Source organism: Mytilus galloprovincialis, chromosome 12 (assembly GCF_965363235.1).
Source record: "Mytilus galloprovincialis chromosome 12, xbMytGall1.hap1.1, whole genome shotgun sequence".
Lineage (NCBI taxonomy): Eukaryota > Metazoa > Mollusca > Bivalvia > Mytilida > Mytilidae > Mytilus > Mytilus galloprovincialis.
The window spans coordinates 70,814,750-70,886,838 of NC_134849.1; the positions used below are offsets into that span (position 1 = coordinate 70,814,750).

A 72,089-nucleotide genomic window follows, 5' to 3' on the forward strand; every position below is an offset into this window, starting at 1 on the left:
AATTTGGGATTTATCTGCCTTAAGATATTATTCAGTGTCTATCTTATCTCTTGGTCGCAATATTTTGCAATTTGAGACATTAAACTGAATTGAGAATCAGTTAAACACATATCAGTGAAATGGCAGGAATTGAGGACAACAAGGACAAGAACATTGAAATGGAAGAAACTAAATCACTTGGTGATATTGAGAAACCCACAGCTGAAGACGCTTTAACAGAGGACAGCTTAGAAATGACTATTAAACAATTGTACCAAGAATATTTAACAGATAGAAAATCAAATGCTAAAAGAACAGTTGATATTACCGCAATATAAAACAGAGCGAAGCGCGAATATATAAAATATGTGTTGGTCTCATTACGTTTCAAGCTGAACAGAAAGTGGCAATGAATATCAATAACAAACAGGTGAAAGCAATATCTCAGCAACTTCAGACAGAAGACAGGATAGACCACAAGGCTAGTAATAATTGCTTGGCGGAATTGATGGTCAGACCAATAAGATATTCAATGTTGTGGTGAGACGAATGGACAAGCTGACAATAACTGAGGAAGGAGACACAGTTCTATTTCAAAGTGCATTTGAACAGCAGGGTACAAGTACCTTCCAACAACTGGCATCTGTTGTGAATGAATCAGTGGACAATCGAAATAAAGAAGTTAATATTTACTGCAATGGACACATCATCTAAGCCAAAATTTGACCTTAGCCAGTACAACGCAAGTTTACCAAAAGTACACATCAAAATCCATGCCGTGGGTCATTCCACAATTGTAGTTCGCATGAACCATAAACCGTGCCAACTCTGTTGAAGGTGTCTTCGCCTTAAATCAAAAGTCCTATGTCAGGGCCCTTGTCCCTGCATGAGACAGTTCAAATTATTCAACAACAATCTCCATTTAAGAACATACTATAAACCTCTAGTACTAATCAAGGATACCAGCAAAAGGCTTATGTGTCTTCTTACGCACACTAACCATCTACTATGAGTCAATAATATTTGGTTTAGATCAGCACACCATTACAGAAACAATTAGCTGCAAATGAATTCTATCAAGTTTCTCCAATGTTGAATGCAGTGCCTACTTACGGTATCATCCCCGTCGAGTCAATGGCAAATCCCACATTTATCACTCCAATTATGACAACCTCGTCCGCTTCTGGAGCTCTAATATGATTCCCATAACATCAAGTTGGTTCTATTGACCGATCCAGGAAAGGGCAGAGGAAAGAAAAAGAGTGTGACAACACCTCTTCTTCAGACTCTTCACTGGAGAGAGAATATACCATGTGGCAAGAAAATCTGTGAGCAAGGGACCGGAACCGAAGCCCACAGCTGCCACAAATTTAAAAACTCAATTGAAGAGGATCCATCTCTTAGGAGGCGCTCATTTACCAATTTGAACGAACTGCCGGTAGATGACAATGGGAAATCAGGAAAAATGTGTGTAGGCCCCAGATTGCCAGGCCGATGTTGGCTTTGAGTACGCTCGCATGGTAAACACAGATGATGATTCCAGGGCATTAAAAAGCATTCATTTGGAGCAGCGCTTCAGCAAGGAAGACGATCAAACCAGATTGCAACCAAAACATTCCGTCGAGGATGTAAAGACAAAGAATCTTCAAGGCATGTAATAGAGAGGAACCTAGAAACATTCAACAAGGCGTTTAAACACGTGAAAACCTCAAAAGCAAACCAGATGGCGATATATGGATAAAAAAGTGCCAATTATGACCATCGACCACCGTTAAAGAAAATATGAGCAGTCCTTTGGATTATGAGTTGCATAACCTCACACTGGATTGGCCGATCAATATAATCTCGGTTCTTCTGATAAAAAAATCATGGAAGATCACCAGTTCAATGGAAGATCACCTGATCAATATAAACGTGGAAGATCTATTGAGCAATACAATCGCGGTAAATCGGCAGATAGAAGTACATCCAAGCTTAATGCCTATCGATCAGTAACACCCCCACTAAGCTAGAGATCATATAGTCCCTAAAGACAACGGTTAGCATCTCCACGGACAAACTCCCGAAATCCCGAATATTTCAGACAACGGTCACCTTCACCAGGATACGGAGCAAATCAAAGTGTAACCTCAACAATGGAGCAAAGGGTCGGACCAGTAGGACAACACAGATTCCAAAGTCTATTCGCAATGAAACATCATCTTATCACACAATCGAACAGAGGCCCACTGCCTCGTCCAATATTGTCATCAGACGAACCATTTGAAAGAGCTTAGTAGTACGAGGTACTACACATGACCAGAATGTGAGCATGATTGTGGACACTGCTGCAATGATAACATTAGTAAATGAGAAATTAATTCCGGTAGAAAATTGAGATTTGGAGAACGTAACGCTATGTGGTGAGGTTAACAGCTTGTTATTGAGAAGATTATAAGGAACGACTCTCGACATTAATAGAGTAAACATACAATGGGATGTGTGCAAAGAGCCATTAACAGACGATGTTATACTTAGGCTAGTTATTTTGGACACACTGATCGCAGTGATAAACCTGAGTAGTCCCACAATTACCATTAACAATAAAGAGATAAATGCGTCATTTGTTAATAGTGGAAACGAGATTTTAACTCAGCTAGTTTGCATAAAACGAACCATCACAGTTCCACCAAATTCAAACATGACTGTTACCATTAAGACTAATAAAAGTGCTGACCAGGAGTGCATTTTAGGACCATGCTCACTGAAATGTTGCAAATTGGTTACGTACGTAGTTGGAAAAGGAAATAGTTGCCCCTTAACCATTTTAAATGATGGCAATCGTCTAATCCGCCTGAAGAAAGGTACATATATTGATTACATAGAATAATTTGACGATGTAGTGGGTACGGCAGATGCAAACGCGATAAGTGACGTAAGACGTGGCATTGAAGAGACACGAGACAAGGTGCCCTCGGCACTGCCTCAAAGTTCAGAGGAGTTACCTACTATTCCATCACATTTATCCGACCTATATTAACGTCAATCGACTCGTTTCAACCTATTTCATTCCAACCATTAAAACTGAAAGCGTTTAAAGAACAATTACAATAACATGTAACATTATGATATTGATTAACATTTTGAATTTCACTATTTGTTTTTGTATATGCAGCTATATTTGCAACTTATGTGTTATAGAAATACCCAAATTATGTGTTTTATACTTTTGAATTAATTGATAACAAATTCAAGAACATGAAGTCCATTTTTAAAGAATCATTACTTTAATTTCCGAAATTTTGTAGAATACTTCTAGGACAATCTTGAATTTTATACCGTTTTTTCGCCATCTTGAAAATGGCAGCCATATTGGATTTTTCAGAGTGTGTCCATAGCTGAAATCAAAGGATATATAACCAAGAACTACTATGCAAAGTTTCATGCTTTCCTCATCAAGTGAGCAATTCTGCTCTATATCTGCACCAATCGGCCGGACTAATAATCGGGGATGAGAATGTTTAATTTTAAACAATAATACCATCTACAACACCCGCCATCAAATCGTTTGAAGTTAAATGGTGGTTTTGCATAACATAAGAGTTATGTAAACTGTATTGAAATTTAAAATGTCAAATTTGCGATGCAGTATTTCATAATGTAAGAACTATTTTCTCTAAAACGATAAAAAAAAAAAACATCATAGATTTTGGTAAAGACTTACAGGGTGCATGACCTAAAATAAAACCTTTTTATCTATTCTATAGATACACACAAATTAAATATCAAAACGTTAATCTACGTAGACACTAATAAATAATGCAAATTGAAGATAATTTATATTTAGCGAAATATGAGACACTCGTATATAACTAGTCGCCATGTTCCTTCAAATCCTGTCGGTGAACTTGAACCTAATAATCTTGAATAAGAAACGTAGACTACCAAAAGGTGAAGAAGGCAAATTACTTTGATATTCAATACACCCATACGTTTAATATTAATTGAAGATACCAATGTGCAAACTTATGAATTTGAATTTAAAGATGATATTATATTGATCATGTTGCCGAAAAATATTAGATAAGCTTAGTACAATAAAACTTTGAAGGGCGAATGATCGATTAAATATTTAGATTGTAATGAAACATAGGCGGGTGAACTCGAAGAAATAAGCTAAGTATAATGAAACATTGGCGGATGATTAATTGGCTTGATTAGCAGAGTTCAATGTAAACTTGAAATGTGAGCTTAATTGAACGAGCAGAATGCAAACACATTGAAGGGTGAATTTGATTAAATCCGCAGAGTGCAATGAAAGCTTTTATTAAGATCTAAATTAAACGAACATAGGGCAAACAAACCATTGAAGGGTGAACTCGATTGAACAAAAAGAGTACAAATACAATGAAATGTTGCCGGTGAACTCGTATAAACATGCACACTTGTTTTAAATGAAAATCAAAATCAGGTCACAACTAATCGAAAAATAGATAATATTCCAGACGTTTGAATGAAACTTAACTTATACAAAATGAAATAGATGCTAATGTTGTAATCTGAATATATTTTTTTATTTATAATGATTTTGTCATCCTGCTGTCAAATGTACTTGATAGCTTCGGAGTTTTTTAATTGACACTTACATAAGCTCTAACTATTTATATTTAAAACCAATTCAGATATCACAAACATTTTACATATCTGTTCTTATGTTGGTGCAACTTTTACAATGTTTTTGTTGAAAGATCTCGTTACGTCAGAAACAGTCCAAGTAAACTAATTAGTTCCTTGGTTAATCCTTTTTTTAACAGTTATCAATTTCAATTATAGAATGATAATTGAGATATATCCGTTCCATAAAAAGTAGCCTAAAGATCATCACCCTTGAAAAATTCACAATTTGAAAAATCTAATTTGCTATAACATATATTGTATTCACTGATTGACATTTTACCATTGTTTGTTTGATGGAATCCATTCCGGTGAGATTCCCTCTGTTTTTCTTTATATTGTGTAATTTTCTGTATAACATAAATATGGATGATGCAATAATAAGCTTATGCTTATCATTTAACAAAAAAATAACTTGATTCCATACATGTCACGTAAGTTATGGGAACAGAATCAATATACCGTTATTTATACACCGTTTTAAAATCTATTGATATAGAAAGATGTGGTATGAGTGCCAAGCAGACAAATCTCCATCAACACATCATGAAACTTGGCCAAATTCATATATAATCCTTTCCTTCCACATATGAGATCCACTAGACCCAAATAATTATAGAGGTATTGTACTCTTAAATGGTGTTGCAAACATTGTTTGTATAGTATTAAATAAGTATTAAATGATTTATATGGATGAGAGATTTAGCACTTTCAATTTCTTATTTTACAAAAAAAAATAAGGTGACTGGCAGTTTGCTTGTACTATGAACTTAAATCAATATCGAATACACAAATTTTTGTAAGGGACAAATTTATATATGCTTCATTGACCTGCTCACAGCTTTTTATTCTGTACAGCTTACATGCAGTCGACAGTACGATGACTAATTAACAATTAGTACCCTGACTACTTTGATATTGACAGTGGAGTTAGACAAGAGAATTATCAAAGCCCTAACCATTTAAATATATATCGAAATGATTCATTCTCAGTAAATGACTGATATCTTGAAGTGTATAAGATGACATTAGAACTTTCTGTTAATGGAAGTTTAGAAAAGAGACACGAAAGATACTAGAGGAACAGTCAAACTCATAGATTGAAAAAAAAACTGACAACGACATAGCTAAAAATAAAAAGATAAACAGACAAATAATAGTACAGAAGACAAAACATAGAAAACTAAAGACTTAGCAACACGAACCCCACCAGTGATCTCAGCTGCTATTTTTATATTGTGTTGCATTATTTATAAGTTCCTTGAAGATGAACGTGTGTGATAATGATATCAATTTGGTGGTCTTTTCACAGCAGAAAACTTATTTTTTATATCATATTAGTGTATTAGAGAAAATACTTCTTACATTGTGAAATACAGAATCGCAAATTTGATATTTTAAATATTATTACAGTTTACATAACACTGTTTTTTGAGATAACGACCATTTAACTTTTAAAAAAAAAGGGCGAAGGGGAAAGTAAAATCACAAAAATACTAAACTCAGAGTAAATCTAATCTGAAAGTCCATAATCACATGGCAAAATCAAATGACAAAACACATAAAAAACGAATGGACAATAACTGTCATATAAATGTATTTTTTTACAAAAATATTCTGATCCCGAATTAGTTGAAAAAAAATCTGAATGCAGTTGTTCCCAATACCTTAAAGTGTTACATTTAGAAGAAGAAAAACATGTGTTTGACAGCGTCGGATAATTAAAAACAAATTCTTCATTTTTGTCATTTGATTTTTCAGTTATGCACTATGCGCATAGTGTTCGGTCACTCATTTAATATTTTTGAAATTTCAATTCTTAAATTATTTATTCTTTAATTGTATTACATAGGGAAATATGTTAATTAACATGTTGATATTAACATTATAGATTGTTGTTTTCTGGAAACACATGTTTTTATGTTGGTTGGTTGTTGCCCTTTTGTGTTTAATATTGTTCTTGCCAATAAAGACTTAATTGTTACACTTGGACTTTTGAATTTGTACAACAATAACTTTCCTTTGTGGCGTCATAAACATATTAGCGAAACATACTAGAGGGACAATACAACTCATAAATTGAAAATAAACTGACAGCGTTATGACAAACTGGTAAACAATACTACACAAAACAGAACATATCAAACTACAGACTAAGCAACACGAACTCTAACACACACTCGGGGTGATCTAAAGTTAGCCGGAAGGATAAGCAGGTCCTGCGTCAATGTTTCACCGGTCGTATTGATCATGTAAGTGTAAACCCGGTTACAAGTCTAATACTGTATGTTACATTCGTGAAAAGTGAACGGGATTCAAGTTACGACATTAGGAACATATTCGCTGTCATCTGTGAAACAGATATACCATAACAATCAACCAACTCGTGTAAGTATCTGTTAAGATTTATGAAATGATAATTTTAATGTCACCGTTTGGAACTCTTGATTGCATAGCTGCATTGTGAGCAGTAATCCTCTATCGAAGAAATCATTATAAGAAATACAAGCCCGGGAATATCGTAATAATTTTGGAGATAAATAATTCGTGTGCTGGCGCTGCTGGAATGTTAGTATATAGAAATAGAAATTTCACTATTGGGAAGCTTAAATTAACTCTTTGTCAATTTATAGATGTAAGTCCAGATAAACGATAGACTTAAAAAAAAATAATTGTGGATTTATTCAATTTCGTGATTTTGTCAAAGTCTGCATACAACCAAATTTGTCATTTGTTGAACGATTAAATTTGTGGTTTACCTGTACTCACGAAAACCACGAAAATTGGTATCCGACGAAATAAAATGAATCCACAGTAACTGAATCTGTTGTATCCTTTATCTCAAAGTCGTTGGATAGATGCGTTTTACAAAGTCAGCAAAGGAGTAGATCCAATAAGACCCCTTTTTGGCTCCAAATTATAGCAGTTTTACAAAATTGTTAAAATGTATACTTTGTGTTATTTATTGCAATGAAGAATGCTTCTGCTATATAAACATTGACTGTTTTTGACAATATAATGCACATGTATCGGGTACTAGCATTATAAAGTCATGCTAAATTGCTAAAATCTTCAATGTTAGAATTTTAGTTAAATTTAAGACAGTTTTTGTTTTAAATGAAATTGGCCGCATGTCGGTTCATTCTAAATATTGAAATGTAAGTTGTATTTGATGATAATACATAACATATATAAAGGTTGAGGATGAACACGGATGCGGCCACTTTCCTTTTGGCAAAAACCATCATATTAGACAGATTTTTCATGTTTAAGCTAAAATCGGAGCGTTTTAATTGAGTAAATCAGTTTAAATCATTCACATAAACTAATTGAATCAATTGAAATATACACTTTATTGTTTAAAATGTGTTCAAAATCTTTCGTCAGATGAACCTGAAATTTAAAGCCAAAATCGGCCCTTATCGGATCTACTCCTTTGATTTTTTTTAGTGAAAGAACATCATCATAACGAAAAGTAAAGTATAACACATGGTGAACTTCGAAGTTAATGTCTAGGACAATATTATTCTAAACAGTAGTTAACGTTAGGATAGACAAATTTATCTTCAAACATGCCCAACTTTATTCCATCATGTTGGGCAAACGCTGGTCTACTTTGCAGTTAAAACATGGGACTGCGAATTCTAGTTTGGTTAACCAACGAAAGCCTAATATTTCTACCTTGGTGATTGTGACCATACATGTACCAGCAACAATTAAAATAGATAACATTTAATTTATTTACAAAAATTCGTCTAATTAAAAAATCTGCCCATTGCATTACTTTTATACGCATAATAAGTTGTATAACTATACAATATTAAAACATAAATACACAACATTATAATTCAAAAATCTTGTCTGTAGATATATATAAGCAGACGTGGTATAAGTGCCAATTAGACAACTCTTCACCCAAGTCACAATTTGTAAAAGAAATATATGTATATTTATAATTTTGCCTCTTGAACAATGGCTTAAAGTAATTGATATTTACACAGTAACTGCACAACTGGGAACAAATAATTGTGGTGAAAAAGTATGTAAACCTGTACTGTCGCCATATATCATGGATATTCACATAGGTAACTGCAATACTTAGTATCACCAGTAGTGCACCACACGTAATTTCTATTTCTTATCATGCGTAGTTGATTTGAATCAAATTTTGGTTGGTTCCACTCCCAGTTGAAATACGTCATTGGTGTTCCATCCAGGAATTTCCAACCTTCTCCTGTATTCTTGCTTTGCATGCAAATTGCATTGTTGTATACGAGTTTTATATTAGCTAAAATTGTACATTGATACATAAAACATTAAAAACTAAAAGGATATGTTAAACTCTGCTTATTTCAAGGACAACAAGCGTAATATATTCACATAATTGGGAAAATTGTTATAAGGCCTTTATTAAGTACTTATATATTAGTAATCATAAATAGCTTACACAAAACTTTGAAAAAAATTATACAATTTGGCCAAAATCTTTTTATGATTTAGAGATAATGTCTGATGTTAAGTGTTTTTTAAAAAGCATTCCATATTTTACTGATATTACGAGCATTTTAGGGGGTTTTGCTGTTACGATTTTGATTTAGGTTTTGTATAGCTGTATTAATTTAAATGCATTTTATTAACATTACTGTACATTGTTATTTATGTTTTTGTCTTTATCATTATGTTTTTTTCTCGGAACGGCTTTATTTTAGTGCCCAGTTTATATATATATAAACAGCACGTGTCTCATGTCTATATCTAGATTCACCTTCCGTGACAAGGTAACACTACGACTATTGAAGTTATGTTTTTTATATAGCGGATGTGGTCGAGTGGTCTAGAGCGCTGGACATGAGGCTACGCGATTGGTGCTGTAGTGTATCAAAGGTGTGAATTCGAATCCCGCTGAGCGACGGACAAAAATTTGTTAGTAGAAAATCTAACTCTAACACTGTTTGGTGTAATTTTCAGACTTATATAAATATTTGCCTTAACCTTGTATCTATATCACTCTTAGATCCAGTGGAAATGTATATTGTATGGTTTGTCACTTGTTTAGACTTGTTTGTATGATATACTTATTTCTAGTGACTGTATAATGAAATGAACCATGATCCTATATAATATGTACAAATTGTTGAGTTAGATTGCTGATAAACAATAAATACATTGTGTATGAAAATAATAATATAACATCTACACACGCTTAAATAACACGTGTATCATGTCTATCTCTATATTCACCTTCCGTGACAAGGTATCACTACGACCCAAGTCACAATTTGTAAAAGAAATATATGTATATTTATAATTTTGCCTCTTGAACAATGGCTTAAAGTAATTGATATTTACACAGTAACTGCACAACAGGGAACAAATAATTGTGGTGAAAAAGTATGTAAACCTGTACTGTCGCCATATATCATGGATATTCACATAGGTAACTGCAATACTTAGTATCACCAGTAGTGCACCACACGTAATTGTTATTTCTTATCATGCGTAGTTGATTTGAATCAAGTTTTGGTTGGTTCCACTGCCAGTTGAAATACGTCATTGGTGTTCCATCCAGGAATTTCCAACCTTCTCCTGTATTCTTGCCTTGCATGCAAATTGCATCGTCGTATACGAGTTCTATATTAGCTAAAATTGTACATTGATGAATAAAAATTAAAAACTAAAAGGATATGTTAAACTCTGCTTATTTTAAGGACAGCAAGCGTAATATATTCACATAATTGGGAAAATTGTTATAAGGCCTTTATTAAGTACTTATATATTAGTAATCATAAATAGCTTACAATGCAAATTGCATCGTTGTATACGAGTTTTATATTAGCTAAAATTGTACATTGATACATAAAACATTAAAAACTAAAAGGATATGTTAAACTCTGCTTATTTCAAGGACAACAAGCGTAATATATTCACATAATTGGGAAAATTGTTATAAGGCCTTTATTAAGTACTTATATATTAGTAATCATAAATAGCTTACACAAAACTTTGAAAAAAATTATACAATTTGGCCAAAATCTTTTTATGATTTAGAGATAATGTCTGATGTTAAGTGTTTTTTAAAAAGCATTCCATATTTTACTGATATAACGAGCATTTTAGGGGGTTTTGCTGTTACGATTTTGATTTAGGTTTTGTATACTTGTAATAATTTAAATGCATTTTATTACCATTACTGTACATTGTTATTTATGTTTTTGTCTTTATCATTATGTTTTTTCTCGGAACGGCTTTATTTTAGTGCCCAGTTTATATAAATATATAATATATATATGATAAGAATATATGCTGTGTGAACGAGCAAGTTTATCTTTAAGGTGTGTTGTAAATAGATATAAGAAGATGTGGTAGTAGTGCCAATGATACAATTATCCATCCAAGTCACAATTTGTAATTTAAAAGTAAACCAGTATAGGTCAAAGTACAGTCTTTAAAAACCAAACTGCAAAAGAAATTGCCCCAAAATGAAAAATGACTAGTATAAAACCATTCAAACAGCAAAACCAACTTTCTTATTTTAATTTTTAAAAAACAAGAAAGACCTATGAACCATATCAAGAAACGGCAATCACTGAACATCAGGGTCCTGATTTATTCATTACAAAACAACAAACATGATCCATTTAATTTTTTTTTTAACAAATTAAAACTCTTTGGCATCCTTTTCTATAACTAAACCAGGAGAAATAAGTTCACTAAGCTTAGTCACATTTGAACGAAATATCAAATAACTCATAGTTTGTGAAATTTTATTTATATTATACAAATTTACATTGAGATGATACTACACATTACATTGATACCATTAAGTGAGAATGCACTCAACATAGATACCAGGATTGCAATTTTATATTTGCGTCAGACGCACGTTTCGCCTACAAATATCTTATCAGTGACACTCGAATAAAAAAATGTAAAAGGCCAAATGAAGTACAAAAAAAGTAAAATCACAAAAATACTGAACTCCGCAGAAAATTCAAAACGGAAAGTATAAAGAAACACAAAAGGGCATATGTGACCCGCCATGACATTTGCAGGCTTATGGAGGTAGAACGTCATTGTTAGAAAATTATAAACATGATAAATATCGAGATTCAATAAAATACGTATTGTGAAGAAGAGATAAACACTTTCCTTGGCTTCTTTTTTGCGGACGCCGAACTATACATCAAATATAAGTTTTGAAGAAGTTTTAGTTTATCGTTTGAAGTGAAAAATATTTGAATCTACATTTTAAATTGATACAAAAAAAAACCAATTCTGCTTTATAGATTTCCTTTCATAAATGAAGTTTCAAAATATATCCATAATAGATGCACCGTATCAAATGCATATAAGAGAACACCTACTTATAAATTGTTACGCATACTATGTAAAGACATGCATAATAAATCTAAATTAAAAAAAGGAATTCTTAACGCTTACTTTGACAAATTTTAAATATATTTCAACAAGTTTAAATTACATGTTCTAAAATAGAGCTACAAACAAAACAAAAATGCTCTGCTCTAAAGATTTTCTTTCATATATGATCATGAAGTCTGAAATATATCCATAATAAATTCACCGTATCAAATGCATATATAAAAAACACATCATAAACTGTTACGCGTCGCATACTATGTTTAGAGACATGCATAATAAATTTAAATTTAAAAAAAGGAATGCTTGAAGTTTACTTTGACAAATTTTAAACTAACTTCATTTCAACAAGTTTAAATTACATGTTCTAAAATAGAGATAAGAATTGTTTGTATTGTAGTAAATTTAAGTCTTTGATTTTTTATTCAAATACGCTATTGAACATCACTAAGAGCCAATAAATACAATAATTTTGTGTTTTATAAATTAGTGCCTTCAATAAATAAAAGTCGTCATAGAACAGTCTCATTTTCATACCGGTATTCGAAATGACTCGTTGCTTTTACAACAAATATGTCATAATACATGACTAGATCTTCTAGATAAATATACAAAAAGCAAATTTTAGACAATGTACCCTCCTAAGCCTTGAAGTGGCTAGTCACATATATTATAGGCAAAGGATAAGCAAATATGAACGACCAGTATACATTTTTATAAAAGGTCAATAACAAATTATCAAGGTGTTTAAGAATAGAGCCAAGTCATATGTATCAAAGTAACACAAAAGATCACACGGACAAAGCAATTATTAAAGATAGTTCAAACAACAAAATGATTTATAAGTACTAAGCCATGGCAAATGAATATTACCAAAAACACAGAAGTTGAAGAGTATTGAGGACCAACATTGCCTTAAAATTTTGCAAAATACAGCTTAGGTAATTTATTACGGAGTAAAGGGATATAAAAAAGCCAAAGATAAATTTGATTTTAACTCCATTACACAAAACCGATTTTTTTTTTATTATTATACCAATACATTTAAACCTCTCTTATAATGAGGGGTTTTTTTCGTCTTGATACAATAAACATATCCCCTTCTTGCTTATGTAACATTACTCACCTGTTTTATTATTATTGATTATTGCGAGAGTAGATCAGAATGAATTTTTGATTCTTGAATACTCATGAAAGTCTTTTTTCAAAAGCATGCATTTCATAATTACACATTTATTCCAATTTTTTAGGCAATAAATCATAAGGTTTATGTTTTTTAAAATGTTTGTCATTTTTTTTTTTTTTGATATCTTAATTCATCATCGCTACTGAAAATATCTTTTATGTTTGATAAAGCTTAATTTTTCTGTATATATTTGAATGTATTGTCATATCATGCTTTTTTCTGTTTCTGTTTATTGGACATAATCTCCAAGCATAAATTATTTCATTACCAGCTTCCCAACACGCGATTCTTCTAATTTTTTTTCAATTTGCTTGTAACTTAATTTGTTTTTAAAGCATACTATTGATGTATCCGCTTAAACATATTTTGTTTTGTGTTTCGTTTTCAATTCATCTTCTTTCAAACTAACTAAGTAATGGACAAGATCCATTTCTTAACGGCTATATACAGGATTAAATCTTCATTGTCCTTTAGCTCAAACAGTTTTTTTTTAACAAAAAATCCCAGTTGTGTTTGTATATAGTGATTTATAATTCTTTAGCTATAATGGAAATTAAAACAAATTACATTGATTCGAAAAAAAAGCATAATTTGGCTTCTCATTTTAATATTTTGAAAGCTTTTGAAACTGACCCTTTCAGTTGAAATTATAATTATGAAATTTGTTTGAAGTAAATACAACACTACGAAAGAACACTGTTAGAAATATCACATCAAAGAAAACAAAAAAAAGTATTGCTTTAACTCCCCTAGACATTATATAACAAACAGTAAAATCACAAAAATAATGAACGCCTAATAAAATACAAATAGACAAGTCCCTAATCAAATGGCAAAATCAGACGCTCAAACACATAAAACAAATGGATAACAACTGTAATATTCATGATTTGGTACAGGCACTTTCCTATTTATAAAATGGTAGATTTCCTACCATGATCTACTTGATAGAGGGTTGGTGCTCTCAAGAAAGCAATTAAACCAAGAGTTCCAATAGGTGAGGTTGAATCATGCCTTAGTAAACTTTACGGACGCCTTCACGAATTGGTTGACCGTAATGGAATATCCGTTTTACAGAAGATATTGATTATGTTCCTTGTTTTGTTAGTATAATTCCGTTCCCTTTTCGCAAATATAACATACCGAAAACAACTATTTATTGGATTTGTAATAACACGAGCAACACGACGGGTGTCAGATGTGGAGTAGGGTCTGCTTAGATTTCCGGAGCATCTAGGAATACCTTCAGTTTTGGTAGGGTTTATGTTGCTTTGTCTTTAGTTTTTGACGTTGTGTCCTGTTTACAATTATTTGTCTGTTTGCCTTTTTCTTTTTCAGCTATAACATTGTCAGTTAATTTTAGAATAATGAGTTTTGCTGTCCCTCTAGTATCTTTTGCCCTTCTTTTTTGAACCTGGTATAATAGCTAGCTAAACCCATTACTTGTATGAAATTCGAATAAAATTCAATTATATCGACAACGATGTATGAAATAAACCAAACACACATAATAGTTATAAATGTCAAAATAAGGGTACAGCAGTTAACATTGTGCTATTATTTTAATCACTATAAAATAAATTTATCATATATACCAGGATTGAAATTCTATATATACGCCAGACGCGCATTTCATCTACAAAAAAACTCATCAGTGACGCTCAAATAACAAAATGGTAAAAAGACCAAATAAAGTACGAAGCTGAAGAGCATTATGGACCAAAAATTCATTTTACCGACCGAATAAATATATAAAAAAAAAACATTTTCAAAATTCGTGTGATATAAATTGTAGTCTTCAGAGATTGATTTGTATGACACTTATTCACAAATTACTTTCCACATTATGAAAAAGAAGATGTGGTATGACTGCCAATGAGACAACTATCCGCAAGAGACCAGAATGACGCATGAATAAACAAGTATAGGTCACCGTATGACCTTCAAAAACGCGCAAAGCCCATACCGCATAATCAGCTATAAAAGGCCCCGAAATTACAATGTAAAGCAGTGTCCAGTTACCATGTACAACAACATTAAAATATGTATTATAAAACACTTGTGTTTTAATGAAGGAAAACGTCTGAATTAATGAAATAAAGAATCAAATGTTAACCCCTATTGACATTACTATTAATGAAAGCATCATTGAAACCAGAATTAAAAATTTGTAAGCCAGATTCGCGTTCCGTCTACAAAAGACTCAACAGTGACTCCTGAATCAAAATAGTTAAATAAACTAAATAAAGTACGAAACTAAAAATCCTTAAGGACCAAATGGTCATTAAAAGCAAAAATTTATCAATCCAAGTCTAAATATCGAATGTGTTCAAACGTGTTTATGTTTACACTTCAGTTGGATAATGCAAGCTCAGATGTTAACATATCTTCTCCTTCACAATTATATCGTTGACCCCACTTCGTACTTTGTTTGGCCCTTTTTTTACTTTTTTGGATTCGAGCGTCACTGATGAGTCCTTTGTAGACGAAACACGCGTCTGGAGTATATAAAAAATTTAGTCCTGGTATCTATGATGCGTTTATTTATAAGATTTCCTCCCAGTGAAATTGATATCGTGTTATATTTATTTACCTGTGATTTTCATTGTATAATTCTGTTTTTCCTCAGTATCAATTCTTTGGAGTGTACCAACCGGACAAGAAATGTAAGCAGCCATGATAGATGGCATGAACTGGTAGCAAAAGTCAAGTTGTCTATAGAGAAAGAAATTATCAGGACAGCGACCGGTTCCTGAAAAAATTGTAATCACACTATTTTACAACAGCGAAAATAAAAAGTCACATGTTATTTGAATCAATAATACCCAAAATGAATAGTTCTTCTTTATTTTTGTTAACTACATTTAATTCGAGTAATATTCGTTCAAATAAATGAATTTCATTTGATGAGTGTTATTATGCGAATACGTAGTTTAGAATACATTTTTAATATGAACTTACTATCTCGAGTTACATAAAATCTCCATCCAGTTCCTGATTTAGTTATAACAGTATAAGTAAAAGGATTTGAATGTACAATACACACTTTTGTCAACGAATTATAGAAAAAAGATACACAACGAGGATTTAATGAACATCTCATGTCACATTCAGCTACTGATATAGAAATTATTATTTCATCATTGTTCTGATCCTCAAATTTGCCATCTGCATCTGGCTTATGATGTGCTGATATAATTATCGCTGTATATTTTAATGAGTAAGTTAAGATGAAAAAACACAATTTTCAGATTCATTTTCCTTGACTTGTTTATAGGATCTGCATGTCTTCTCTCTTAGAAAATTAATCATCTTTAAATCAAATAATTAGAAAGTTACAGAACACCCACAAAATGATAGAAAGTCGACTATTGGTTAACCAAAAGAATATAAAAATCAATTTAAAAAACATAAGCTTCCTTGAATTATATTTATACTACAGACTTCAAGTGGTCAATGTAGAAACCAAAATGGTCATTTAAAATTGTTATTTTCATAGAATCATTTTACATCAGCGTTTATAGTTTTAATCTACTGTCTGACATTAGTAGATTATCTTTTAATTGCAGTGGAAGCTTGTGAAAAAAAACTAGAAAAGAAATTATAATTTAAAAATGTGTTTAGAAAAATATCTAGAGACAAGGAGGGGCGAAAGATACAGTTTTGAAAAATATCTAGATACAAGGAGGTGATAAGTCAAAAAAAATTTTCGTCCCCGAGGGTATCACCAGCCCAGTAGTCAACACTTCAGTGTTGACATGAATATCAATAATGTAGTCTATTTTACAAATTTCCCGTTTACAAAACTTTGAATTGTTCGAAAAACTAAGGATTTTCTTATCCCAGGCATAGATTACCTTAGCCGTATTTGGCACAACTTTTTGGAATTTTGGATCATCAATGCTCTTCAACTTTTTACTTATTTAGCTGAATAAATATTTTGATATAAGCGTCACTGATGAGTCTTATGTAGACGAAACACGCGTCTGGCGTACTGTTTTAGGATCTGTATGTCTTCTCTCTTGGAAAATTGATCATCTTTAAATCAAATAATTAGAAAGAACAGAACACCTACAAAATGATAGAAAGTCGACTATTGGTTAACCAAAAGAATATAAATATCAATTGAAAAAACTTAAGCTTCCTTGAATTATATCTATAATACTTACTTCAAGTTTTTAATGTAGAAACCAACATGGCTATTTTTATTTATTTTTATTTTTCATAAAAATATTTCATATCAGCGTTTATAGGTTTAATCACGTTAATCTAATGTCTGACATTAGTAGATTATCTTTTAATTGCAGTGATAGCTTATGAAATAGAAAATAGAAAATAGAAAATAAAAAAGTAAATGTAATTTAAAAATGTGTAGGATACAGATTAGAGAATTATCTAGACACCAGGAGGTGCGAAAGATACCAAACAGAGTGTCAAACTCATAGATCAAAAATAAACATAACGCCATGGCTTAAAAAGAAAAAGACAAACACACAAATATAATTACACAAGTCACAACATAGAAAACTAAAGACTAGCAACACGAACCCAACCAATAATTGGGGAGATCTCAGGTGGTCCGGAAGGATAAGCAGATCCTGCTCAACATGTGGCACCCGTCATGCTGCTTATGTTATAACAATTCCAGTAAATAGTATATTTCAGTAGGTCACATTCGTGAAAAAGAAAGGGAGTAACGACATCAGAAACATATCTGATGTCATCAATGAAACGGTTATTCAATCACGGTCAACCAACTCGTGATGGCGTCCGTACATTTACGAAAGGATGATTTCAATTTCACAATTTTCAACTCTTGGTTTGATAGCTTCCTTGTGAGCAGCAACCCTCTATCAAGGAAATCATGATAGGAAATGAAAGCCTTAGAATATCGTATAAATTGGGAGATATATATTCCGTATGCAGGCGCTGCTGGAATGTTGTTACATAGAAATGGAAAGTTCACAATTGGGAAGTTGCAATCTTCTCTTTTTGTCGTAAAGTTTTGTTTTCAACCGACCCTCATTGTTAATTTCTAAATATAAGTCAAGATATGAGGCAGACTTAACTGTATCTGTAGTATCCTTTATCTCTAGATCGATGGAATGGTATATTTAATTTTTTCATAAAATGCGAGGTTTGCCTAGCCATAAAACCAGTTTCAATCCACCATTTTTTTTCTTAAAATATCCTACCATTTTTTTCTTAAAATGTTCTGTACCATGTCTAGAATATAGCAGTTGTTATATAATAATTATTTTCTATGTATGTTGCATTGTCGTTTTAATTGTTTTTGTTGCACTTCAGAGCTTCTGTTGCTTCGTTGTTTTCCACCCGAAGTGTGTTTCTTTCCCATTTATTTTCCACCAATCGATTGATAAATTTTGAACTCCGGTCTTCTAATGGTGCCTTTATTTTTCCATGTTGGTAATTTCCCTTTCATTGATACTTTTGTTGCGTTAGTTTTTTGTTATGGAAAATATATTCTCGATTCGATGCTTGAGTCGATACCAAATAAACTCATCATAGATACCAGGATTGAAATTTTGAATATGAGCTAGATTCAACAGTGACGCTCGACTACTTGGTTGCTGATACCCTCGGGGATAAAAACCATCAGTGGTATCGATCCAGTGGTTTTAAATATCAATGATAATTTTTGTCATCACAGAAATGCTGACTACTAGATATAAAGATTTGGTTATTTGTTTGTACTTGTAGAAAACTTATTTCAAACGGGATAGGACATCCTCATTTTACGGAGAAGTTTTTTACCGAGCCTGGAAATTTAAAAAAAAAATTAAGATAAACTTATTCTTAAAAGATACCAATTCAACACTATAAGTGTATCTTTGAATAATGTTTTTATTGGTATCAATGCTAATTCTGTTTTCAGTAACGTGAGTACATATAAGCAAACTAAATATCATGGTTATATATAAATTTACATTCATGGCTTTACAAACTGTCGATACATGTATTTTGGCTGTATCTCTGACTGTTTGTGATGCCTTTACATTAAATATATTGAATGTTGGAAGGGTACTGATTGATGATGTAGTCTTAAATGCACGATTATATTATATTAGATGTATTAAACATAAGAAGATGTGGTATGAGCGCCAATATGACAACTCTCCATCCAGTTCACCATTTGTAAAAGTAAACAGATCAAAGTATGGCCTACACGCCGAACTAGAAGCTATCAAGGAATCCCAAAATGACTAGTGTAAACCCATTTAATCAGGAAAACTACCGGTTTAATTTTTATAAAAAAAAATAAGAAACGAGAAACACATACAACTTACCAAAATCACGTATATAGAGTAATGATCGATTTATGTCATATGGTGCAATGGTGAAAGGTGTATTGTGCTATGGTGTATTGGGTAAAGAGCATGGTGTAATGGTGTATGATGGATGGTGTGATTGTGTAACGTGTATATAAAGGACAAGTTAATACATTGCATTTTGAGCTAGCTGTCAGTAACTGAGGGTAATCTCAGATCTGTACTTATGTCTTTTTTGTTGGAATGTATATACCCGGCCACGTCTAGTCTGTGTTTACTCAGTTGTATTTCTAAATGTATGTATAGCCATCTGATGAATAAATTCGTTACCAACTAGTTTTTATAGTTTGTTCTTATGATGTACTGTTACGCCTCTCTACCAGGTTGAGAGGATGGTTAGGCGCCGGCTAACATATTTTATATGTGACTTTTCTTAGTTTGGAGCCATACATTTATCGCCAGTTGTCTGTTGCTGTTGATCATATATGTTGTTTGTTTATTGTTTTGTTTTGTTCTGCTGCACAAAAAGTAAAATCATAAGTATACCGAACTCAGAATAGAATCCAATCGGAAAGTCCATAATCACATGGCAAAATCAAATTCAAAAACACATCAAAATCGAAAATGTCATATTCCTGACTTGTTACAGGCATTTTCAAATGCAGAAAATGGTGGAGTAAACCTGGTTTTAAAGCGCTAAACCTCTCACTTTGATGACAGTCTCATCAAATACCACGGATTCAGGAGAAGATTGGCCACACGCTAACATGTTTTAGCTCGCCACATTCTGTTTTTGTCGGTCCGAAGTTCAAAGCCTGTAATTCAATGGTTGTCTTTGTTGCTGTGTAAGATATTGTTTTATGTTCATGTAATGTTCATTGATTATGCCTTTAGTTTTCTCGTTTGATATTTTTTTTTTTTACATTTTTGATTTCGGGGCCTTTATAGCTAGCTACTAGTATGTGGTATGGGCTTTGCTAGTTGTTCTAGACCGTACGATGACCTATAGTTGTTAATTTATGTGTCGTTTGTTCTCTTGTGGAGAATTCTCATATTGGCAATCATACTACATCGTCTTTGGTATAAACCATTCGAAAGGGACGATTGAAATAAAGATAAGATCAACAAAAGTAGCATATTAGTTGAATTACATAGCAATATTGGTAATATTGCATTACAGGTTTTTTTTTACTTTTAACTGCTATGTTATTTTTTATATTCTTTGAGAATAAATAACCAATAAGTCATTTAAGTCCAACTAATTAATACCACTTTATTGTGATAATTTGTTAAATGCTGAAATTTTAAATAATCATTTTGATAACGTCACAGCCGCAAACAACATTATTCGATACCTGTTGTAACAACGCCCGTCTGTGAATCTCATCTACAAAAAAGAAAAGTGCCTTCACTAATAATCAAAGCGATATAAATACATTGCTTATAGATTTAGGAAGATGTAGTGTGAGTGCCAATGAGACAACTCTCCATCCAAATAACAATTTATATAAGTAAACAATTATAGGTCAATGTACGGCCTTCAACACGGAGCAGCCTTGGTTCACATTTAAATAAAACAGTCAAATGATAGAGTGTGGGATAATGCAGATTTTTGTAGTAATCCGTCGACATTATTGACAAATAGGTGTTTAAAGTGATTGTCAGTGAAGTTGTATCAAAACAAATTTGAACGGACTGAAAAGGATGAAGGTAATAGCATTTAGTTAATTTTATTAACAGAAAGTGTTAAGGTGCAGAAAAAATTAACGTATCTACGCAATAATATCAAACAAATGTCTTAAAAACCCTTGTTTCTAGTGATACGATATGTATTGTAGGTCACCAAATTAGTTTGCTCTGTACAATAAACTAAAGTTTATATTTCAGTTCCATTCATACAACAATACCAAAACAAATAATGTTAGTCAAAATTCCTGATCTCTTAATATTTACACGTAAAATACACATTTGCAATTGTCTATTACGTAAATTTGATTTGATTTTTGTCTATTTAGATTTACCTAACTTCTAGCTTGACAACTAAAAGGTTGAACACTGATTTTATATTCTTTATTAATTGACGCTTTGATTGACTAATTCTAGCAGCATTTCTTGTAAACATAAAGTATTTTATAAAATGAATTCGACAATTGATAAAAAGCTAGCATTACAGCATATTTTAGACAATATATCATTGAATGAATAGATATACGGTCTCATTGAGACTAAAACCCTAAACATATTAATCCAAAATTGCCAGATGCCAATAGATATTTGAAACACCGTATAAACACTTCGAAAATTTATTATTGTCATCACAGAAATGCTGACTACTAGATATAAAGATTTGGTTATTGAAGTTTGTTTGTACTTATAGAAAACTTATTTCAAACGGGATAGGACATCCTTATTTTTACGGAGAATTTTTTTACCGAGCCCGGAAATTTAAAAAAAAAAGTAAGATAAACTTATTCTTAAAAGATATCAATTCAACACTATAAGTGTATCTCTGAATAATGTTTTTATTGGTATCAATACTAATTCCGCTTTAATTGACTAATTCTAGCAGCATTTCTTGTAAACATAAAGTATTTTATAAAACGAATTCGACAATTGATAAAAAAAAGCTAGCATTACAGCATATTTTAGACAATATATCATTGAATGAATAGATATAAGGTCTTATTGAGACAAAAACCCTAAACATATTAATCCAAAATTGCCAGATGCCAATAGATATTTGAAACACCATATGAACACTTCGAAAATTTATTTTTCGAAAATTATGGTAGAATCGAAATATCAAAACTCCGTAGTAATGGAAAGATCAAGTTGCACATAAAAAGTGTGTAAGACATGAAAATTATTTAAAAAAGGAAACATTATATACACAAATCAAAATTTGTGTTTGGAGATACAGATATCCTTTATTTATTTGATACAAAATTAATCAAATCGATCTATTTTGATTTTACCGTAACAATCATGCATAAATAATTCTAAATTTAACAACAAGATGCTTCAGTCCATTTTACGAAGGATTCTTCCTACAAAACTATTAAACTCACCATCTTCCACTCTATGTGCATATTTGGTCTGATAACCACGACAAAAATTTGCAATCTTTGAACCGGCATAGGCAAGCAGGTTTTCATTCGACATGCTGGTTTTGGTAAGTCGATAAACATGTGTTGGTAGATGAGGTGCAAATATTTCACTAAAACAGAAATGCAATAATTATTTTGTATAACATGCATATATAGACCCAATCAAGATTAAAGAGTAATACGATTCCTGTACTCTATTAAAGTACGTCTTAATCTGTAACTGATTTGTTCAGTTTACAACTTGAATTTCGTTTCAATTTATTCTGTCATTTTAACAATTGTTCAAACTTTTACTTATTATTGTTAATAAGGTCGTAATTTGAAACATATGTGAAGTTACTTTAAATTTTTAAAAGTAAGCAGTGCTTAGCATTTTCTAGCCTGGATTAGATAAGCATTTTTGGGCAAATGTGTATGGCTTTTGTATCTTTTACTTCTGTGACTTTTTTATAGACGAATCGTTGGTGTCTATTAAATATTTTTTTCCATGATTTCTTTTCCTTACTTATACATGTTATATACAACGATAATTCAATAAAGCTGTTGAACCAATGTTTCTTTTCCAATGGTGGGGTAAAAGTCGCCCAAAAGTACGATCTGATTGTCGTAGTCACTATTTCGACCTCATTCTATTTATTGACACATCACCCAATGTTTCCTACAATTGAGTTCTTTCTTACCACGTGTAACAAATTGAATAGAAACTGCTCATCCGCGTGTAAATGATGAGGTTTTTTTAATTTCAATTGCTTTGTAGAATATTCGTTGTTTTTTTTACCATTGTTTCGTCAGTTTCTTTATTGTTTTTCATTAAGGATGTACACCCAGATGAGCCGAAATCTTTTTGAGTGAACATTTTTTAGTGATCCAGATTCAAGGGTTGATATATATATGACTAAGAAAGTAATTGATTAAGACAAAATCAGACACCTATTGTTTGCTACGGTCATTAAACGTTTTTAATAATTTTCTCATTTTTCATCAATTGTTGCCCATTTTTTGGCGACTCTCATGAAAACAATCACATTACTTGTTAACAAACGTCATACTCAAAGACTGATTATTGTAAGTGCACATTTTTTACACTCCGTTTAGTACGTATAAAAATAATGTTCTAAAATTATCGATACTTTCCACTTGTGTCACATGTTAATGAAATTATTCCCGAACGAGATATTACAAGAACGAAACATCAGAAGAATAGATCCTTTCGGAGTTGCTGCTTCCTCCTTAATTTGTTTGTTCATCCTCTTTACAAACTGCGTATAATAATATTCAAACACGTATAAGGTGATCTAATAGCTTTCCTTGTTCTCTGAAAGTATTTTTCGAGCTATCTATGCTATTGAATTTCAACAATCGATTGAGTAACTTTTTTTCTAATTACATTCTATTGCTTTTACGTATACATTACTATAAAATTGAGCTCAGTGCCTAGCTAGAGTTACCAATTGTATCTCTCATGTTATCTCGCTTGAACTTTTATTTTGTCATGTTGGAGAATTGAGAAGCTGACGATACGGTTTTGTTTTTGAAGCGGACGATACGGTTTTGATTTTGAGCACTTAAGGGACGTTGGTTTTGAATTCCACATCAGTTAGACTCTAGTTTAGAGTAGATCTATTTGCACCAATACCAAATCTCCTTTTTGTGTATAGTGACATGCAGTTTTTACAATAATCGAAAATAGCACAATATAAAAAAAAACTAAAATAAAGAACTTTATAAATAAAAGGCTGTCATTGTTTTTAGTTTATATGTGCCGTCTACATTAAATAGACAACCCTGTTTCTTCCTTGTTTTCTACATGCTATTGCTGCAATCAGTTTAATAAATAGGTGCATAAATGGGTAATCTCGCTGTCTTTAAGACATTTTGCATATAAAATTCATACGGTTATCCTAACTCTATCGCAAACAGAGCAACGTCAATCCAAAACAAACCTTTTTGTTGTGTCTTAATTGTTCGGCGTGTTTGTATTGTACATCGAGTACTAATAAATTTACATTACCTTGTCATGTTATGCAGTCGAGTACTTAGTTCTGCAAGATTTTCGTCCATATGAATAACATAACATATTCCAGCATCTATCCTTTTAAAGGCTAGTTTTTGCTGAATTTTAGAAAAACATATATGGAGATATAAACCATTCATAAAATTCATTACAATTAAAAAACAAATACCCAATTCGTTCAGAAAATATCAATTTGGTTTTATAGTTTTTTTACGGCGATGTTAAACGAGTTCGTAAGTTTAGAAACAATCAATACATGATCAATGTAGTGTTATTGGCCATTCAGTTGAACCTATACGTATAAGTTCAACGTTTATTTAGTACTTTGCCCCTCTCTTTTATCAATTAGATAGTGTGATAAGACCTTTGAATATTTGTCTTTTATATCAGTTCTTACATTATAGGAATCAATCGTAAATATGGAAAGTGATTTTCAAACAAAATGCACAACTTTGTTGTTTTAATAAAATACTTAATGAATGACTGTAATATATTTTCTGTCTAAATTCCATTTTAAACCGTAGAAAACCATAAAAAAACGTTGATGACGTCACGGTCACATGACTAAATTATGTCTATGGGCTCATAACAAAATAACGTCAGCCAATCAGAAGACGTGTTACATCCAAAATAAAATTATAATCAGATAACTGTTTAGAAGTAAATTAAATTGTAAGTGAACATATCATATTAAAGTCATGAAGATTAACGGTACTTGAAAATGTTGGTCCAAGATGGCTGACTCCACCAACAGTGACCACAAATGTGTTTTTCTCAAGATCGAGAACGAAATCTACGTTAACTGGTTTCCCGTCAACTTTCACAATTGCTCTGAAGTTCTGTAAAGCGAAATTATAATAAATGTTAATTTTAAATGCTTTAAAATCAGATAAAATGCAATTAAAGACGTTCACTAATTTTGTAGACCGCAGGTTAGCTTACCGCTAGTCAAATTTGCCATTATCTCATATACCAAGTCAGGAATATAACAATTGTTATCCATTCGTTTGGTGTGTTTGGGTTTTTGATTTTGCCATTTGATTGGGGACTTTCTTCTTTTAATTTTCCGCCGTGTTCGGTTTTTTTGTGATTTTTTTTTTAGTACATGGTGAATAGATTATAATTCTTTTATGTGATTTTTCTATTTAATTGTGCAAGTCACCTTTACAAGCGTGTAATTGTCAAGCACTAATGTAACAATTTACATGATCGAGTCTAAGTGATTAGTCCTTTGTATTGTATGGCATAACAAATTATCAGCCTTGTAGTTTTTGTCATAATGGAGATTCCTCACATTTTTTGTTTACAAATATCAGAAACGTTACTATACATTTTGCCTAAGATAAAACGGCTTCTAAAAAAAAACATTCACTTTAAAATGTATGTCTTTAACTTTTTTCTTCAGTTCTTCAAACCATGCCTTTAAATGCAAAACTGTTAACTCAAGTTATCTTTTAAAACACATGTTTTGTGATGCATTTGCGCATATTATACTCTGCTCATGTCATGCAATTTCAGGTCAACTCTATCAATTTCTTCAATCGACGATTTGTGATCAATTCATTATTTTCAACTGTCACGTGTATAATCGTATTCCAAATGCCTCGTTTTTGCATTCATAGAGTAGCTTTGTGAATTTAAAAAACAACAATTGAATCATAAGGTACAGCTTACAAGTTGCCTTTATATATATCATGTTGAGATAAAACTAGCGCATGAATGAAAATTAATTAGCACGTAGTTTTGTATATGATGACTTCGGAATAACGACATAAAACCTTTAAGCATAGAATTTTTCAAAACTTAAAACAACACGTTATAAATTCTATGCATGCAACGCGCTTTTCTTGAGTTTCCTTCATCATAAACGCTCAAATTCGAATATGTTAAAGCCAAGGATGTATTAAACCTGAAACAGCTTAACAGTTTTATAATCAGCACTATTTTAAATTTTATTTAGACTGATTTATAACCAGATATAAATACAAAAGGTTAACTTAGGATTTTCAATTTTTTTCATATTTGTTATCGAATAGTATTTTTATTACTTACTTTAGTACACTGCTTCTATATCTAATATAAAGTACAAAAATGTTTAACTTACCTCTGGAAAACATGACACACTGGCAATCAACACTAGGAACAAAATCATCATTATCTGTCAAGGAGTTAAAAGATATACACTATCCATCATGCAAATCATTTTGAAATTACAAATTATAATTCGTAATTTTATAATTCCAACAAAAAATCGACAATAAATTCAGATCAACCTTTTATTGAAAGACCGTCTTTGAATGTTTTATTAGTTTCAAATTTGCTACCATTGCAATTGAATGAAAGTATTCAACCTTGAATATGGATATATAGTATGTTCGTCCATGTGCTTCAGAGTTAAAGGTTTCAAAATTGTTATCAGCTTATGAATCAATCACAATTTTACGTTGTAAACATCCGATGGTAGTCAAAATCAAAAGGAGGACAGCAACTTTATATAACACAGATGACATCGGGTATATTATTTGACGTCGTCCTTATACGCCCATCCAGGACGATATTCTATTCATTTTCAAGTTAATGAATATCAAAACCACAAGAATCTATAGAACAGACACAACCTTGCCTTTTTAAAACACCCTACGAGACAAACCTTCTTTTCCCAACTTGTTCGCATAGAACTTGATGATAAATGAGGAACAAAATCTATTGAAATCACAACTCAAAATGAGCTACAACGCGGAAACATTGAAAACATTCAAATGCTGAATTATAAACCAAGAATTGTGTTCTATAAGCCTCGAAGTAGCACTACCTTACCCGTTGAATTATCTGCTTGCTCTCAGATAGGCATCAATATTCATTGTTTTTATATTCATTGCTTATCAAATGTCGACCTCTGTAGTTAAGAAAATATTGTTATTTTCAATGCGTTGGCCTTGTATCTGGTCGTAAACTAGAATTTTGTAATCATTTGCGCAGTATTAAATAGGGATTTTTTATTGTATATTACAGCTGTGCTTTTTGCGCAGTCAAATGGCATTGACCGTATACTCATTTGTGACAATGCATTTTCGTAGAGTTTTATTTATGAAATCATTAAAAGTACAGGTTCGCTGATTTTTAACGTCTTTCACGATTCAAATTTAATAGAATATAATGATTGGTTTCCATGGATATTTCATTTGGAACAAACTTGGAGTTGCAGTCTGTAAAGCAAAACTACACATTGACCTGAAATATAAGTCTTATCTGTACTCGTCTTGAAACAGGATTGATTTGCTCGACAATTCCTTTCTTTCAACCTAGAAATACAATTTATATTTTAAGGCAATGTATAGTTAATCCATATTTCAGCAGAATGTATTACCATCACTGTTGTACGAGATGCATCCTACTATATTTCATATCAAAACCTACAGAAGCAAATTATTCAGTTGTATTATTTTTTCATATACCGGAGTGCAATTGCATCTAACAATCTGTGTAATGCAGTTAAAATATGGAGTTGATGATATAGTTGAAAACGGCTGCAAAACAGTGCTGTAAAAAATATTACACAGCATACATAATGGCGTGTTGAAAATGAAAAGTTCTCAGTTCTACTACACTAATTTTTACATCATTTCAAAGACAGGGCGAACATCGTAGACTTTCACTTGATCAGGAAAGAATTAAAAAAAACTAGGTTACATAGTTGTAAGAAGATGCAAATCAGAGATGGAATAATAGCAAAGTTAAACAATTTTAGGTATATGACAGCGGTAAGATAGTCAATGAAATTGAATGATATGCAGACACATGAAAACCCCTTTCACACTTATTATGCATTTCAAATGTTGTTTGCATTCTTTATTTTACATGATTATCAGCTTTGGTGTCTTCTTTTTTCCGACAGCAGAACTTTAATAAATATCTACTTACAATTATCCAGTTATACATCACCACCACCACCGAATTAATAACATTATTATTAGACTGATGATAATTGTTATTATAACAAAAAAGATGTGGTATGATTGCAAACGATGATTTCAGATATGACAGGTAGATACGCATATACTTGGATCAGGCTTCAACTAGACTATTATTTGTATTTTTGTACGAACTGGCAATTTTCCCTTGGACACTTTTTCATTGCATATATTTTTAGTATAGTCACCCAAAAGAATCTTTCAGGTGGAACATACCACTACAGGGAGATAACTCTAAAAGCAGCTGAACGTTTTAATCACGTTATATTGCTAAGAAAATATGAAGCTTCTCAGAGATCAAAATTAGTATTTATCAAACTGCTATATTTCAAACCAATTTTTTTCGGATTATTTGTTTCTATCAAAATTTTGATATTTTGTTCAAAGGATCAAGGTAAATATTTTGTTAAAATTTTATGAAACTTAAACGAGCCGAATTAATTTTAGTTAAGGTGTTAGGTACCACCTTAATGTGTACATATTTCGTTTATTGTGCTTGTTATGTATCAAGTAGCCTTGAAAGGTAAGGAACTATTTATAGGAAAAGAGATAAGACATACATGTGTTACAGATCTCTAATTCATTCGATTGTCACCTTTCTATCGAAAATTTTACAACCAATTAAACATTAATTTGTAAGTATGCATACTCCTCTCTATTTGTTGGATTTTAAATATCAACAAATAGTCAGCACCTATGTGTTGACACGAGTTATCATTGATATGTTCATATTAATAAATTCACTATTACGAAACCTTTGAATTTTTAAAATACTAAGTTTTTTTTTAACCTCAGGAATAGATTACTTTAGCTGTATTTGGCAAAACTTTTAGGAATTTTTGGTCATCAATGCTCTTTAACTACGAACTTTATTTGGCCCTTTAACATGTTTAAAACATTTTTTATTCGAGCGTCACTGATGAGTCTTTTGTAGACGAATCGCGCGTCTGGCGTAGATATAAAATTGTATTGCTGGTATCTATGACGAGTCTATTCACAATATGAGCTTAAACTAAATTGCTATTAAACCTATCGTCCTTACTTAAATTATTCGATTTTTTTCTTCTTCTTAAAAACAATAAAGGATTTTGAATCTATTTTTTATTATATCGTCGCTATAAAAGTATATATAAATCATTTCAGATCTATAATCGACTGTACACAACTACTAGTAAATTGTATATGAAAATTGTTTTTCCTGCTTTTTTTATATAGCGTTACCACTTGGTGTTGAAAATCGCACCTTTCGTAATTAACCTTTATTCGGACGCTCAAGATCCAAGATTTGATAGTCATGGATGTATAAATGTTAATAATCGTTTTGATATATATGACCAAAAGGGGCATACGTGTCAACAAAAAGTATTAGAAAGTAACTGAGTTTAATAAATGACGCAGTGACCACTTAAATACATTTGATTACAAATATTGTATTGAGATTTTGTTTTCAATTCCTAAATAGTGCTACTGATTTTTTATGCTGCTTTTACTAGTGTTTTTGTTATAACTAATTGAAACTTCAAGGTAATTTTTGCGCATGTACCATTACACATTCCACGTGTCCAATGTCAATCATATTGTGTAGCTGTTCTCATGAACAACGTAGATTACGCACAATAAATAGTTATAACGGACATAATCCCTCTATAGGTATAAAGATGAGTATCGCTTGAGCATTACGACAATTCAGATTGTACCGAAACTACCTTTTGTAAAGTGATTTAAATGGTATTATGATGAGGACTTCAATTTCATTATAATGACGTCAAAATATGTACAGTTGTTGGTTTTTATTCTGTTATATGTAACGATCATTAATGAATTGTAGTTTAAAGTCAATACTTTTAGTGAAATAAGGCTAATGCTGTTATTCAGTATCTATAAATTATTGTGCTTTCGGCAAAGGTTAGACGTTATACTGTTTCAAATTATGAAATGATTATCAACGATATACCTGAATACAACCATATCTCTTAATCTTAAACGTCGGGAAAATGTTATTTATAGTTTAGCAGGTCGAGAACTCTAGATTTTCTGACGTCAAAATATATCTGCATAGTAGTTTCTACTACGGTTTTCTTAAACGTGCTTTGTACATATATAGAAACAAATTGATGAGATATGAGTGCCAAATGCTATATCTTTCCATCCAAGACACATTCTAATAAAGTAAGCAATCATAGGTTAGATCCAATGCTGCAATTTTCGCAAAGTTCTCGTCCTTGTTTCACATACACATGGATAACATCATGAATGATTTAATTTAGAGTGGCAAATGTCCGAATCCGTCAAAAAATCTAACTTGAAAAATAAATAATATATTCATCAGAAAGAAACAAAAGGAACTTTGATAAGACTAATCAAAAATGAAATTACAACTGATTGCTTCATTACCTTAAAAACAAAGGAAAAAAGTTTGAAATAGAAAAATAAATTACTGAAATATGTCAAACACCAATACTTTTAGAGTTTGTTAACATTGTCAGATAAGATTTAAAAAATGTCTTATGCAGTTTAGATGAATTATAATTGATGATATAGGTTTGGTGCATATACCTGTCAAATTCTAGATATGAAAATATTATTTTGTATTCTACAGTAAATATCATAACGGAAAACCGATCTTTCTGAAAGATGTTTGTATACAAAAATAAGGAGATGTGGGATTGCCAGTGGACATCTATCCACTTAAGTTCAAACAAAGTTGATGTTAGTAAAGATAGGCAACCGTGATGCCTTCAACAATGAACAACCGTGAAATTTTAGTGACCCCAACTGATATTTGACACTCTCTAAGTCTTCCTCTGTTTTACGAACACAAAATTCAAAGATCCCCTATTTTTTTCAAATATCTAAAAATAGATACGAAAGTTTCTGCCCTCGTGAATATTTGCACCGACTGTTATCAATGGCTAGCCTTAGACGAGTTGGTTTGTCTTATTGGTAATTGTGTTCTTCACTGTTGTTTCGTTGCTGTCTTGTGCACAAATACCTAAAATCTCCGTGTCATCATCAATCATATTAATGGCTATATATCGGCTAATTCATATACTCTGTTCATTGCATAGAAACAACTCTTCGTTTATCTGAGCATGGAAAGAACACTTTATATCACGAACTATGAATGTGTGTACAAAAAGTGGAAAACTAAGCAAAATTGTAAATCCCGCAATGCATGAAAAATTGTGTTGTATTTCAGTAATTAACACGTGTTTTCAGTTGATTATAAACATGTAGGAGTCCATCATGCATTGTTACTCATTTATTGGATTGGTAAAAAACCTAGGTAAAAATTAATGTGTGACGCGTAAATACACAATAACATGTGCAAGGACATAAGTATGCTAATTTATGCATATCCATATAAGGTAGAGTTCCCGACCTGTTAAGTTGTTGCCAACAACTGCTCCGGTTTTTTTTATTTGTTTGTTGTTACGTAACAGTTTTGTATTTTAGTATCATCAAAAGTATATAACAGTGGCGAAAGATACCAGAGTGACAGCCACACTCATAAATAGAGAATAAACTGACAATGCTATGGCTAAACATAAAAAAAAACAGACAAATAAATGAACAGAAGACACAACATAGAAAGACTTAGCAACACCAATCCCACCAAAAACTGCGGGTGATCTCGGGTGCTCCGGAACGTAAGCAAATCCGGGATATAGTCTAATTTGGTATGTTGTTAAAAACAAATGGAAAGTTCACAATTTGGAAGCTGAAATCATCTCTTTTGTCTTAAAGTTTTGTTTTCAACCGACCCTCATTGTCAATTTCTTTATGTAAGTCAAAATATGAGGCAGACTTAACTGTATCTGTTGTATCCTTTATTTTTAGTTCGATGGGATCGATTTGTTCAACATAGTCAGCAAATTTGTATTTTTGTGTGAGAAAACATCATCTATATAGTTATACCTTATTCATTATTAAGCAGTTTATGTAATGAGATTTACACACAAAAACGATCTAGTTTTGGGGCTTTATCTGGGGGACAGCAACATATTTCTTATGGAGGTAGGACAAGTGTTTTGCAACATTTGGATATTTAAAATTGACGTAGGTATGTTGATATTGACCCATTTCAATTCAACAACCACATATCAAACCAATAAGTCTAAAATGAAACGAAAAGGGAAAAATCCTGACTCAGTCGGGGGAAAGCAACATGATCAAGGAATACACACTGTGTTTGCTATCGCCGACCACTTCTGAAAATCTTTAGTTGGGGGAAGGCAACATGATCAAGGGATACACACTGTGTTTGCTATTGCCGACCACTTCGCAAAATCTCTAGTCGGGGAAAAGCAATATGATCAAGGGATACACACTGTGTTTGCTATTGTCGACCACTTCTGAAAATATCTAGTCGGGGAAAAGCAACATGATCAAGGAATACACACTGTGTTTGCTATTGCCGAACACTTCTGAAAATCTCTAGTCGGGGGAAAGCAACATGATCAAGGGATACACACTGTGTTTGCTATTGTCGACCACTTCTGAAAATCTCTAGTCGGGGAAAAGCAACATGATCAAGGGATACACACTGTGTTTGCTATTGTCGACCACTTCTTAAAATCTCTAGTCGGGGAAAAGCAACATGATCAAGGGATACACACTGTGTTTGCTATTGTCGACCACTTCTGAAAATCTCTAGTCGGGGAAAAGCAACATGATCAAGGGATACACACTGTGTTTGCTATTGTCGACCACTTCTAAAAATCTCTAGTCGGGGAAAGCAACATGATCAAGGGATACACACTGTGTTTGCTATTGTCGACCACTTCTAAAAATCTCTAGTCGGAGAAAAGCAACATGATCAAGGGATACACACTGTGTTTGCTATTGTCGACCACTTCTGAAAATCTCTAGTCGGGGAAAAGCAACATGATCAAGGGATACACACTGTGTTTGCTATTGTCGACCACTTCTGAAAATCTCTAGTCGGGGAAAAGCAACATGATCAAGGGATACAGACTGTGTTTGCTATTGTCGACCACTTCTGAAAACCTCTAGTCGGGGAAAAGCAACATGATCAAGGGATACACACTGTGTTTGCTATTGTCGACCACTTCTGAAAATCTCTAGTCAGGGAAAAGCAACATGATCAAGGGATACACACTGCGTTTGCTATTGTCGACCACTTCTGAAAATCTCTAGTCAGGGAAAAGCAACATGATCAAGGGATACACACTGTGTTTGCTATTGTCGACCACTTCTGAAAATCTCTAGTCGGGGAAAAGCAACATGATCAAGGGATACACACTGTGTTTGCTATTGTCGACCACTTCTGAAAATCTCTAGTCGGGGAAAAGCAACATGATCAAGGGATACACACTGTGTTTGCTATTGTCGACCACTTCTGAAAATCTCTAGTCGGGGAAAAGCAACATGATCAAGGGATACACACTGTGCTTGCTATTGTCGACCACTTCTGAAAATCTCTAGTCGGGGAAAAGCAACATGATCAAGGGATACACACTGTCTTTGCTATTGTCGACCACTTCTGAAAATCTCTAGTCAGGGAAAAGCAACATGATCAAGGGATACACACTGTCTTTGCTATTGTCGACCACTTCTGAAAATCTCTAGTCGGGGAAAAGCAACATGATCAAGGGATACACACTGTGTTTGCTATTGTCGACCACTTCTGAAAATCTCTAGTCGGGGAAAAGCAACATGATCAAGGGATACACACTGTGTTTGCTATTGTCGACCACTTCTGAAAATCTCTAGTCGGGGAAAAGCAACATGATCAAGGGATACACACTGTGTTTGCTATTGTCGACCACTTCTGAAAATCCCTAGTCGGGGAAAAGCAACATGATCAAGGGATACACACTTTGTTTGCTATTGTCGACCACTTCTGAAAACCTCTCAAAATAATGTCGAAAAGTGTTTTTCTTTAACATTTACAATTCATAAAGTGGCAGTCAGTCAGTTCATCTCTTAACCCAACAATATTGAAGTGTTTTGAGATGTCAGACATGTTGAGGCCAGCCGGCAATATATATACTAGGTTTATTATATGCCATATGAACAAGAAGTCACATTTTGTGTATTAGTATTTACATTAAGCTACGTTTGATATATCTTTGGGGTCAGAATATGTATATATGGGACAGTTGACAGTTCAAGACCATTCAAAGTTATTTGCATAAAGTTCGTCAATTACGTGTTTATCATTAATTTATCCTTGTAAATTGTGAAATGAGCATATGGTCTGATAAAATTTGCATATGAAACATGGTGAACATGAATTCAGAAAACTTAAAATAGATTTAAAGAGCAATTAGTTTACGCAGCGTGTACGTTTGTCATGTTGTTCATTTTAGTTTCCTATACCTTTTCATTTTCGTTTTGCTTTACTACAGTCACTCTAACTGTTGTATTGGACAATATTGAAAGTCAAATTTCTATTTATGTGTTCACTGATAAGGGTCTCAAAATAATAGATCTAAAAACTAGAGGTTTCACTTACATAAATAAAGACAACAGTAGTATACCTGTGTTAAAAACTCCTAAATCCATGGACAAAAAAAAACAAAATCGGGGAACAAACTAAACCTGAGAGAAACGCATTAAATATAAGAGGAGAACAAGGACACAACATTAAAATGTAACACACACAGAAACGGACTAAGCATCTGACAAAATCCTATGAAAATAACAAATTTAACATCAAAACCAAATTCATGAATTTGGGATAGATACGTACCTTGACACGTCTTATAGTAATGTTAATTCACAGTCACAAATAAGAGAAAAAAAAACGACACAACGGACACACAACGTTAAAATGTAACACACACAGAAACGAACTATAATATAACACTGACAAAAGGTATTTGCATTTTTGTAGATTTTCTGCAGAAATGATGGAAAGACGGTACTTGATTTGGAAAAGAAACGATGTTAACAAACGTTCGCGCTGTTGCTCATTTTGGTTAAAATGTTTCGCAGTCGATTAATTTGTATAATTTCAATGCGTTTTGTTTGCATGTCATTAATATACATTAATCCTATATCATAGGGTTTTGCAGTTATTTTAAGGTATAGTTAATAACATATAATATTAAAAAGTTTGTACTGTTTCCTAGATCGTATGTCTATTCTGTTAATATGTTTAATAATAGTAAAACATCACAAAATCTCAACAACAAAAAACACACTGTTGTTTTTTATGAAATATCAAGTGAAAGGCTTAACTCATCTTTTAGAATAAAAGTGAGCATACACTTGGCGAATACATTTGATGTATGACACAATGCAAATACAAAATTAATAAAATAAAGGGTTAGATGTTAACCTATTTCAGACAAAAAACAACAATAACCTAAAAAATGTCGCCAAAAGAATAATTAAACTGGTACATGAATATAATTTTGTTGTAAGGTATACAGTAAAAATGGAGAACGATTTTTTTCTTTAAATTAAATAATTTGTTGTTTATTGTCCACATATGTATCTATGATCCTATATGATATATAAAAATTGTTGAGTTAGATTGCTGACAAATAATAAATACATTGTGTATGAAAATAATAATATAACATCTACACACGCTTAAAAAACACGTGTCTCATGTCTATCTCTAGATTCACCTTCCGTGACAAGGTAACACTACGACTATTGAAGTTATATTTTTATATAGCGGATGTGGTCGAGTGGTCTAGAGCGCTGGACATGAGGCTAAGCGATTGGTGCTGTAGTGTATCAAAGGTGTGAGTTCGAATCCCGCTGAGGGACGGACAAAAATTTGTCAGTATAAAATCTAACTCTAACACTGTTTGGTGTAATTTTCAGACTTATATATATATATATATATATATATATATATATATATGTTAATGTTAAGTATGCTACTGTTTGTCATCACGTGTTTATCATGAAACTTGGCCAAATACATATATTATCCTTTTATTCCACATGTGAGATCCACTGTGGAGTTAGACAAGGGAATTATGAAAGCCCTAACCATTTAAAAATATATCGAAATGATTCATTCTCAGTAAATGATTGATGTCTTGAAGTGTATGAGATGACATTAGAACTTTCTGTTAATGGAAGTTTAGAAAAGAGACACGAAAGATACTACAGGAACAGTTCAACTCATAGATTAAAAAAAACTGACATCGACATGGCTAAAACTAAAAAGACAAACAAACAAATAATAGTACCGAAGACAAAACATAGAAAACTAAAGACTAAGCAACACGAACCCCACCAGTGATCTCAGCTGCTATATGTATATTGTGTTGCATAATTTATAAGTTCCTTGAAGATGAACGTGTTTGATATTGATATCAATTTAGTGGTCTTTTCACAGCAGAAAACTTAAGTTTTGTTTTACTACAAAAAATTCTGATTTTTATCATATTAGTGTATTAGAGAAAATACTTCTTACATTGTGAAATATTGAATCGCAAATTTGATATTTTAAATATTATTACAGTTTCAGAACACTGTTTTTAACATAACGACCATTTAACTTTAAAAAAAGGGGAGGGGGAATTGAAATCACAAAAATACTAAACTCAGAGGAAATTCTAATCTGAAAGTCCATAATCACATGGCAAAATCAAATGACAAAACACATCAGAAACGAATGGACAAGAACTGACATATTAATGTATTTTCTTACAAAAATATTCTGCTCCCAAATTAGATGAAAAAACAATCTAAATACAGTTGCTCCTAATACCTTACAGTGTTACATTTTGGAGGAGAAAACATGTGTTTGACAGCGTTGGATAACTAAAAATAAATTCTGCAAAAACACTTTTGTTATTTGATAATTCATGATTGTTGTCCTCAATTAGTTGATGGCGTTACCACAAAACAAATTGACAACGCGTACACATAATCTAGTGCCGTTTATTTTCGACCAAATGTTAATTATAAAGTGTTTGTTTTTATGTTGGTGTATTGTTGCCCTTTTGTGTTTATAATATTGTTCTTGTCAGTAAAGACTTAATTGTTACACTTGGACTTTTGAATTTGTACAACAATAACTTTCCTTTGTGGCGTCATGAACATATTAGCGAAACATACTAGAGGGACAATAAAACTCATAAATTGAAAATAAACTGACAGCGTCATGACAAACTGATAAACAATACTACACAAAACAGAACATAGGAAACTACAGACTAAGCAACACGAACTCTACCACACACTCGGAGTGGTCTTAAGTTAGCCGGAAGGATAAGCAGGTCCTGCTTCACATGTTTCACCGGTCGTATTGATCATGTAAGTGTAAACCCGGTACCAAGTCTAATTCGGTATGTTACATTCGTGAAAAGGGGACGGGATTTAAGTTACGACATTAGGAACATATTCGCTGTCATCTGTGAAACAGATATACCATAACAATCAACCAACTCGTGTAAGTACTAGTATCTGTTAAGATTTATGAAATGATAATTTTAATGTCACCGTTTGGAACTCTTGATTGAATAGCTTCATTGTGAGCAGCAATCCTCTATCGAAAAAATCATAATAGGAAATACAAGCCCGGGAATATCGTAATAATTTTGGAGATAAATAATTCGTGTGCTTGCGCTGCTGGAATGTTGGTATATAGAAATAGAAATTTCACTATTGGGAAGCTTAAATTACCTCATTGTCAATTTATAGATGTAAGTCCAGATAAACGATAGACTTACAAAAATATATGGTGGATTTCTTTAATTTCGTGATTTTGCCAAAGTCTGCATACAACCTTATACCAAATTTGTTATCTGTTGAACAGTTAAATTTGTGGTTTACCTGTACTCACGAAAACCACGAAAATTGGTATCCGACGAAAAAAATGAATCCACAGTAACTGAATCTGTTGTATCCTTTATCCCAAAGTCGTTGGATAGATGCGTTTTACATAGTCATCAAAGGAGTAGATCCAATAAGACCCCTTTTTGGCCCCAAAAAGTAGCAGTTTTACAAAATTGTTAAAATGTATACTTTGTGTTATTTATTGGAATGAAGAATGCTTCTGCTATATAAACATGGACTGTTTTGACAATATAATGCACATGTATCGGGTACTAGCATCATAAAGTCATGCTAAATTATTAAAATCTTCAATTTTAGCATTTTAGTTAAATTTTGAGACGGTTTACGTTTTAAATGAAATTGGTCGCATGTGTGTTCATTCTAAATATTGAAATGTAAGTTGTATTTGATGATAATACATAACATATATAAAGGTTGAGGATGAACACGGATGCGGCCACTTTCCTTTTTGACAAAAACCATCATATTTGATAGATTTTTCATGTTTAAGCAAAATTGAAGCGTTTATAATGAGTAAATCAGTTTAAATCATTCACATAAACTAATTGAATCAACTGAAATAGACACTTAAGTGTTTAAAAAGTGTCCAAAATCTTTCGTCATATGAACCTGAAATTTGAAGCCAAAATCGGCCCTTAACGGACCTACTCCTTTGATTTTTTTAGTGAAAGAACATCATCTTTATAACGAAAAGTAAAGTATAACACATGGTACATGGTGAAGTTCTAAGTTAATGTCTAGGACAATATTATTCTAAACAGTAGTTAACGTTAGGATAGACAAGTTTATCTTCAAACATGCCTAACTTTATTTCATCATGTCGGGCAAACACTGGTCTACTTTGCAGTAAAAAAATGGGACTACGAATTCTTGTTTGGTTAACCAACGAAAGCCTAATAGTTCTACCTTGGTGACTGTGACCATACCAGCAACAATTAAAATAGAAAACATTCAATTTATTTACAAAAATTCGTCTAATACAAAAATCTGCTCATTGCATTACTTTTATACGTATAATGAGTTGTTATGACAATACAATATTAGAACATAAATACACAACATTATAATTCAAAAATCTTGTCTGTAGATATATATAAGCAGATGTGGTGTAAGTGCCAATTAGACAACTCTCCATCCAAGTCACAATTTGTAAAAGAAATATATGTATTAACACAGGTAACTGCGCAACTGGGAACAAATAATTGTGAAAAAGTATGTAAATCTGTACTGTCGCCATATATCATGGATATTCACATAGGTAACTGCAATACTTAGTATCACCAGTAGTGCACCACACGTAATTTCTATTTCTTATCATGCGTAGTTGATTTGAATCAAATTTTGGTTGGTTCCACTCCCAGTTGAAATACGTCATTGGTGTTCCATCCAGGAATTTCCAACCTTCTCCTGTATTCTTGCCTTGCATGCAAATTGCATCGTTGTAAACGAGTTCTATATTAGCTAAAATTGTACATTGATAAATAAAAAATTAAAAACTAAAAGGATATGTTAAACTCTGCTTATTTCAAGGACAACAAGCGTAATATATTCACATAATTGGGAAAATTGTTATACGGCCTTATTAAGTACTTATATATTAGTAATCATAAATAGCTTACACAAAACTTTGAAAAAAATTATACAATTTGGCCAAAATCTTTTTATGATTTAGAGATAATGTCTGATGTTAAGTGTTTTTTAAAAAGCCTTCCATATTTTACTGATATTACGAGCATTTTAGGGGATTTTGCTGTTACGATTTTGATTTAGGTTTTGTATAGCTGTATTAATTTAAATGCATTTTATTACCATTACTGTACATTGTTATTTATGTTTTTGTCTTTATCATTATTTTTTTTCTCGGAACGGCTTTATTTTAGTGCCCAGTTTATATATATATATATATATATATATATATATATATATATATATATATATACAAATCGTCTAAACATCAACCCAACAATGTTAGATCTGTAAATTTGCTTTCGCAAATTTTTGGTTCTTCCCTCGCCTGGATTCGAACCCATGCACCCATATATATATTTTTAGACGAGTTATATATATATATGTGTGATAAGAATATATGCTGTGTGAACGAGCCAGTTTATCCTTAAGGTGTATTGTAAATAGATATAAGAAGATGTGGTAGTAGTGCCAATGATACAATTATCCATCCAAGTCACAATTTGTAATTTAAAAGTAAACCAGTATAGGTCAAAGTACAGTCTATAAAAACCAAACTGCAAAAGAAATTGCCCCAAAATGAAAAATGACTAGTATAAAACCATTCAAACAGCAAAACCAACTTTCTTATTTTAATTTTTAAAAAACAAGAAAGACCTATGAACCACGTCAAGAAACGGCAATCACTGAACATCAGGGTCCTGATTTATTCATTACAAAACAACAAACATGATACATTTAATATTTTTTTTAACAAATTAAAACTCTTTGGCATTCTTTTCTATAACTAAACCAGGAGAAATTAGTTCACTAAGCTTAGTCACATTTGAACGAAATATCAAATAACTCATAGTTTGTGAAATTTTATTCATATTATACAAATTTACATTGAGATGACACTACACATTACATTGATACCATTAAGTGAGAATGCACTCAACATAGATACCAGGGTTGCAATTTTATATTTGCGTCAGACGCACGTTTCGCCTACAAATGACTTATCAGTGACACTCGAATAAAAAAATGTTAAAGGCCAAATGAAGTACAAAAAAAGTAAAATCACAAATATACTGAACTCCGCAGAAAATTCAAAATGGAAAGTATAAAGAAGCACAAAAGGGCATATGTGACCCGCCATGACATTTGCAGGCTTATGGAGGTAGAACGTCATTGTTAGAAAATTATAAACATGATAAATATCGAGATTCAATGAAATACGTATTGTGAAGAAGGAATAAACACTTTCCTTGGCTTCTTTTTTGCGGACGCCGAACTATACATCAAATATAAGTTTTGAAGAAGTTTTAGTTTATCGTTTGAAGTGAAAAATATTTGAATCTACATTTTAAATTGATACAAAAAAACAATTCTGCTCTATAGATTTCCTTTCATAAATGAAGTTTGAAATATATCCATAATAAATGCACCGTATCAAATGCATATAAGAGAACACCTACTTATAAATTGTTACGCGTCGCATACTATGTAAAGACATGCATAATAAATCTAAATTAAAAAAAGGAATTCTTAACGCTTACTTTGAAAAATATTAAATATATTTCAACAAGTTTAAATTACATGTTCTAAAATAGAGCTACAAACAAAACAAAAATGCTCTGCTCTAAAGATTTTCTTTCATAAATGATCATGAAGTCTGAAATATATCCATAATAAATTCACCGTATCAAATGCATATATAAAAACACATCATAAACTGTTACGCGTCGCATACTATGTTTAGAGACATGCATAATAAATCTAAATTTAAAAAAAAGGAATTCTTAAAGTTTACTTTGACAAATTTTCAACTAACTTCATTTCAACAAGTTTAAATTACAGGTTCTAAAATAGAGATAAGAATTGTTTGTATTGTAGTAAATTTAAGTCTTTGATTTTTTATTCAAATACGCTATTGAACATCACTAAGAGCCAATAAATACAATAATTTTGTGTTTTATAAATTAGTGCCTTCGATAAATAAAAGTCGTCATAGAACAGTCTCATTTTCATACCGGTATTCGAAATGACTCGTTGCTTTTACAACAAATATGTCATAAAACATGACTAGATAAATATACAAAAAGCAAATTTTAGACAATGTACCCTCCTAAGCCTTGAAGTGGCTAGTCACATATAGTTAACGGCGTTTTTCTCACAATGAATTTCTACCTCCATAAGCCTGGATATGTCGTGGCTGGTCACAATTATAGGCAAATCATAAGCAAATATGAACGACCAGTAAACATTTATAAAAGGTCAATAACACATTATCAAGGTGTTTAAGAATAGAGCCAAGTCATTTGTATCAAAGAAACACAAAAGATCACACGGACAAAGCAAATATTAAAGATAGTTCAAACAACAAAATGATTTATAAGTACCAAGCCATGGCAAATGAATATTACCAAAAACACAGAAGTTGAAGAGTATTGAGGACCAACATTGCCTTAAGATTTTGCAAAATACAGCTTAGGTAATTTATTACGGAGTAAAGGGATATAAAAAAGCCAAAGATAAATTTGATTTTACCTCCATCACACAAAACCGATTTTTTTTTATTATTATACCAATACATTTAAACCTCTCTTATAATGAGGGTTTTTTTTCGTCTTGATACAATAAACATATCCCCTTCTTGCTTATGTAACATTATTCACCTGTTTTATTATTATTGATTATTGCGAGAGTAGATCAGAATGAATTTTTGATTCTTAAATACTCATGAAAGTCTTTTTTCAAAGGCATGCATTTCATAATTACACATTTATTCCAATTTTTTAGACAATTAATCATAAGGTTTATGTTTTTTAACAGGTTTGTCATTTTATTTTTTTATATATCTTAATTCATCATCGCTACTGAAAATATCTTTTATGTTTGATAAAGCTTAATTTTTCTGTATATATTTGAATGTATTGTCATAGAAAAAATATCATGCTTTTTTCTGTTTCAGTTTATTGGACATAATCTCCAAGCATAATTTATTTCATTACCAACTTCTTCACACGCGATCCTTCTTCTTTTTTTCAATTTGCTTTTTACTTAATTTGTTTTTAAAGCATACTATTGATGTATCCGCTTAAACATATTTTGTTTTGTGTTTCGTTTTCAATTCATCTTCTTACAAACTAACTAAGTAATGGACAAGATCCATTTCTTAACGGCTATATACAGGATTAAATCTTCATTGTCCTTTAGCTCAAACAGTTTTTTTTTAACAAAAAATCCCAGTTGTGTTTGTATATAGTACTTTATAATTCTTAAGCTATAATGGAAATTAAAACAAATTACATTGATTCGAAAAAAAAGCATAATTTGGCTTCTCATTTTAATATTTTGAAAGCTTTTGAAACTGACCCTTTCAGTTGAAATTATAATTATGCAATTTGTTTGAAGTAAATACAACACTACGAAAGAACACTGTTAGAAATATCACATCAAAGAAAACAAAAAAAAGTATTGCTTTAACTCCCCTAGACATTATATAACAAACAGTAAAATCACAAAAATAATGAGCGCCTAATAAAATACAAATAGACAAGTCCCTTATCAAATGGCAAAATCAGACGCTCAAACACATAAAACAAATGGATAACAACTGTAATATTCATGATTTGGTACAGGCACTTTCCTATTTATAAAATGGTAGATTTCCTACCATGATCTACTTGATAGAGGGTTGGTGCTCTCAAGGAAGCAATTAAACCAAGAGTTCCAATAGGTGAGGTTGAAGCATGCCTTAGTAAATTTTACGGACGCCTTCACAAAATGGTTGACCGTAATGGAATATCCGTTTTACAGAAGATATCGAATATGTTCCTTGTTTTGTAAGTATAATTCCGTTCCCTTTTCGCAAATATAACATACCGAAAACAACTATTTATTGGATTTGTAATAACACGAGCAACACGACGCGTGTCAGATGTGGAGTAGGATCTGCTTAGATTTCCGGAGCATCTCAGTTTTGGTAGGGTTTATGTTGCTTTGTCTTTATTTTTTTTACGTTGTTTCCTGTTTACAATTATTTGTCTGTTTGCCTTTTTCTTTTTCAGCTATAACATTGTCAGTTAATTTTAGAATAATGAGTTTTGCTGTCCCTCTAGTATCTTTTGCCCTTCTTTTTTGAACCTGGTATAATAGCTAGCTAAACCCATTTCTTGTATGAAATTCGGATAGAGTTCAATTATATCGACAACGATGTATGAAATAAATCAAACAGACATAATAGGTATAAATGTCAAAATAGGGGTACAGCAGTAAACATTGTTTTATTATCTTAATCACTATCAAATAAACTTATCATATATACCAGGATTGAAATTCTATATTTAAGCCAGGCGCGCGTTTCATCTACAAAAAACTCATCAGTGACGCTCGAATAACAAAATGGTAAAAAGACCAAATAAAGTACGAAGCTGAAGAGCATTATGGACCAAAAATTCATTTTGCCGAACGAATAAATATATAAAAAAAAAACAATTTCAAAATTAATGTGATACAAATTGTAGTCTTCAGATATTGATTTGTATGACACTCATTCAAAAATTATTTTCCACAATATGAAAAAGAAGATGTGGTATGATTTCTAATGAGAAAACTATCCGTAAGAGACCAAAATGACGCAGGAATAAACTAGTATAGGTCACCGTATGACCTTCAAAAACGAGCAAAGCCCATATCGCATAATCAGCTATAAAAGGCCCCGAAATTACAATGTAAAGCAGTGTTTAGTTACCATGTACAATAACATTAAAATATGTATTATAAAACACTTGTGTTTTAATGAACGACAACGTCTGAATTAATAAAATAAGGAATCAAATGTTAATCCCTATTGACATTAACAATAATGAAAGCATCATTGAAACCAGAATTAAAAATTTGTAAGCCAGATTCGCAATCCGTCTACAAAAGACTCACCAGTTACTCCTGAATCAAAATAGTTAAAGAAACTAAATAAAGTACGAAACTAAAAATCCTTAAGGACCAAATGGTGAGGGGGAGGACAGGGGGTACCCTTCTCCCTTCTCCCACCCCTCTTCTCTTTCTCCTACCCCCTTTCTCCTTTCTCCCACCCCCTTTCTCCTTTCTCCTACCCCCTTTCTCCCTGTCTCCCTTACCCCTGTCCTCCCCCTCAATGGTAATTAAAAGCAAAAATGTATCAATCCAAGTCTAAATATCGAATGTGTCAAAACGTGTTTATGTTTACACTTCAGTTGGATAATGCATGATCAGATGTTAACATATCTTCTCCTTCACAATTATATCGTTGACCTCACTTCGTACTTTATTTGGCCCTTTTTTTACTTTTTTGGATTCGAGCGTCACTGATGAGTCCTTTGTAGACGAAAAACGCGTCTGGATTATATAAAAAATTTAGTCCTGGTATCTATGATGCGTTTATTTATAAGATTTCCTCCCAGTGAAATTGATACCGTGTTATATTTATTTACCTGTGATTTTCATTGTATAGTTCTGTTTTTCCTCAGTATCAATTCTTTGGAGTGTACCAAACGGACAAGAAATGTAAGCAGCCATGATAGATGGCATGAACTGGTAACAAAAGTCAAGTTGTCTATAGAGAAAGAAATTATCAGGACAGCGACCGGTTCCTGAAAAAATTGTTATCACCTTATTTTACAACAGCGAAAATAAAAAGTCTCATGTTATTTGAATCAATAATACCCAAAATGAATATTTCTTCTTTATTTTTGTTAACTACATTTAATTCGAGTAATATTCTTTCAAATAATTGAATTTCATTTGATTAATGTTATTATGCGAATACGTAGTTTAGAATACATTTTTAATATGAACTTACTATCTCGAGTTACATAAAATCTCCATCCAGTTCCTGATTTTGTTATAACAGTATAAGTAAAAGGATTTGAATGTACAATACACAGTTTTGTCAACGAATTATAGAAAAAAGATACACAACGAGGATTTAATGAACATCTCATGTCACATTCAGCTATTGATATAGAAACTATTATTTCATCATTGTTCTGATCCTCAAATTTGCCATCTGCATCTGGCTTATGATGTGCTGATATAAATATCGTTCCGCTGTATGTTTTAATGAGTAAGTTAAGATGAAAAAACACAATTTTCAGATTCATTTTCCTTGACTTGTTTATAGGATCTGCATGTCTTCTCTCTTGGAAAATTAATCATCTTTAAATCAAATAATTAGAAACTTACAGAACACCTACAAAATGATAGAAAGTCGACTATTGGTTATCCAAAAGAATATAAAAATCAATTTAAAAAACATAAGCTTCCTTGAATTATATTTATACTACAGACTTCAAGTGGTCAATGTAGAAACCAAAATGGTCATTTGAAATTGTTATTTTCATAGAAATATTTTACATCAGCGTTTATAGTTTTAATCTTCTGTCTGACATTAGTAGATTATCTTTTAATTGCAGTGGAAGCTTGTGAAAAAAAAACTAGAAAAGAAATTATAATTTAAAAATGTGTTTAGAAAAATATCTAGAGACAAGAAAGATACAGTTTTGAAAAATATCTAGATACAAGGAGGTGATAAGTCAAATTTATTTTTCGTTCCCGAGGGTATCACCAGCTCAGTAGTCAAAACTTTGAATTGTTCGAAAAACTAAGGATTTTCTTATCCCAGGCATAGATTACCTTAGCCGTATTTGGCACAACTTTTTGAAATTTTGGATCCTCAATGCTCTTCAACTTTTTACTTATTTAGCTGAAAAAATATTTTGATATAAGCGTCACTGATGAGTCTTGTGTAGACGAAACGCGAGTCTGGCGTACTGTTTTATGATCTGTATGTCTCCTCTCTTGGAAAATTGATCATCTTTAAATCAAATAATTAGAAAGAACAGAACACCTACAAAATGATAGAAAGTCGACTATTGGTTAACCAAAAGAATATAAATATCAATTGAAAAAAATTAAGCTTCCTTGAATTATAGATATAGGAAGATGTGGTGTGAGTGTCAATGAGACAACTCTCCATACAAATAACAATTGAAAAAGTAAACCATTATAGGTTAAAGTACGGCCTTCAACACGGAGCCTTGGCTCACACCGAACAACAAGCTATAAAGGGCCCCAAAATTACTAGTGTAAAACCATTCAAACGGGAAAACCAACGGTCTAATATATCTATAATACTTACTTCAAGTTTTTAATATAGAAACCAACATGGCTATTTTTTTTTATTTTTTTTTATTTTTCATAAAAACATTTCATATCAGCGTTTATAGGTTTAATCACGTTAATCTAATGTCTGACATTAGTAGATTATCTTTTAATTGCAGGGATAGCTTATGAAATAGAAAATAGAAAAGTAAATATAATTTTAAAATGTGTAGAATACAGATTAGAGAATTATCTAGACACCAGGAGGTGCGAAAGATACCAAACAGAGTGTCAAACTCATAGATCAAAAATAAACATAACGCCATGGCTTAAAAAGAAAAAGACAAACATACAAATATAATTACACAAGTCACAACATAGAAAACTAAAGACTAGCAACACGAACCCAACCAATAATTGGGGAGATCTCAGGTGGTCCGGAAGGATAAGCAGATCCTGCTCAACATGTGGCACCCGTCATGCTGCTTATGTTATAACAATTCCAGTAAATAGTATATTTCAGTAGGTCACATTCGTGAAAAAGAAAGGGAGTAACGACATCAGAAACATATCTGATGTCATCAATGAAACGGTTATTCAATCACGGTCAACCAACTCGTGATGGCGTCCGTACATTTACGAAAGGATGATTTCAATTTCACCATTTCCAACTCTTGGTTTGATAGCTTCCTTGTGAGCAGCAACCCTATATCAAGGAAATCATGATAGGAAATGAAAGCCCTTGAATATCGTATAAATTGGGAGAAATATATTCCGTATGCAGGCGCTGCTGGAATGTTGTTACATAGAAATGGAAAGTTCACAATTGGGAAGTTGAAATCTTCTCTTTTTGTCGTAAAGTTTTGTTTTCAACCGACCCTCATTGTCAATTTCTAAATATAAGTCAAGATATGAGGCAGACTTAACTGTAGTATCCTTTATCTCTAGATCGATGGAATGGTATTTTTAATTTTATCATAACATGCGAGGTTTGCCTAGCCATTTGTGCACCTATTTATTAAACTGAATTCGACAATTGATAAAAAGCTAGCATTACAGCATATTTTAGACAATATATCATTGAATGAATAGATATAAGGTCTCATTGAGACTAAAACTCTAAACATATTAATCCAAAATTGCCAGATGCCAATAGATATTTGAAACACCATATGAACACTTCGAAAATTTATTTTTCGAAAATTATGGTAGAATCAAAATATCAAAACTCCGTAGTAATGGGAAGATCTAGATGCACATAAAAAGTGTATAAGACATGAAAATTATTTAAAAAAAGGAAACATTATATACACAAATCAAAAATGTGTTTGGAAATACAGATATCCTTTATTTTTTTGATACAAAATTAATCAAATCGATCTATTTTGATTTTACCATAACAATCATGCATGAATAATTCTAAATTTAACAACAAGATGTTTCAGTCCATTTTACGAAGGATTCTTCCTACAAAACTATTAAACTCACCATCTTCCACTCTATGTGCATATTTGGTCTGATAACCACGACAAAAGTTTGCAATCTTTGAACCGGCATAGGCAAGCAGATTTTAATTCGACATACTGGTTTTGGTAAGTCGATAAACATGTGTTGGTAGATGAGGTGCAAATATTTCACTAAAACAGAAATGCAATAATTATTTTGTATAACATGCATATATAGACCCAATCAAGATTAAAGAGTAATACGATGCCTGTACTCCATTAAAGTACGTCTTAATCTGTAACTGATTTGTTCAGTTTACAACTTGAATTTCGTTTCAATTTTTTCTGTCATTTTAACACTTGTTCAAACTTTTACTAATTATTGTTAATAAGGTCACAATTTGAAACATATGTGAAGTTACTTTAAATTTTTAAAAGTAAGCAGTGATTAGCATTTTCTAGCCTGGAACAGATAAGCATTTTTGGGCAAATTTGTATGACTTTTGTATCTTTTGCTTCTGTGATGACTTTTTTATAGACGAATCGTTGGTGTTTATTAAATGTTTTTTTCCATGATTTCTTTTTCTTACTTATACATGTTATATACAACGATAATTCAATAAAGCTGTTGAACCAATGGTCCCTTTCCAATGGTGGGGTAAAAGTCGCCCACAAGTACGGTCTGATTGTCGTAGTCACTATTTCGACCTCATTCTATTTATTGACACATCACCCAATGTTTCCTACAATTGAGTTCTTTCTTACCACGTGTAACAAATTGAATAGGAACTGCTCATCCGCGTGTAAATGATGAGATTTTTTTAATTTCAATTGCTTTGTAGAATATTCGTTGTTTTTTTTTTACCATTGTTTCGTCAGTTTCTTTATTGTTTTTCATTAAGGATGTACACCCAGATGAGCCGAAATCTTTTTGAGTGAACATTTTTTAGTGATCCAGATTCAAGGGTTGATATATATATGACTAAGAAAGTAATTGATTAAGACAAAATCAGACACCTATTGTTTGCTACGGTCATTAAACGTTTTTAATAATTTTCCCATTTTTCATCAATTGTTGCCCATTTTTTGGCGACTCTCATGAAAACAATCACATTACTTGTTAACAAACGTCATACTCAAAGACTGATTATTGTAAGTGCACATTTTTTACACTCCGTTTAGTACGTATAAAAATATTGTGTTCTAAAATTATCGATACTTTCCACTTGTGTCACATGTTAATGAAATTATTTCCGAACGAGATATTACAAGAACGAAACATCAGAAGAATAGATCCTTTCGGAGTTGCTGCTTCCTCCTTAATTTGTTTGTTCATCCTCTTTACAAACTGCGTATTATAATATTCAAACACGTATAAGGTGATCTAATAGCTTTCCTTGTTCTCTGAAAGTATTTTTCGAGCTATCTATGCTATTGAATTTCAACAATTTCTAATTACATTCTATTGCTTTTACGTATACATTACTATAAAATTGAGCTCAGTGCCTAGCTAGAGTTACCAATTGTATCTCTCATGTTATCTCGCTTGAACTTTTATTTTGTCATGTTGGAGAATTGAGAAGCTGACGATACGGTTTTGTTTTTGAAGCGGACGATACGGTTTTGATTTTGAGCACTTAAGGGACGTTGGTTTTAAATTCCACACCAGTTAGACTCTAGTTTAGAGTAGATCTATTTGCACCAATACCAAATCTCCTATTTGTGTATGGTGACATGCAGTTTTTACAATAATCGAAAATAGTACAAAAAAAACAAACTATAATAAAGAACTTTATAAATAAAAGGCTGTCATTGTTTTAAGTTTATATGTGCCGTCTACATTACATAGACAACCCTGTTTCTTCCTTGTTTTCTACATGCTATTGCTGCAATCAGTTTAATAAATAGGTGCATAAATGGGTAATCTCGCTGTCTTTAAGACATTTTGCATATCAAATTCATACGGTTATTCTGATTCTATCCAAAACAAACCTTTTTGTTGTGTCTTAATTTTTCGGCGTGTTTGTATTGTACATTTAGTACTAATAAATTTACATTACCTTGTCATGTTATGCAGTCGAGTACTTAGTTCTGCAAGATCTTCGTCCATATGAATAACATAACAAATTCCAGCATCTATCCGTTTAAAGGCTAGTTTTTGCTGAATTGAAGAAGAATATATATGGAGATATACACCATTCATACTATTCGTCACAATTTAAAAACAAATTTTACGACGTTGTTAAACGAGTTCGTAAGTTAAGAAACAACCAATACATGATCAATGTAGTGTTATTGGCCATGCAATTGAACCTAGACGTAATAGTTCAACATGTATTTAGTACTTTACCCCTCTCTTTTGGTGTTATCAATTAGATAGTGGCATAAGACAAAATAACAAAATACAATCCGATAACTGTAAAGTAAATTGTAAGTGAACATACCATATTAAAGTCATGAAGATTAACGGTACTTGAGAATGTTGGTCCAAGATGGCTGACTCCACCAACAGTGACCACAAATGTGTTTTTCTCAAGATCGAGAACGAAATCTACGTTAACTGGTTTCCCGTCAACTTTCACAACTGCTCTAAAGTTCTGTAAAGCGAAATAATAATAAATGTGTTTGGGAAAATGCTTTAAAATCAGATATAATGCAAAGACGTTAACTAATTTTGTAGACCGAAGTTAGCTTACCGTTAGTCAAATTTGCCATTATCTCATATACCAAGTCAGGAATATGACAATTGTTATCAAATCGTTTGGTGTGTTTGGGTTTTTGATTTTGCCATTTGATTGGGGACTTTCCTCTTTTAATTTTCCGCCGTGTTCGGTGTTTTTGTGATTTTTTGTTAGTACATTGTGAATAGATAATTATTCTTTTATGAGATTTTTCTATTTAATTCTGCAAGTCACCTTTACAAGCGTGTAATTGTCAAGCACTAATGTAACAATTTACATGATTGAGTCTAAGTGATTAGTTCTTTGTACTGTATGACATAACACATTATCAGCCTTGTATCTTTTGTCATAATGGAGATTCCTCACATTTTTTGTTTACAAATATCAGACACGTTACTATACATTTTGCCTAAGATAAAACGGCTTCTTAAAAAACATTCACTTTAAAATGTATGTCTCTAACTTTTTTCTTCAGTTCTTCAAACTATGCCTTTAAATGCAAACTGTTAACTCAAGTTATCTTTTTAAACACATGTTTTGTGATGCATTTTTGCATATTATACTCTGCTCATGTCATGCAATTTCAGGTCAATTCTATCGATTTCTTCAAACGACGATTTGTGATCAATTTATTATTTTCAACTGTCACGTGTATAATCGTATTCAAAATGTCTCGTTTTTGCATTCATAGAGTAGCTTTGTGAATTTAAAAAAAAAATTGAATCATAAGGTACAGCTTACAAGTAGCCTTTATATATACCATGTTGAGATAAAACTAGCGCATGAATGAAAATTCATTAGCTCGTAGTTTTGTATATGATGACTTCGGAATAATGACATAAAACCATTAAGCATAGAATTTTTCAAAACTTAAAACAACACGTTATAAACTTTATGCATGCAACGCGCTTTTCTTGAGTTTCCTTCATCATAAACGCTCAAATTTGAATATGTTAAAGCCAAGGATGTATTAAACCTGAGACAGCTTAACAGTTTTATAATCAACACTATTTTAAATTTTATTTAGACTGATTTATAACCAGATATAAATACAAAAGGTTAACTTAGGATTTTCAATTTTTTTCATATTTGTCAGCGAATAGTATTTTTATTACTTACTTTAGTACAATGCTTCTATTATAAAGTACAAAAATGTTTAACTTACCTCTTGAAAACATGACACACTGGCAATCAACACTAGGAACAAAATCATCATTATCTGTCAAGGAGTTAAAAGATATACACTATCAATGACGATGCCTTGTTATTAGATATCAGCAGAGAAAACATCACCTTTCCCATAAAATTAGATTGAATTCCTTCTATCAAATATTTAACGCAACCATTTCTTAAAAAATATTCTAGGAGTATTATGCCTTTTACTTTCGGTTTCGCTTGATATTTTATTCACCTTCAAGTTAATGAATATTAAAACCACACGAATCCATAGAACAGACACAACCTTGCCTTTTTAAAGTAAAAACACTTCTAACAAATCTTCTATTCCCAACTTTTTGGCAAAGAACTTTATAAAGATAAATGAGAAACAAATCCAAGTAACAAAAAAAAATTAAATCACAGCAACTCAAAATGAACTATAACGTGTAAACGTTGAAAAACCTTCAAATGCTTAAAATCATAAACAAAAAACGCTGTTTTAAAAGCTCCAAGAAGCATTACCTTACCCTTTGAATTATCTGCTAGCTCTTAGATAGACATATATTCATTGTTTTATATGAATTTCTTATCAACTGTCGACCTCTTTAGTTAAGAAAATATTGTTATTTTCAATGCATTGGCCTTGTATTCGGTCGTAAATTTTGTAATCATTTGCGCAGTAGGGAATTTTTATTATAAACTGCAGCTGTGCATTTTACTCAGTCAAATTGCATTTATTTATCGTTTATTTCGCTTGTTCTGTAATTAAACAACCTTGAGCAGTAATGAACTATTTGTAGGAAAGGTATTTTAGTGAGGAGACATACACATTTAACAGATCTCTAATTCATTCGATTTTCACCTTTAATATAAATTTGAGAGTGTTCATACTATTCAAGTCATATTCCGGTTTGCTGGTGAAACAAATAAAGGACTTCAAAAAGACGCAAATACGCCTCGATAAATCAATTATCAGGTTCTCTGCATATTAATATTGTGAAATATCAGCGTCTCGGCACAATACAAAGACTACGCTCACTCGACAAGAACTTCATATTGATACTCGCAGCTGATATTTGACCGTATATATAAGCAGACAACTTGATAATCGGTTCATATTTTATACTATATGAAATGTATCTCTAATCATTGCTTGTTCAGATGGTGTACATAATCAGGTAAGATTTATTTCCGACGGTTCACAAATACTAAGTAAACTATATATGAAAATTGTAATTACTACTTTTTTATATAGCGTTAACACTTTGTGTTGAATAAATCGCACTTTTTTTTATTTTTGTACATGCATCTCAAAACGTGGTAAATCGGTAGTTGACTTTATATTCACAACTCACGAAAATTTAAACTCGTGCATAGACTTCAATGAGAAAACCATGTCTGATATAACTCATTTCTTCGATCTTCAAGAGTGCAGCCAAATACAAGATTATTAAGTGCTACAGGCAGTAATACGAAGGGAAGCATCTGTACCTCATAATACCGTGTTAAAATTCCCGACAAATTTAAAACGAATTCCAAATAATCCAAAATCTTACCAAATTCTGACGATTTCTTAAATGATGACAATGCTCGAGAAAAAACTTAACAAAATATCAACAAAATAGAAAATGCACTTGCAGATAGACGAGACGTTGACGAAGCATATAGTAATTTATTTCAATTGATTAACGTTGAAGTTATCTCAAAAATAGGACACAAGACTGCACGTGATGACCAGCATAAAATAACTACAAAATGCAGTAGAAAGTCAAAATATAAACCATACTGGAACGAAAATCTTCAAGAATATTGGAAGAATGCATGTGAACAAGAGAAAATTTTGCTTAAGTATAAGATATGTGGTCCGAAGAAAAAACGTTTAAGAGAACATTTTGTAACAGCTAGAAATGATTTTGATAAACTTCTGCGAAAGGAAAAACGTAATTATTGATTGCGTCAACAAAAAGAACTTTTTGACCTATCGAAAGAAAGTAATACGAGGGATTTTTGGCGACAAATAGGAAAACTAGAAATAACAATAGATAGACATGACGAAATACCAATGGAAGTTCGTCTACCAAATGGCAACATCAGCAAGGATATTAATATTGTTTATAAAACCTTGAAAAATGAATATGAACATTTGTTTAACACTAGCGACGGGGAATACGATAAGGGATTTCAAACATTTATTCAACAATAAGTAGATCATGACCTAGTGAGCAATATTGAGAATAACTCGGACACATTAAACTCTTTCATATGACATGTATGAGGCCGTAGAAAAATCTGTGTAATGTGCAAAGTTGAACAGGTCCACCGGGTTAGACCAGATATGCGCAAAATTTCTCCGCAACAATTTGCATTCGATAACGGAGTTGTACCAGAAACTTGGAACCAAATTATGATCAATCCGATTTTAAAACCAGATAAAGACAACCGTGATCCTCTGGAATATAAAGGAATAGCTCTTACGTCAGTTCCTTGTAAAATATATGCTGACATTTTAAATGTACGATTGTAATCTTGGTTAGAAGACAACGCCATTCTTGCTGACAAGCAAAACGGTTTCAGGAAGGATCGTGTCTGTATGGAACATCTGCACGCTTTAACAACTTTAATCACTTATAGGAAAATTGAATGTAAGTCGACATTTGCGTGCCTCATCGACACAAACAAAAAGCCTTTGACACCGTGAACAGAGAAATGTTGCGGTATAAATTGATGGCACTTAGTATAAATGGAAAGTTCCTGAAAGGGTTACAGTCTTTGTACGGAGATGTTCGTTACGCAGTAAAAATCAATGGGTAAATGACAGATATGTTTAACGTTATTTAGGATATGAATCAAGGATGTAAATTATCCCCGACGTTGTTCTCAGTTTATGTAAACGATCTCGCAGATGAAATCAACTCAAATTTTGGTATACCAATAAATGCAGTTAGTATGATTTCGATATTATTATACGCAGATGACATTGTTCTATTGGCGCCCGACGAAGAATCACTTCAGCAAATGTTAAATATTGTTCATAAATGGTGTTCGAAATGGAGAGTATGTATAAATTTTGAAAAAAACTAGTGTAGTGCATTTCAGATGTGGATCTTCACCTTTATCTTACTTTGGTTTTACCTATGGAAATACCGTTGTAAAATACGACAGCAAATATAGACATATTGGTATTTGGATAGATGAACACCTAGACTGGATGTTTACCGTTCGAGACGTGAGAAAATCGGCCAGTCGAGCTTTGTCGGCACTTTATGCCAAATTTATAGCCTGTGGCGGATTGGACTTTGATATATACGAAAAATAATATAAAAACCTTGTTCAACCTGTATTGTTGTATGAATCTAGTATCTGGGGTATATCAGAACAGAAGCAACTAGAAACTGTGCAAAATAGGGCATGTCTATACGTTTTAGGGGCCTTTAAAAACTCTACCAATCTAGCCATTCGTGGAAGCCATTCGTGGAGATATGGGATGGACAACAGTTAAAAAGAAAACAGAGATTATTTTTCAAACTTTCTAATTTAGAGGATGATATAATAGTTCGGACTATACATGAAACTAGTAAGACAAAACAACGATCATGGCATTCACGTGTATTAGCTTTATGGAGAAAATCTGAATTGAACTTTTTAATCAATCTCAACATTACAACCAAACAAAAGCTACGAACGGCTCAAGACAAGTTAACAGTTATATATCAAGAGAAATGGTTAATTGGTGTTTTTGCGATAAAAATTATGTAAATGGAAACAAGCTTAGAACTTTCAGAAGGTTTTAAAAAACAATTGCAAAAGTAGTGTATTTGTTTAAACATTCAACTTTCGTGACCATCGACACAGTTCATCAATTTTTTTATGTGGATCGCTGGCGCTTGCGGTTGAGACCGGATGATACACCAAGCCGACCACTCCATTATGTGATAGACTTTGTCTTTTCTGCAATGATATTTTAATTGAGACAGAACAACATTTGTTGATAGACTGTAATTTTTATGCAGATATAAGAGAAGAACTTTTAAATTATATTTATGTTCTGAATAACACTTTTAATGCTATGAGATTCCCTCTGTTTTTCTTTATATTGTGTAATTTTCTGTTAGTATTATATATATTGATGAGAAATGAAATAATAAGCTTATGCTTATCATTTAACAAAAAATAACATGATTCCATACAGGTTACATAAGTTATGGAAACAGAATCAATATACCGTTATTTATACACCGTTTTAAAATATATTGATATAGAAAGATATGGTATGAGCGCCGATCAGACAAATCTCCATCAAAATCACAGTTTATAAAAATAAACCATTATAGGTCAAAGTACGGTCTTCAACACGGAGCCTTGGCTCACACCGAACAACAAGTTATAAAGTTCAACAAAAAATTACTAGTATGTACATTTTTGTTTTATTAAGCTTGATTTAGTGAGATAAGAACTTTTTTTATGGCGCCACTCTGATTTTAATAGTAAGAAAAGCAACTAAGCGGTGATACTTTGCTCTTTGTATGTTTTATACTGTGTATGTACTGATTTTGTTATATGGATGGATACCCATAACTCTTTCTCTATTATTATAATTAAAGATATACAAGTCTACTAACGATTTGTATAATAATAATAACAGATTAAGATGAAAACATCTCATTACATATGTGTTGTAGAAAGAATAACTAATTTTAGAAAGCTTAAGTTCCGCTTTTACATGAGATGAAAGCTCTATGATTTAATCTCAACCGCGAATTCGGGGTTCTGTGGTCACTTGCCTATTAACAAGGACACTCAGACATTCTTTTGTTCAATTTTGACATTTTTTTTCTCGGCATTGTCTGTATTAATTAATGTCTCATTTATGGTGTAATACAGTACTTGCAACCTTAGGCGTTACTGTTTGACGTGAACTGTACTGATCGGTGAATGATCGGTGACGGATGTTTGACTGATCGATGAGTGATCGGTGATCGGTGACCCATAGGATCCGTCAGATAAGTCAAATAACCTATGTGAGAGTTACCCTGACAACTGTCACCGATCAATCAGTAAATTAAATTTATGCACGGATCGGACGGATACGTATATATTTAAAATTCTTATGTAAACCGAACTCGACAGTGTTTACAAACGATGAACGCGGACCTCTACGAAGACACCTTAATTTACACGTTAATTTGTAATAAAATTAGTTGCAATAAAAAAGTGAAAATAGTATAACAGAATAAGATACTTAGAGCGTTAAATTGTTTTTGTTGATCAATAGTTTTGTATCAAATATTGTTAACATCAGAGACATATAATACATAATTGTATTATATGACTTATATGACTCTGTTAACATAAACTTATTCCTACGAAAATGATTATTATTGACCGCCATCGGATTTTTGAACTTTTTATAGTTTCGAATAGGTTGTTTTTTCATGAAATTAAAAGAATGTCAAAGAAATAATATTAAAATTTTGTTCGCATTGTTTAGAATTACCAAAATTATTCTTCTTTTTATCAAAAATGATACTATTTTATTTGAAAATAGTTATTTTTACCATCTTGAGACAAGTCTTCTAATCAGAATTGAGATATAATGAGAATTAAAATACTTTAACTTTTATTTTTGTGGAATAAGAATGCAGTTATTGATTTATTTTGATACAAATTATTAACCGTCATATGATTTGAGTACTTTTTGTACATCAAGATTGGCTGTTCTTCATCAAATATGCTTACTTTAAGGAAAAAGATACTAAATTTTTGTACGCGGTGCCTAAAATGCAAATATTTCTTCATTTTACTGAAAATTATTGACTGCCATTAAATTTTTGTACTTTTTATAGTTTAGAATAGTTTTTCTTCATCAAATTAAAAGAATGTCAGAAAAATCATGCTAGAATTTTCTTCGCATTGTTAAAAATAACCAAAAAAACAAAATTATTCTTCATTTTTTATCAAAAATGATACTATTTGATTTAAAATCAGTTATTTTTACCATCTTGAGACAAGTCTTCTAATCCGAATTGAGATATAATGAGAATCAAAATACTTAAACTTTTATTTTTGTGGAATAAGAATGCAGTTATTTACTTTATTTTGATACAAATTATTAACCGTCATATGATTTGAGTCATTTTTGTACATCAAGATTGGCTGTTCTTCATAAAATATGCTTACTTTAAGGAAAAAGATACTAAATTTTTGTACGCGTTGCCTAAAATGCAAATATTTCTTCATTTTACTGAAAATTATTGACCGCCATTAAATTTTTGTACTATTTATAGTTTAGAATAGTTTTTTTTTTCATAAAATTAAAAGATTATCAGAAAAATCATATTAAAATTTTGTTCCGTTGTTTAAAATAACCAAAATTCTTCTTCTTTTTATCAAATATGATACTATTTGATTTGAAATCAATTATTTTTACCATCTTGAGACAAGTCTTCTAATCAGAATTGAGATATAATGAGAATTAAAATACTTAAACTTTTATTTTTGTGGAATAAGAATGCAGTTATTGATTTATTTTGATACAAATTATTAACCGTCATATGATTTGAGTACTTTTTGTACATCAAGATTGGCTGTTCTTTATAAAATATGCTTACTTTAAGGAAAAAGATACTAAATTTTTGTACGCGTTGCCTAAAATGCAAATATTTCTTCATTTTACTGAAAATTATTGACCGCCATTAAATTTTTGTACTATATATAGTTTAGAATAGTTTTTTTCATAAAATTAAAAGAATATCAGAAAAATCATATAAAAATTTTGTTTGCATTGTTTAAAATAACCAAAATTCTTCTTCTTTTTATCAAATATGATACTATTTTATTTGAAATCAGTTATTTTTACCATCTTGAGACAAGTCTTCTAATCCGAATTGAGATATAATGAGAACTAAAATACTTAAACTTTTATTTTTGTGGAATAAGAATGCAGTTATTGATTTATTTTGATACAAATTATTAACCGTCATATGATTTGACTACTTTTTGTACATCAAGATTAGCTGTTCTTCATAAAATATGCTTACTTTAAGGAAAAAGATACTAAATTTTTGTACGCGTTGCCTAAAATGCAAACATTTCTTCATTTTACTGAAAATTATTGACCGCCATTAAATTTTTGTACTATTTATAGTTTAGAATAGTTTTTTTCATAAAATTATAAGAATATCAGAAAAATCATATAAAAATTTTGTTTGCATTGTTTAAAATATCCAAAATTCTTCTTCTTTTTATCAAATATGATACTATTTTATTTGAAATCAGTTATTGTTACCATCTTGAGACAAGTCTTCTAATCAGAATTGAGATATAATGAGAATTAAAATACTTAAACTTTTATTTTTGTGGAATAAGAATGCAGTTATTGATTTATTTTGATACAAATTATTAACCGTCATATGATTTGAGTACTTTTTGAACATCAAGATTGGCTGTTCTTCATAAAATATGCTTACTTTAAGGAAAAAGATACTAAATTTTTGTACGCTTTGCCTAAAATGCAAATATTTCTTCATTTTACTGAAAATTATTGACCGCCATTAAATTTTTGTACTTTTTATAGTTGAGAATAGTTTTTTTTTTCATCAAATTAAAAGAATATCAAAAAAATCATACTCAAATTTTGTTCGCATTGTTTAAAATAACCAAAATTATTCTTCATTTTATCAAAAATGATACTATTTTATTTAAAATCAGTTATTTTTACCATCTTGAGACAAGTCTTCTAATCTGAATTGAGATATAATGAGAATTAAAATACTTAAACTTTTATTTTTGTGGAATAAGAATGCAGTTATTGATTTATTTTGATACAAATTATTAACCGTCATATGACAATGTATGATTTGAGTACTTTTTGTACATCAAGATTGGCTGTTCTTCATAAAATATGCTTACTTTAAGGAAAAAGATACTAAATTTTTGTACGCGTTGCCTAAAATGCAAATATTTCTTCATTTTACTGAAAATTATTGACCGCCATTAAATTTTTGTACTATTTAAAGTTTAGAATAGTTTTTTTCATAAAATTAAAAGAATATCAGAAAAATCATATCAAAATTTTGTTTGCATTGTTTAAAATAACCAAAATTCTTCTTCTTTTTATCAAATATGATACTATTTTATTTGAAATCAGTTATTTTTACCATCTTGAGACAAGTCTTCTAATCCGAATTGAGATATAATGAGAACTAAAATACTTAAACTTTTATTTTTGTGGAATAAGAATGCAGTTATTGATTTATTTTGATACAAATTATTAACCGTCATATGATTTGAGTACTTTTTGTACATCAAGATTGGCTGTTCTTCATAAAATATGCTTACTTTAAGGAAAAAGATACTAAATTTTTGTACGCGTTGCCTAAAATGCAAATATTTCTTCATTTTTGCTGAAAATTATTAACCGCCATTAAATTTTTGTACTTTTTATAGTTTAGAATAGTTTTTTTTCATAAAATTAAAAGAATATCAGAAAAGTCTTCCTAAAATTTTCTTCGCATTCTTTAAAATAACCAAAATTATTGTTCTTTTTATTAAAACTGATACTATTTTATTTGAAATCAGTTCTTTTACCATCTTGAGACAAGTCTGCTAATTAGAATTAAGATATAATGAGACTTAAAATACTTAAACTTTTATTTTTTGTGGAATAAGAATGCATTTATTGCTTTATTATGATATAAATTATTAACCGCCATATGATTTCATTACTTTTTGTTCATCAGGATTGGTTGTTCTTCATAAATTATGTTTACTTTAAGGAAAAAGATATTATTTTTTTGTAAGAGTTGCCAAAAATGCAAATATTTCTTCTCATATTGTAAAATATTGCAATTTCAATTGCAATCAGTTGTTATAAATGATTTTCATATGTTTTTTGTAGAAAATGTGAATTATTCAAGAATAAATCTGCTTAAAATTATTTCTTTCTTTTACGGAATATATTTATGTTTACCACCATTGGATTTTTGTACTTTTTATTGTTTAGGAGTAGTTATTTTTTTATTAAGGTAAAAATAGACAATCAGAAAAATATAATGTAATGTTGTTTGCATTGTTTAAAATTATTCATATTTCTTGTTAAAAAAACAGCATTTATTCTTGATATTTGTTATTTTAAAGGCTTCGATTGGTACGAGAATATAGAAAGTCCATGATTATGATAAGTTTTTTTTACAGAATTTTATGATGATAAGGATAAAAAAATTAAAATATTGAAAAAAATAGACTACATTTTTCAATAACTGATCCTTTCATTTTGTTTTTCCCGAGTATGTTTGGAAAATAATAAAATCAATTTCGCGATGTAGACACTCGCCGGGTTTGAAAATATATAACCTAAATAAAACGAAAAAGACCATTCTTTAATTATGAAATTTTAATTTAGGTTTTATCTGTACAATTCTTTTCATTTCAATTCATAAAACTTTGCTAAATAATTAATAAACAAAATGTATCATTGAAGGTTCGATTTTCACGAGTCGCCATTTTAATTAAATTAAACGAAAATAAGATTCCGTAATTTGTATTAGTTTATCATGTGACGTATTAAAGTTCAATCCGTCATCAAGGTCGATCGGTACTATCCGTCCGATCAGTCCGATCAGTCAATTACTTTTACTATAAGTCTGACGGATTGCTGACGTGAGTTTGACGCGAACTTGACTGATCGGTGACTGATCGATGACCGCTGATTGATCGCTGAAATAGTAACGCCTAAGGTTGCAAGTACTGTAGTTGGTGGTCAATTTATCTTTGAATTTGGTTCTAGATATTCATAAGGGTTACGTATTTGCTAAGAAAGTTCATAATCAGGTCTAGAGTGTTAGCAAGGATATCAAAAAAATTACAAGTCTAACAGTGACCTCGAACATTCATAGTGCCGAAGATATTCCTATAAGGACTAAGTATTTACCAGGTTTGGTGAAAAACCTGGAACGATGTTGAATATAGAGTGTTCACAAGCTAGGTTGGTGCAGTTGGAAAGTTGACGGAATGACGGAAATACCGTTACAAGATCCTCTCCAATTGTGTAAGTGATGGGATAAAAGCCATTGGAATCACAATTGCAGATATTTTATTTTATGTGATGTCAAAGGAGGCATAAATGGTCGATTTATTTACATTAATGAAAACCCGTTATAGGGTATGCGAATGTAACTACGAGAAACAAATTAAAGTCAACTGAAGATACGTTTATTATTATTTGTTCTTGCAAATTTTTTTTTTCAAAAATCGACACACAGAAAACCAATATTAGAGTATTTGAAGCTACTGAATGCTAGCTCAAAGAAAGAAAAAAAAACACAATCCGAAGATTTTAATAAATCTTGAATAATTTATTAGTTGTTATTGACTTTGAGCTTACTATCAGCAATTGCGAGTTTTATTATTCAGTTCAGGATTACCAATTTTAAATCACAGATAAGCAATCCGTGATCACAGATTATCAATTCGAGATCACCAATTAATAATCCGAGATCAAGAATTATCAATCCGAGATAACAATTTCGCTTTATTTCAAATACACTATTATTATTTGATAGTATTTTGAAGGATAAGTTTTTTCTAATAACTATTCAATAAATTCACCACCCAGATAGAATTTCACGGCAAAGGAAAAAATATCCCAGGGAAATATTTTCCTCCGGATAAAAAAATAACAACAACTACTGTGACATTTTTTCCTCCGGATCAAATTTCACCCGGATATAATTTTGCTTTACAACTACACCATTTTACCATTTGTTTATTAAATGTTAAAACGCGATAAATTATTCACAAGATCTTTTTGAGATGGTCCCCACATTGTATTGTATTCATCTTACATCCAACACGAGGGCCAGCAGAAGTGTTGACTTTTCTAACACGTCTAATTGGAGTTATAACTAATGTCATAATAACTGTTGTCATGTTAGGAATAACAAATATTGAATAGATGAAGAGTCAACACAGAAAAAAGAAAAGAAAATCGGGAAAAGCCTACAGAAATAGGATATGTAAGGAGCAATTGAAAACGTTACTTGCAATTACCAATCTCTGTACCATTCCTAATTTCCAAGAAGAGAAGTACGATATTCCTTAACAATGAATTTTTGATTTAATTTGTTCGTTCAACACGTTCAAATAGGAAGTTGTCGAAATTTATACAATTCACAAGCGTGTGATTTCATTCTAACTATAAACAGTAAAATTACAGAAATACTGAACATGGAAAATACAAAACGGAAAGTCCCTAATCAAATGGCAAAAATCAAAGGCTCAAATACATAAGACTGTGAGAACTCTCAGATCTGTACGTAGTGCCTTAATTTTTTTATGTTGATATGATATGTAATCCAAGAACCAGTGGTATCAAGTTGGTTTATTTCAATTCAACTTATAACTAAAATGTTTGAATGTTTTGAAACTACTAATGTGGTCACATTATTGTCTAGTAAACATGTCCCAGATTAAGGTCAATGAAAAATCAGTTTATGGTTAGTATGTTTACCATTGATTTGTCCTTGTAAGATGAGAAAGGAGCATATGCAACGATAAGATTTTACATATTAGTACAGAATCGGATATTAGAATAGACATTAATTCACTGACACAGTTTCACAGGTACTGACATGATTTAACAAACTTTACTAAAATTGTCCGTTTATAAATTTTGAAATTATCATAAAACTAAGGTTTCAACTCCCTCAGGTAACGTTTGCTAAAGTTGAATTTGGCTATTTATTTTAGTTATTTTTTACATTTACATATTAATACAGAATCGGATATTATAATAGAAGTTAATTCACTGACACAGTTTCACAGGTACTGACATGATTCAACAAACTTTACTTAAATTGTCCGTTTATAAATTTTGAAATTATCATAAAACTAAGGTTTCAACTCCCACAAATAAAGTTTGCTTAAGTTGAATTTGGCTATTTTTGTTTAGGTATTTTTTACATTTAGCTCTTCAACGCTTTCGGTACTTATCCATCTTCGGATTTCAACTGTTTAGCTTTGAGAGTTCCTGATGAAAGTAAATCCAGAAAAGCGGTTCGGACGCAATAAATTATTAAACGTGTTGTTTTCTATATTTTTTTTCTATGTATTTCTGTGTAATGTTTATTATTGATTAACTAATGTGATTCTCATCTGATTGTTTCATTGGATAGATTTTTTATTCCAGTCGTAGGACAATTTGGATTATTTTCAACAAAGGTGGATAAACTGACAGAACAAATAGAAAATAGTAGTGCATACAAAACATAAAAGTGAAATTGGTAATAAAACTCTAAAACTACTTTTAAAGGTGCAAGGCATAAAAAAAGTGAGCGTGTAATAGGAACACAGTTCGGTTTTAGATTTGATAGACTTTTGCTTTCTTTCAAATAGCATATGAATAGTGAATAAAAATTAGATTGAAATAAAAATTCCTTATTCCTTGATTACTAAAAAGGTCCTGCATATGTTTATCAATATGTGAATAAAAGGGAACATTATAGTTTTAATCTAATTTAAAGATATTAACATAAGCACCATTTGTGATACAAATCTTAGCAAAATAACTGTAGGACGCTAAGGTGTTGTGGTAAAGATTAAGATACACTTATGTGACGACATCATGTGTGATCGCTCAAGTTAATTATTTCAAGAATTAATAGAATAAGTTATTCGCTTTCGATCACTTCCTTTTATCCTGCCATTTTTCCCACTTGATAATTTCCAAGTAACATTCCGAAATGGTGTTACCCACGTCATATTTCGGAATGACGTAACTTAAATTCCGGTCAATACTAAAATATATTTACACCGCTTGTTTTGAATTTTGCGCGAAAAAAGTTATGCGTATATACTCAATGTTTAAGGCACAAAATGTATACCATGTATCTCGCTGTCAATATATTGTTTTTTTACGTAACAGTGATGCAATTTATACATAATAATGTTGTTCGTGCAGCACAAAAGATACCACAAATTTCAATTGAGGGGCCTTGGTTACCAAGTGGTATAAGTTCTTCTACTACTGTAATCACTATATCCAGTCAACACTCAAATCATTATCGACTGGGAGTGTAAGTTTTCCTCTCGAAGGGCAGTGGTTTTATCCAAGCACTCCGGATTCCTCCACCAATAAAAACTAGCCTCCATGGAGTAGCCCAAAAGTGGTGCTTAAAAGTGGCGTTAAAACTCCGACAATCAAATCTAATCAAATGTCAATTGCACGAGTCATTTTTTTGAAAATGATAATTAAGAAATAAAAGTTGAAAATTCAAGCTTGATATTCTGTTGCATTTCTTTAATTAATTTCAGACTTTCTGTGGTAGCATACAGCATATGAATTTTGTGATGTTGTAATGTTATGTTTAGCATCATGAATAAATCAACATATCATATTAATCGTTATAACTAAAACCAAACGAAAAAAAAAATATTTGGTAAAACTTAGTTGTACGTTTTTAGAGACAGTTCATGTTTGATATACAAAAGACAACCATTTAAAGCTGTATAACTACAAATAACATAGCATACCATTGGTCAATTACTGGGGAAAAAAAAGGTAGCGCTATAAACTTGATTATTTAAATTCGCCTATCTACAGATTTTCACAGCATTCCAGCTTTAAATTACCATCTTAAAAAACTGCAATACGACACAGACTGTGTCAATTCAAAAAGGCAAAATTCTAATTAATCATTATAAATGAAGTCCCTGCAATAACTGAATGTATGAAGAGTAACTTCAAATATATTTGATCATGGCCAAACAGATCGCCCGGTACGTGTTATGTATGATAATTCTATCTGATCGGTAAAGCCATTTATATTCCAAAATAGGGTAGTGTTCTGTAGTTCATATCGTTTATATTAGATAATGATTAACCATTGACCTGACCATCGAATTTTGTATAACAATTACATTTTTATTGCTGCTGGCAATTTCATTTCAACGATTTCTGTTTCTTATTCAAACAACTTAAAACCAAAACTAAACATGCCAAAAAGAGAAAAGAAAACACCAACAAACAAAGATAAGATTAAATAATAACAAACTTAGTTCTTGTTGATTCGTTTTGAAAAAAAGCAGCATCAGTATTTATTCATAACTGCATCTTAAAACTATCTGAAATAAAAGAAATAAAAAAATATAAGTTTAAGATATTTATAAAAAAAAAAATGTGTTGATATTTATATATCTTAAAAGTTAATGACATATAGAACAGTATAAGTCATTTATCTTAACGTTCAAACAAAATGAAGGTTTTTCTTTCTATACCTTAAATCAAGTTCTCAAAAACTGCAGTCCTCACATCACTTATTAAACGAACATAAGTAAAGTTGCACAATTATGATATACTAAAATATTCCACAGGTGAGCAATTGACTGCAGTTTATAGTTTGGGTTTTTTTTAGTGTTTTTTTGTTTGTATATTTGACAAGTTTAGTTTTAAAATGAACATTGATCAGTAGATATTCATGACATATTTATATCATTAATCATTAAGTAGAAACAGAGGTACCAAAGGCGTTAAACATTATCAGTCGGAAACCCAGTTGAAATAGAACAAAAAAATCGAAGCTCTTTGTTAAAAAAAGGCGATAAATGTGTACTGTAATGTTTACTATAGTGACAAAAAAATTAAAAGTTAGTAAAAACAAACAAAATTACAAATTTCTTCTCAATTACGAAGTGTTTTATTCTAAAAACACCGTTTGCCTAAGTTTTCAATTTATCTAGTATATAGTTAAGCAGAACAATTAGATACCATGTCGACGACATGGGTATCTTTCAAGTTGGATGTAGAAAATGCATAACCACCGATTAAAATACCACGGACGGAATATATATCAATCTATTAGTTCAGTAATTTTCGTGTCTGCCCTTCCATTATGTGACAAAAATGGGTAACAATAGTATTGAACAGAGAAAATCGAGTGCACCTTTTTATGTTAGGGCGTGTTTGAGTTTAACATTTTGTCTTGATATCGTACAAAGCAAGAATATTTCATACATCGTCTTGCTTCAGATTCTATCATTTTTATATATCAAAGCTACAGGTTGTCTTTATAACATAAAAAATCACAGTACTAAAAGATGAAATATATGGGTCAAGTGAAATACCTATCTGATGAATCACAAAAACAGAGTAGGTGTGTTCGAATAACTATTTGTTTTTACTGAAAGTACTTTACGACAGTCTTTCAAGTTGGATGATGAAAATGCATATCTTCGAAAAATTATATATTTTTTTTTGTGTGATAACTAGGGTTTATAGTCTTCAATCACTAAAACAAATCTAGTCTGCCTTTCCCCGAAATATTTAATTAGAATTTTTTAAATGTTAATGAATTTTCGAAAATTCCACCTGACAACCGATCAGACAATAGTTTTAAGTTGAATCAATGCAGACATGATCATTAACTGATGCTCATTAGCTAGTTGATACATTTGTCTTTTACAATACACCTGACATATAAGGATCGTAATGGTGCAATGTGGATAAATTTATCGGTTTCCAAGAGCAAAATTGGTAGTGTGTCATCCCTACAATGGCTTCCATTTCTACGATTGTGAAAATGAACTGGCGTAATGGGTAGATATTTTTGACGAAGTAGAATCCTGACTGTTATGTTATTCATTATATCTACAATGACAAATACTTGACAAAATGAGTCAAATTCGAACACTCAGCTTGAACATAATTCAGTTAAAGAATAAAAAAAAATAGAGTAAACATACTATACCCTCATATATAAGTTTACATCACAAAGCCAGTACATCCAAATTTAAAACATTATTTTTTAAATGTGCGTATTGACATATGAAAATATATGAAAAAAAAGAATATTTTTAGTTAGAATTAAAGAACTTCTACACTGCAATGATGACATTAGTGAATCGGAATAACGAGAAGATATGAAATGGATTTTGCAGTTCTCATTCATGTAATAACAACAATAACAACATATGTAACAACAATAACAACATATGTAACAACAATAACAACAGTTCTTTTGCACTTTGGTTTTGAAGGGTGAGAATATTTTCATTTATTGTATTACAATACTAAAACAGACTCTGGCGTAGTGAAGCATAAAGTATATGTTGATTCGATGTTAATTGTGTTTGTCCTCCACATAATCAGTTGATTAGAGATACCGATATAGATACCGATAAAATGAGAAATAAGATAAGATATAAGAGGTAATTATTCTTCAAGTTGAATAACCAGATTTGGAGGGCCTCAGGGAAGATTAGTTTTATACCTTACTGTGTAGCCCTCTTTAAATAAAGAATTATTATTTTCATATCATTATCACTATTGGCCAAATGAGTGAGAAATATACTATAATAGGCTTCGACACGATTGATAAAATTTTCTTGTGGAAACAATTTACAAATTTTGTTTTGCAAATTAATTTTGTGGTTTTATCTCCTTCAACTTTCTTATTTTTTTACATTCTACTCAAGTTTAACGTATGTATTTCCATGCAGTAGTTTTTTTTTCCTTGCTGCGAATAGTATTGAGGCGAAAAGTCATCTTGGTCTAATACAAATACGGATTTTACGTATGATTCATCAATTGTACGTGCCTTTCGTCAAACTTTACAAAGCTCTATAACACTTTAAAGTTTGTGCTTTATAACATTGAAAAATAACTTTTTTTACAATTATTTTTTTTGTTCAGGCATTTACATATATTATATATAGTGGCACATAATAAAGCAAGCGAGAGAAAAAAGCATAATCTAGCAAATAAGAGAAATCAACAATAGTAATAATCGAAAACCAATTTTGTTCAGAGAACAATTAAAGGTCTTTTCAAATCAAAGAAATTTGAAAAGAAGCTAGTTATTTTATACTGATGCGATACATAAATGGTTTCGATATACCTTCGAGTGAAATAAGGGAGATAATTTGCTACTTCTAGTGAATAAATGTCTCTTCTAGTCTCATCTGATAGATTCTTTCATCCTGATTCCAAAAATATATAGTTTCTATATACTTTAGCCTGTAAATAGTTGCGGTTAATCAAAAGTCACTTCTAGTCTTTAGTGATAAGTAAGTGGATTTAAATTACAAAAAATATGAATTCTTAGTAATTTGTGTAAAAATGGCTACTTCCGGATTTCTCTAGGTCACTTCTGGTGGTACATTTTCAAGGCAATATGTCACCCAACCTTTTGTAAAAGGTCATATGGCATCATTATAAACCAAGTTGAAGTTATAATTAATTAACTTAATAATTAGACATTTCAGGGGAACTAACCCCTATAAGATGCCATAAGTTTGTTTCAGAGCAAATGTAACATATCTTCATTACGACTTTGACCTTATTTTCCAAGTTAATAAACAATCCAGGGTTATACGGTTAATGGTTTATGAGTTTAAAAAACGTACCGACAAATTTATTTGGTAAAGGTAGATAACTCCTATAAAGTTTCATCGAATCGCATCGATCCAAATTAGCCAAAAATTTCTGAGGATGTAACGAACAATTTTGAAAAAGATTTTTTTTTATTTCTTCTTTTTTGTTATGGAGGAGATGCCTCCATTTGATAAACAGTAAATAGGGAGATAACTCTTACAAAAAAAAGTGTCTTAGCAGGGTGAAATTTGAAAGCGCATAAGCTATACGATACAAAAAAATTATCTAAGCGACATATAGCAAAACAAAATTAGGCGGGGGAAAATTAATATAAACAGAACAAATAGAATAGGTCTTTCCACAGAAAAGTTAAGAGACCTAATACTACAATATGATATAACAGAATACAACATATGTATGGACGAAATATAACATTTTCATCCAATAATATTGTGGTTATCGTTATTACATTTCAAGCACATTTATACATTATAATTCAATATTAAATTAATTAATGGCTGTATCCCAGGGTTCCAGTACATGTTATAATCTTTCGCTCTCATATATTTTTTTTTATGTATATGCTTTTATAAAATCAAGTTATCTTTGATATAGTTTTTAAGTTCCTCTATATGATGTTTTCCCTCTTGCATCTTAGATCTGTAAATCAAATATTTTTCTAGTGAAATTACTTTGTGTTTTATAACGTTTACTTTATAGTGTTCATAAAAACAAAACATGACTATATCCACATGAAGTGGAATTTCAATATGTGTTGTTTCAAAAATCCAAACATTCAGATGGTGCCAAATGTCTGCTACAATATGACAGTCCCACAAGTCGTGTTCTTTGCTTTTTGGTTTTTCTTTGCAAAATGTACATAAACTATACTGAAAAAGTTTCACTTTTAAAAGTAAAGTATTAGTACCTATAATACGGTAAATATTTTGGTATTAAAACACACAGAGCTTGGTATTTTTAAATTTTAGTGATACAATTATGGATTTATTTCCAATCTCGTACAACGTTATTCAATATACTTTCCCATTTTCGCTCAGCTGCAATTACAACTATTATTTCACCTTGGATTAAAATATTATATATGTCTTTTGAACCTTTGTTTGACTTGAAAAATATGTTAATATTAAAAGGTAACAAAGCGTGTTGTTTTTGTTTTGTTTTTCTCCTTTCAGTGTTCATTCCAATGGATTGTTACCATTTTTTCAAAATGCTATTTTAATCCCATAAAATTGTTAAAATTTGGGTTTGACAGTATGTAGCCGTCTAAAATTTTGATAGGACAATATATTTCCTTGCTCATCTTGAAGGTCATTCACAGTCCATACTCCGTTTCGTGCCCACAACTATAATGAACACTGACGTTATCAATTTTAATGTTCTCATTTTCCCATGAAGATGAAGTTATGACTTTGTCAAAATAACGACATATTTTCCCATGCACAAATAACTTCTCTACTAAAACCGTTATCTAATTTCTTAGTTGTCCCAACATAAGCTAACTTTGTAAATTTATATTTTGTGTAGCAGTAAATAAGTTGATCCGCTTTGAATTTGAATGACATAATCTTCTAACCCAAGTCAATTTTAGCCCTTGTATAAAATTACTCAAATTAATCCTTTTTAGACCGATAATTCAATTTTGATATAATTAAACTTTAAAACAGTTCTTTTTACCAACTGTAGTAAGTGACCGTTTGGACCATTTTTGTATAATATTTTCTATTTCTTGAATTCGAGGAGCATAATTTAGATATAACATTCTATTCAAATCAACACAAAAAGTAATACCCAATAATTTAAAGGTACTGGAAACCCATTTAAATCCCCACATTACACATATGTTATCTTGACTATGTTTTTTTACTGCCTATCCATATAAAATTTGTTTCATCTAAGTTAATTCTCAGTCCTGATATCTAGACATAGAATTGTAATATACGGAGGGATGCGTCTAAAGAGGAAAAAGATTCATCTAATATAAGTGATGTGTCATCAGCATATTGAGACAATTTAAACTATGTATCATCTATCGCAATACCTCTTATCTCATTACTATGTCTAACTAGAATGCCAAGTATTTCTGCACATACCAGGAAAAGGTAAAGAGACAAAGCGAAAACAATTTGACAGACAATAATTTTAAGTTACTGTTGAAAATGTTTTATTATAAAATGTTTTTTATCCATCATTATGTATTCCCCAAATTTAAAATATTTAAGTGTTTCAAATAAAAATG

General features: G+C 31.2%; 1 protein-coding gene across 2 annotated transcripts; it reads right to left on the minus strand.

Moving 5' to 3' along the window:
* Positions 1–20,738: 20,738 nt before the first annotated feature.
* LOC143054712 (uncharacterized) lies at positions 20,739–53,062 on the minus strand. 2 transcript variants are annotated; one of them, XM_076227730.1, is made up of 6 exons: positions 52,995–53,062; positions 52,475–52,528; positions 51,073–51,225; positions 24,604–24,704; positions 22,554–22,702; positions 20,739–20,872 (listed from the first exon to the last, which is right to left on the minus strand). In XM_076227730.1, exons 2-6 carry the CDS (start codon positions 52,523–52,525, stop codon positions 20,790–20,792), a joined length of 537 nt encoding a protein of 178 aa, XP_076083845.1. In that variant the 5' UTR covers positions 52,526–52,528; positions 52,995–53,062; the 3' UTR covers positions 20,739–20,789. The 2 variants fall into 2 exon arrangements, with proteins under 2 accessions (XP_076083845.1, XP_076083846.1); XM_076227731.1 differs by lacking the exons at positions 51,073–51,225; positions 52,475–52,528; positions 52,995–53,062 and adding exons at positions 25,293–25,445; positions 26,711–26,764; positions 27,424–27,491.
* Positions 53,063–72,089: the final 19,027 nt, after the last annotated feature.

Excerpts from the sequence above, each read along its gene's own strand:
- LOC143054712 (XM_076227730.1), bottom strand. The coding sequence starts at position 52,525 with ATGATGATTTTGTTCCTAGTGTTGATTGCCAGTGTGTCATGTTTTCAA. Across the intron at positions 24,705-51,072 it reads ATCTTCATGACTTTAATATG|CAAAAACTAGCCTTTAAAAG; the intron begins GTATGTTCACTT and ends TCTAAAATTCAG. Across the intron at positions 22,703-24,603 it reads CGACTGCATAACATGACAAG|TGAAATATTTGCACCTCATC; the intron begins GTAATGTAAATT and ends TTTCTGTTTTAG.